Here is a 71717-nt window from a genome sequence, read left to right on the forward strand (position 1 = left end):
TGCCAGGGAGCATATAGGAAAGAGGGTGGAGGACAAGGGGAACAGATTTGAAGCTGCTAAGGATGCATTTCAGTGATCTGTGGACAAAGATGGGGGTCACTGATCCCAAGGGTGCTATGACAAGGTCAGCTTCATCTTTTCTCTGTTCTTGGCAACAGCCAGTCTAGCCAGAAAGAGCAATCTGTCAAATCTAATTAGAGTAAAAGAAAGTGAACAATGGGCGCCCAGCTCTAAAATGACAACCCAGTTTAATGGGGTGGAGGAGCTCGGGAGAGATGTGTGCTTTGTGTGCTTGGAATTAGTTTCTTCAAATGGATCCTTTCCGAACTCAAACCGTAAAACATCTCCAGCTGGATTCTTATTTACTTCACCAGAACTCTCCAGTTCCCTGTGCTTTTAAATAAATGCACATCCAGCAAAAGCAGAGGAGAACTTGGCTCTGTTTCAAAGGTAAGTCTGTAATCGAAAATGGTTACATCATACATGGCTTGGACATGGTTCTGTGTGCATGCAACTGATGTTAATGGATTTGTTCATATTTCTTTTTTGTGTTTAATTATATTGGTGACATTAGTGTTTCTCTTATTTTTGCAATCCTTTTTTTATAAGGCTTATAACTAGATTCTTGAAATTTCAGAACAGCCTGAAATTTTATTAGGACCACAAATAAACACATTTTAAGATGCAAAAAAATTAATTATATTTTTGGCTTATACTTTAAATGACTTCTCTGAGGAAGCTATTTTAGTTCTTAAATCAAAAGTGGGTTTCACAGGGAAGAGGTATATTTTATAAATTGAATCAAATATGTATATTCCTTAAAATAAATGCATGAATACAGGTTATTGAAGCTTAAAAATCAGGCATCTGCATTATCTAAAGTCCCAAATAACAGAGGCCTGTCTGTTACCAACAGATACTATACTGAAGACTAATGGCTTATAAGTTTTACTCTGCCTCAATGTGGGACATTTAGACATCTTAGAAGTATGAGAAAAAAAATACTTCTGTGAGGTAAGAGGGAGAGAATGGGAAGAGAATAAGTTTTACACAATTTGTAGTTTACATGTCTTAGTCTGCCTGGTTTAGATGTTCTTTCCTCTGTGCTGTCTCATCTAATCCTCACGGCACCATGTAAAGTATGTCACTATTCTCTCCACTCTGCAGATAAGGGAACTAAGACCCTGAGAAATTATCCCAAGGTTACAGAAAAATGTAGTCAGGCCTTGAACCCAGGTCATCTGGTTCCAAGTCTAATGAACTAAGGACTGTATTTCTGGTAGAGACAGGAGACATTAAATTTAAGAAATCAGTAAATTATTAATAATGTTAGCATGAGGATTCTTCTATCGGTCTTTTATGGACACGAAGGAGGCAGTAGATTTTAGCTTGGTGTACTCATATCACCTTTCTTACTTTACCTCATGTTGCTAAGCTTTTATTTTCTAACAGCATCACTTGTTTCTTTTCTGTTCTTTATTCCGTTTTTTCCTTTACATATCCATTATATGAATAAATGATCTTGAAAAAAGACAAAGGAAAAGTCTGCCAATACTACCCACCTCACCACGAACCTAGTCATCTCCCCAGAAAAATGCTATTAACAATCTGGGGTATAACTGTTTTCTACCTGTGTTTGCATAGGGGTGTGTGTGTGTGTGTGTGTGTGTGTGTATCATATTGTTTTGTGTGGCTTTTTATTAATAAAACACAAATGATGCCATGCTGTACTTTTTGTTCCCAACTTGCTTCTTTTTTTCTTTTTTTAACTTTCTATGCCTTGTGGAGATCGTTTTATGGCAGTATGTTTAAATCTAATTCAGTCTTTTTAACTGTTACACACAATTCCATGCACCATCACTTTTGCTGTTTTCTCTGTACCTTCCTTGTCTGTGCCTTTGAAATGGCTTAATGGCATAGCAAGTCAACATTTAACCATATTTGTATTTATCGGGCAAGTAGAGACAGGCACAAGCTTTATGGCTGATTAGCGTGTCACTAACAACACATAAGAAAGGAAGGAAGGGTAGGAAGTGCCCACACCAGCACTGTGAGCCCAGATGAGAGGCCTAGCACAGGCACAGTGCTAGATTTGTTACCTCTCTGCCTCTGAATATTTTAGCATTTACTTTTTTTGAACCCACATATTCTCCAGACTTTTATTCCTTATATATGAGATAACAGTAACATACTTCACAGGGTGTTATGAGGATTAAACAAGATAATGTGTAGGAACAAACATCAAACCCAGGCATATTGAAACATGTTAAGTTATGAATTGTGCTGTGTGGACCCTGTTCCCCACCCCCCACTTCAGATATTATGTTGTAAGGCTCGAAGAAGGGTGGTTAATAAATGGAGCTGTGAATGTACTCATTAGATATTCTGGTCCAAGGTTGTGCCTAAAAACATTGGAGACTGACTGATAGCTGGATTCAAATCCTGATGTGGCTATTTATTAGTTGTGTGATTCTTACAATGTTTTGTCATATGTAAAACAAGGGTAATAATAATAATTACTTAGTCTGTGGGGTGTGGTGAGGTTTAAATGAGATGCTGTGTATAAAGTACTTAGTATGGTTTCTGGTATGTAGGACTATCAGCTGCTATCATCATCACTCAGAGAAGTTGCAACATCCCCACTTCCGTTTTCTCTCTATAAAGTATCACTACCCAGTTTCCTCAGAAGTGACAATACAGACAGGCCTTATATCTCAGAATTAAAGCACAGCCATTCATTGTTCATTTAGTCAATAATTTTTTTCTAAGCAAGTATTCCCTGAGTGCCCACTGCATGTTTAATACACTGCTGTGTACTGTGTGAAATATAAAGGAAGTGTCAAATAGGGTTTTTGCCCTCAACGTGCTTACAATTTTTAAATCAAAGTTCCTTAATATATGAGCTAACACTGGAGAGAATTTTGAACCTGTCAGATGAAAGGCTTTCTGCAATACATTCTCTGGATAACAGATAATAACAAACACAGCGTAGTATTGTGAATATACATGCCATGGCTATTTCATAAAAATTTTCTGAGCTGGGCACCATGGCTCACGCCTGTAATCCTAGCACTCTGGGAGGCCGAGGTGGGTGGATTGTTTGAGCTCAGGAGTTCGAGACCAGCCTGAGCAAGAGCGAGACCCCCCCATCTCTACTATAAAAATAGAAAGAAATTAGCTGGACAACTAAAAATATATAGAAAAAATTAGCCGGGCATGGTGGCACATGCCTGTAGTCCCAGCTACTCGGAAGGCTGAGGCAGTAGGATTGCTTGAGCACAGGAGTTTGAGGTTGCTGTGAGCGAGGCTGACACCATGGCACTCTAGCCTGGGCAACAGAGTGAGACTCTTTCTCAAAAAAAAAAAAAAAAAAAAAAATTCTGTTAATTTCAAAGGTATATATAATGTAATCCTTGAACACCTGCTTAGGTGTTCTGTATCTAGCTTCAGAATTATTTTAGAAGCTTGCCTGGACTTCACCTATAGAACTTGATCATGTCTCCCTTAAATGCTAGTGCATGCAGGGCTGGTTTCCTGACTGGGGTGGCTTTCACTTCCTCCTTAGAGAGCCAGAAAGGAGGAGGCCAGGCAGAAGGGATAGCTGCTTGAGAGGAACTGCACTCCACGCTGCCTAAGGCTTGCTTTCACAGTAACAGGCAGACATTACTTGTTCTGGACACAATATGAGTAGGTATTTAGGGGCAGATGGAATCCAAAGAATAGGAACTGTCTTAAAGGGCCTGAGGACACCGTGGGAAGGGACTGAAACTACATTATTTTGGGGGCAAATTCCCAGGAAATAAGCCTACAGTATTTCCAAAATGTCCACCTAGTCCTTCTCAGCCCAGTAAGCTTTCTTTGACCCACAGAACCCATTTTCTGTTTGTGTGTAAAGTCATTCCAGCTGGCCCAACATGAAATTCCAACTGGACATAAAAGGCCATTGCAGCTGTCAAGCCACGTGTGGATTTTGCTTTAAGAATCATTCCAGGCAGCAGATGCTCTGAGTGCCTGGGGAGTGGCATGCCTATTCCTCTTGCAGAAGCCAAGCACCCTGTGTCTTGATTCCACACTTAAATCAGGGATAAGAATTCTGAATGTCTTTTTAAAGGGGCTGTGTGAAATCATTCTTATGAGAAAAATATCACTTGTAAAAAGATGAGGTTTCTCAGAGAGCCCTCTCTTTTACTGCTGAAGGGATTTCTTTGTAGACAAAGAAATCTGCTCATACCGCTGTAAAGAAGAGATTCTAAGTGTAAGGTGTATGACATGTAATTATTGAGTTTAGTATAATCCAAAACACTCTCTCCACAACCTCTTTATGGAGGTGACTGTTTTATTTTATTTTGATAAAGTGGAGTACATTTCTGAGATTTTTGCCTGGAAACTCAGAATAAAAACTTACAGCACGTTAGAATTCTAAAAATAGTTTGACCCTGCATTTCATAGTCAGAGGTCAGGGCTCCAAAAACATGGTGTCCAAATCATTATTGCTGATTAATTTATTTTGCCCTCCCACAAGAGGCGAAGGCAGCTGGTGTATGAGACTTGAGAGAGGGCTCATTTTCCAAGGAAGAACAAAGAGAAAGTTGCCACCCCTCCCCCCTTGGAGCAGCAGCTTTGCTTTGTTTGAGCAGACTCCCTCTGGGCACTGCAGCAGCAGAGGCTCAAAGCTGCGTCCCTGAGATTAGTTTGGAACGCTTGGTTCAGCAGCCGGGCGATGTGGGGAGATGTGTGCCTGCACAGTATCAATGTTATTAGCTGCCCTGCTCGTATCCTTTCCCTGAAGGACATGAAAACTAAAATAAAATCTTAAACCCCCTCAGGTGACTGAATGGACCCCCTCTTGGCCAAGGGGACCCCAGAAATACCCTAAAGCTGAATCTCTGGCCACGGGAAAGGAGGTCAGACAGGCCTCATCACGCCCCCCTCCCTTCTTGGAGATATCCTTTGTAACTCATTAACAGCCTTAAGGCTACGCAAGACAAAGCTTAAACCACACCTGCAGGTCATCAGTTTACTTAACAGATCACTTGAATCTGGGTATGTGTCTGGTTCATTGGCCTGTCTCTGATTAACGGACTTCCTTAACTTAAAACATTCCAAACCTTTAGATAAAGTTTCATTTCTTTAACCAATCACAAATCAAACAATCTTTAAGCTCACCTATAACCTGTAATCCCCCTGCTTCAAGATGTCCTGCCTTTTCCGCCAAACCACTGTATACCTTCCATGTATTGATTTATGACTTTACATGTAATTCCTATCTCCCTGAAATGTGTAAAAACCAAACTGTAACCCAACCACGGGGAGACTTAGACTTCTTGGGCGTGGCTCTCTGGGCCAGGGTTGCACGTATTCAGCTCAGAATAAACCTGTTTAAAGTATTTTACAGATTTTGGGTTCTTTTCCATTGACACTTTTATAACACAGTAACACTTAGGGAGACATAGCCCTCCTTTACTTCTGTTTCTCTGCAGACAAACAAATGTCAGGCATCTTCCTGGATCCGGTCCCTGACTCACTGCGTCACTACATAGCCATTGCTCTTTTCTGTCTTCCAAACACTGACCTCTCTCAGTGCTCATCTGGTTGGATTCAGATTGTGAGAGTTACAGCCCAAGTGGTCACTTACAGGACTTGGTGGGGGGTATCCAACCTTCTACTTTCAGGGCCTCAAAAACCCTTCTGTTCCAGTTGGGTTCCTAATTATGGAGTTGACGGTGCTACTGTACAAAAGAGAGGGTTCTATTTTGAACCAGAGCCCATAATTTATGCCTATAGCTGTGCCCTGATGGGAGATGGGAATCTTCGTATCCAACAACAGGGACCTGGTAAACAGCATGACTTCTAGACTAAGGGAAATGGTCCATCTATAGGCGTTCACTCCCTTAGGAGAAGAAAAATGGAGATGTACAATTCTTACACCTAAAGCAATGAATCTCTTCAAGTGGAAGGGACCAGAAGGTTATTACTGAATCATGTGGACAACGTGAAGGACAGGGCTCTGTAGGAGAAAGCATCTGCTTAATGAAGGGCAACATAAAGCTCTGTGCAATGTAAAAGGAGGGAAGCTGCATTTTGGCATCATCTTGCGGGTGAGAGTTCTTGTCAACAGGGCTGGCTCAAGAGGTGAAGCGCAACCCATCATCTTCTGTGGGCTTCAGCCATAGGGGGAGAAAGGTGGTACCACGGTTCTCTCCCAGTGGAGGACGGTGACGTATTCTAAGCAGATGATTGCAGAGGCTCCTGTCAAATGAGTGAAGAGAAAAAGGGAGTGGGGAGAGGAGGAGGGACTCTAGAAATGGCAGTGCAATAATCCTGTAATAAAAATGAGGGGCCATAGTCAGGAATGATAAGTACATCCACCTTGAAATTCAACCCCTTGCCCATTTTTCTAATTTGCTTCCGATAACGTCTCTTAATATTTTGCAAACCCCATTAATAGGCTAGAATAAATGAAAGCGGGCCTCTATCAGGTTCTATTTTTCATTCTCCTCTAGGATTGTTTTAAATAACAACAATGCCCTAAAAAGCAAATCCACCGATTTTTAGCTTTGGGAAGCATTAAAAACCGTTAAGCCCTTTGAAAGATCGCCTCCCAAAACCATAACAGCCCTCCAAGGTTTCTCTTCCCGACAGAAAGGCGGCTCTGGTGGCGCCCACCACTTTCCGTTTCGTTTAGGGCGCATACTGCAGACTGAGTGCGAGGGCCATTTGGAACGCGCCGGTCTAACGTCTCAAGCGAGGGGTGCCGCAGCCTCCGAGCTCCGGGGTCCTTGTCCCTTCTGACCGGCAGGCGGCGCTGTCTCGGGGCGCCGCAGCCACCGCCCGGCCGCCACCAAGGCCATTTCCGCCGCGGCCCCACGAGTGTGTCCCGGCCACGCCTTGCTGTCTGGAAGCCGCCGTGCTTCACCCAGCGCTGCGTGCTGAAGTTTCTGAACCCTGTGCGCTGAAATATTACTGCTATTTCAAAACTTACTTCTTGGGTCTTTTGAGAGAGTGGAAAACCTAAAAAAACAAACAAAAAAACCCCCACACGTATTTGGGGATTGCATAATCGATGATTTTTTAAACATCTCAAATGTATTTCAACTTATTCGAATAAAATGGGCCAGGGGCTTCTGACACAACAAATAAGGCAATATGTGTTGAAAATTAAAATGCTTAAAAAAAACAAATTCTCCTTCCTGTTTATTCCAGATTCTTCTACAGGCGTAGGACAGCTCGCGAAAATTCAGCTGGGGCGCCATCTGCTGGACACTCCGCGCCGCTGCAAGGCCCGGGAAGGTGTCGGCGTTGCAGGCGAAGGCCCTGCTTTGTGCCCTGGAAAGGCTCTGGCACCAAGGTAGCATCCACATGCGGTCTGCTTATCTAAAAAGAGACTAAACTAACCCTCTAGGAGGAAATGGTCAATGTTGAGACGCCCTCGGACCTAAATGAGCCGGCATTTACTATATTAGTGGTTGGTCTTTTAGGAAAACCCGGGGTTTCAGTAGAGAGGCATAACATATCATTTACACGGGCCCATCTTTCAGGCACAGGGCTGAAAACTAAAATTGTTTTCTATCACTGCACACAGGGGAGTATCAGGGATGGAAGTCACAGTATATTTGTTCTCCTGAATGGAACTGATTTTGGTGAGTGGAAGGAATTTCAAAGGTGAAGAGGGTGACAGAAACAAAATTAATCTGGGAGTAGGGAGACATTAAAATGTGGCCTTGGGCATGGTTTGATGTAAGATTACTAAGCCCTGCTACCATTTTCCAAGCTGGTAAGTCAGTTCTGATTCACTTGAAGGTTTTTCTATTTAGGAGACTTCAGGCCCTTTCCACACAAGGATCTAAACCCATTTGCAAACACATTTATATACATACTTCCACATAAGCCTGTGTTCACCATTGTTGCAAACTTTGTTAAAGCCCATAATCAGAAAACGCTGTGGAACTGGCAGAAAGCAGAATTTTAGAGCAGATTACGGTTGGCCCACCCATCTGGAAAAATATGGTGTCACTGATAGGAGGCCTTTGTAATGGAAACATGTTATCAAACATAGTTCTAACCCTTCAGAGCTTATAGCTACTTTCTAACAAAACTGCAATTTTGTATTCTGAGGTAAGCTTATAATGGTTTTCCTGAAAGAGATAAAGTAACTTTATCAACAATATAGGCTACACAAGCCTTGCTGATTATGTAGCCCTTGGGGCCTATGTCATATAACTTCCATATACAGTCATGTAAGGGCGATTTTGTCGTGTAAACATCACAGAGTGCACTTACACAAACCTAAACAGCATAGCCTACTATACTCCTATGCCGTGTGGTATAGCCTGTTACTCCTAGGCTATAAACCTGTACAGCATGTTACTGTACTGAATACTATGGGCAACTGTAACACATAGTAAGTATTGGTGTATCTAAACATAGCTTAACATAGAAAAGGTACAGTAAAAATATAGCATTATAATCTTTTGGAACCACGGTAGTAAATGAGGTCCTCACTGACTGAAACGTCATTATGTGGTACATGACTGACTGTACAGTCGATGTTTTATAAGGACATCCTTTGGTACTTTATTAACTAAGCCCTAGGGATCAGACCTGTCTGATTCTACCAACATAGTGATCATACAGAAAATGTTAACCCTCTGTGTGGGTGCTTGAAGAAGATACTTAGGCAACTGTATCAGAGAACTAGAAGACTGAGTATATTTTCTATTTTGAAAGAACAAAGAGTTATTGGGTACCAAATTATAACCAGTATGGGAAATATTTTATGACTGATATGACATCTATCATATCTTAGACTTCTGCTAATGTGAGAATATATAAGAAAAAACAGGCAGGGCCCAGTGGCTCACTCCTGTAATCCTAGTACTTTGGGAGGCCGATATGGGAGGACTGGTTAAGGTCAGGAGTTTGAGACCAGCCTGAGCAAGAGTAAGACCCCAATCTCTACAAAAAAATGGAAAAATTAGCCGGACATGCCATGATGAGTCCGCTGCACTGTAGCCCAGGCAACAAAGCAAAACCTTGTCTCAAAACAGAAACAAAAATAAATAAATAAAATCAGTTGTTCGTATACTCTCACTCAACAATCAACACAGAACACTTTTACTTCCATGACCGCTGGTCACCAAAATGTAGGTGAGGACTTCTCTCCACCAGCAATCAGTCAGTTCTTTTCCACAATGGACACCAGCTGAGTGTCCTCTAATTCAATTTTATTCTAACGCTGTCTACCTGAAGATAGCATCAGATGCGATGGATTGAGGACTCAGTACCACAAGACTGAGCCCCCACTTCTGATGCCAATCTCAAGCCCAGGTTGTTTTTACCTGTGCTCTGACTGATCTGCTATATATGAGGGTTCTTACAACCCCTTCTTTGGGTTTGATTAATTTGCTAGAGCGGCTCTCAGAACTCAGGGAAAGACTTACGTTTATCAGTTTATTACAAAGTATACTTTAAAGGATACAAATAAACAGCCAGATAAAGAGACTCATAGGGTGAAGTATGGGGGGGGAGTTCCTGTGCCCTCCCCGAGTGCACCACTCTCCACAAACCTCCACGCATTCAGCCATCCAGAAGCTCTTTGAACCCAATTCTTCTGCGTTTCTATGGAAGCTTCATTACATAGGTATGGTTAATTAAACCATTGGCGGTAGTGATCAGCCAGCCCCTGTGCCCTCCCCAGAGGTTGGGGGATGGGGATGGTGCTGAAAGTTCCAACCGTCTGAGATGTGGCTGGTTCCTCTGGCAGCCAGCGCTCCATCCTGTAGCCATCCTGACTTTCCCAAAATCACCTCATTAGCATAAGCTCAGGTGTAGTTGAAAACAGTTTGTTATAAGTAACAGGAGACTTTCACTTATTACTCTGAAAGTGTAATTACTCTGAAGCTGTTTGGGAGCTGCTTCAGAACCCAGGACAAAAGCCCAGATGATTTAACAAAAGATATCCTATTGCTCTAGTCACTTAGGAAATAAGGCTCTTAGGAGCTGAGAGCCAGGAATCATAGATGAAAACCAAAAAATATATGTCATAATATCACATAATGTATTTGTAGAGGAGAGTCTTCCAAAGAAATAAGTAGCTTGAAGCCGGGCACGAGCATGGTGGTGCCCACAGCCACTCGGAGGCTGAGTGAGAGGATGGCTTGAGCCCAGGAGTTCGAGCCAGACAACATAGCGAGGGGCCATCTCTGAAATAAATCAATAAATCGCTTGATAACAAATCAGCACTGAATGTTGCCATTAAATATAGAATTGAGCCTCTCTCAGTGAAGGTGCTCTCAGGGCCTGTCTTGGGACAGTGCTGGGAACAGAGGTGGAGCAGTGGGAGCTGGATACCTTGAGCCCACACAGGCTCTTCGTCTTCTGTAGCAGAAAGCAGTCCCTTGAAACTGTTTTCTCCTGTTCTTATTTGCTTAGAGAACAGGAGCCCTTGGAACAGAGCCACATACACAAACTACCTGTCCCTTTCCTCACAGACATCCCAAGAGCATTCACTGAGCACTATTATTGGTGAAGCCAATGTAAAAAGGCTACTACCCATTCCCCCAGCAATTGAGCTCAGGGTTCAAATATTTGTGTTTGGCAAAAAAGCAAGGGGAAAATTTTTAAAGAGATGACCTTTCCCTTGACTTTCTGCTTGTTCTAAATTGGGCTTTTGAGAGTATGTGACCATTCTGTGAAGAAAACACAAAACAGATTGAATTTGATAGTTTCTATCTGGACCCTAGAGTTAAGTAAATGTGTCTCTCATGGTTGAAATCCTGACTCCACAGAGGAATTACCTTAAAAATTCAAATGCAATGCATTTTAAAATCAGTTCAATGCATTTTTGTTTTCTCAGCATAGATCAGTATTCTTCTCTCCTCTCTCTGCAAAACGTCAGCTCATTAGAGGTTTTTGGCTTTCTGGCCACTTCTGGGAAGACTTCCTTAACCCCCAGGGGCAGGGAGGGTGCCTCTGCAGTGCGTTGGCACCGCCTCATGGCTCCACATCATAGCTCTTATAATACCCTATATAATAACTGCTTATCTGTCTGTCTCCCATACTAGACTTACATTCTGTGAGAATGGGGCCAAGGCTATTATGTTCATTTTGCATCCCCAATGTGTGATTAGTGCCTCAGACTAGGCAGATGTTAGGTAGGTATTTCCAATGAAGGAACTGGCACGATGACCACATAGAAAGGTATAGACCCGATAGAGTACCAAGGAGCGTGAGCGTGGCTTGGCTGGAGCCTGAGGGGACTGACGGGAGATAAGGTGGAGTGGTTATGATGTCTTGAATGGGGTCATCAGAACTTGAAATAGTTGCAAACGATAAAATTTCTCATGTATTATATATTGGAGAAGTGCTTTACATATATTTTCATCAAAAGCTTGGAGCCACAGATCTAGCTCATTCCATTTGTAGAATATCACTTTATCGGCAAAACCAGTCACCCTGGCCAAAGCACTCAGTCAAATAGACTTCTTTTCTTTCTTTTTATCTTTTTTTAATTAGCTGAGGCTTTCAAGAGACTGCAAAATAGACTTATTTTCTATCAGAAGAAGTTTAGCTTCACTTTTTCAACTAAAAAAACTCTGTATTACAACAGAGCCTTTCACTATCTCGCTTATGACTTCTAATTCTGACATAGCTGTCTGTTCAAGGCACAGAGGCTTTCCACAGATTTGTCAAGTGGATGAAATAAGGCACTATCCTGTCAGTAGTTCTTACTTGGCTCTCAAGAGATTCTCCCTCAGGCATGAGGCACTGTCAAATTAATCCTTTGGGGACATAGTACATAGTACAGTTCGGGATGGCTGAGGGATACCTTTCTGTTATGAAGGCTGAGAGCGATTGGGAAGGGGAGGCTGGAAAAGAGGAATCCGCTCATTGCAAGCCATTTTCAGGCAGATCCCTTTCAGGAGAGGGGACATTTGGTAGTTCAGAGTCTGGAAATTGGGCCCCTTAATACTATCTTGTTAAAGAAAAACTTTAGACTAATTAAATTTAACAGTTTAATTGAGCAAAGAACGATTCAGAATAGGTTCAGAGCAACTCTGGTGCTGCTGCGTGGTTGGATAGCATTTATAGGCAGAAAAGGAAAGTGATGTAGAGAAAACGGAAGTGAGGTACAGAAGCAGCTGGATTGGTGACAGCTCAGTGTTTGCCTTATTTGAACACATCTAGAATAGTTGGCTGCCTGTGACTGGCTGAGATTGGGCTACTTGCTGCAGTCTGTTTACATATCCAGTTAGGCTACAGTTCATTACGTTTGCAGAAACCTTTAAACCAAACTTAAAATATGTGAGAAGGAAGCTTTAGGCTAAACTTAATTTAACATACTGTGTACCCTCAAGGGATGTAGACCCCAGTTTGAAGACTGTGGTTGTAAAAAACCTGAATTTCATCTCATAGACCAGTGGTCTCCAGCATGGGGTGTGCAAGCAGTGCAGACAAAAGATATTACACGGTTTGCAAAAGCTGGCTAGCTAAAAATTTAAATTTAAAAAAATTATAGATTTGATTTATACTTTTAAAATACACTCTTTAAACTTAATATTTTAATAGATGTTTATAATTAATATAAAACAGAAGTACAATAGTATCTAAACAAATTTAAATTATACATATGTACATATATACATATATGTGTGTGTGTATATATTTCACATATTGCCTAGGGGTTCCTAGGCAACCCCTAGGAAACTAGATGTAAAAATAACAACAAAAGAAAAGAAACAGACAGAGAGAGGATGTGCAAACATTAGTATACTGGTAGTCACATGCAAAAAATCTGGAATCACTTGCTTTTAGGCGCAGTGTAGGATCATTAAAGATTTATGAGTAAGGGAGTAAAAACATGATTGTTGACTGGCATAGCAAGAACCAGTGCCAAGCATTGAGAAGAATACACAGAGGTACCAGGACTGCCTTCAAAGAGCTGGCAGACTGACTGACACATGGAAAAACAAATAACAATAGTGAATGATAAAAAGTACATGGCCAATTAGAAGAAGGACAATGAGGAAGCAGTTTAGGAGAACACAAAAAGAGCAATTTTTTAAATTCGCATGTTGCCTGCAGAAAGAGCTGAATTTCAGCAAGGCCCTAAATGGGGCCCTAAGTGGCCTCACCACACTATTTTCATTTCAAATTCCACACATTCTGTTTGGTCATATTTTTTCTTCTCTATCTTTAATCACCAAATTGATGTTTAGCTTCTGATTTGGGGGACTGTGTCCTTCAGCTCTTAGAAGAAACATCTAAAAATGAGAAAGTTTCTGATTAACAAGGATTTACATCTGTAGTCCTGGTCTTCCAGAATATATCGACATTATAATGGTTAAAATGTCCAGGGAAAAAAGAAGTTGGCACAGTAATTTGAGTAGCTTCCCTATTTTTAGAAATTCTAGTATGACCAAAATTTCCCAGAGAGAGGGATTTTTAAAAGTTCCCAAAGAACACCATAATAAGTTACAATAATACTTTATAGTTGTATATAATGGATACAGTCTCAAAGGGTTTTCATGATCTTATCCCTGCATTCCCACCAGTTACGTCTCTACTGTGTGTAAGGTGATAAAAGAGGTCGAGAGCCATCCCAGCTCACAGTGTGAACAGAAGCTCAGGCCTCCTGACAAATACTATGTTGGAAAAAATCTCTGAAGCATCCACCCAGTTGTTTTCTTAGACCACACCTGACTTACAATAAAACCATAGGTATTATTTTAGCCATTTAACAGAAGAAAAAAACAAGACTTGGAGAAGATAAGTGCACCTTCCAGGTGCACAATTACTAAATGACAGAGCTGTAATTCAACCCAGGTCTGTCTTACTCAGAGCCTGTTTTAGTGCCTGCAAAGTAACTGATAATTTTTGATAAGACAGTTTCAGTACAGTAGGGACAGGAGACAGATTACAAGGGGCTTATTCACTTATTCATCAAAAATTTATTGAGGAGGGTCAAACTTCCAGCTATGGCAGAGTAAGGAGGTAAACAAATCATCTGCCTGAAAAAACAGCTACAGAGCTGGAAAAAGTTGACAAAACAACCATTTTTAGCACTCTGGAAATTGACCAAAGGCATATAATATTATAATCTGAGAAGCATTTACACTTGAATAACTGTAGAACTTCAGTAATAACAGTGACATCCTTGCCTGGGCCTGCTTCCATTCCCAGCCCTCCCCTCAGCTCAGTCAGCCTAGAGATTTTGCCTATGTTTTTTTTGTTTGTTTGTGGTTTTTTTTTTTTTTTTTTTTTTTGAGACAGAGTCTTGCTTTGTTGCCCGGGCTAGAGTGAGTGCCATGGCATCAGCCTAGCTCACAGCAACCTCAAACTCCTGGGCTTAAGTGATCCTACTACCTCAGCCTCCCGAGTAGCTGGGACTACAGGTATGTGCCACCATCCCCGGCTAATTTTTTCTCTATATATTTTAGTTGGCCAGATAATTTCTTTCTAATTTTAGTAGAGACGGGGGTCTCACTCTTGCTCAGGCTGGTCTCGAACTCCTGACCTCGAGCCATCCTCCCGCCTCGGCCTCCCAGAGTGCTAGGATTACAGGTGTGAGCCACCGCGCCCGCCCTGAGATTTTGCCTATGTTGGGAAAGCTGTGAGGACCAGCTTTGCGGCCACAGTCAAGGGGGGCTTACTTGATTTGGAGCAGGGGCAGGCCAAAGGTTCCACTAACCTGAGGTTACAGCTGTGTCTGGGGCAAGCGCATTCCTCACTGAGGCTGTGCACAGCAGACGGGCCCTAAGATACTCACATATTCCTGGCTAACTCTGGGGCTGCCTGCACAGAGATGTGATGAAAGGGCCCAGCAGAGAGTAAAAATAAAAGCCCAAACAGAATTGAAAATGGCCTGAACTTTGAATTGTGTGCTCACTCACCTACACAGAAATTCATTATCAGAGGATAGAAGAAGCCCTTTTGGCTTGAAGTGTTTCGGCACAATTTCTGTTCCATCATTGATTGACCATTAGGCCACTCAGTCAAATGGGGCAACTCCTAGGAAGCCAAACTTAAAAATAAAAACAAGAGAAAAGAAACTGAGCAGAGATTTCAGCAGCTGCACACCTCAGAGGAGACAGAGCTTATAGATTTAACCCAGGCAAATCATTACACAAAAAAACCCACAAATAAACCAGAAAACAAGCTTGAGGGAGAAAAATCAGAATCCAGAGTTGCTACAATATATTATTTAAATATCCAGTTTTCAATAAAATATGCAAAGAGATAGGAAAGTATGACCCATTCTGAGGAAAAGCAACAGTTTAGTAGAAGCTGTGAGTGTCCCTAGAAGTTGGAATTGGCAAGCAAAGATGTCAAAGCAGCAATCACAACTATGTTCAAAGAACTAAAAGGAATCATGTTTAAAGAATCAAAGGAAAATAGGACAATAATGAATCAACAAATAAAGACTCTCAATAAGGAAATAAATTATTTTAAAAAAAGGTAAATGTAATTTCTGGAGGTGAAAATACACAATAACAGGAATGAAACATTTGCTACAGGGGATCAAAATCAGACTCAAGGGCAGAAAAGAATTAGTGAACTTGAAAAAAGATCAACAGAAATGATCCACTGAAGAATAGAAAGAATAAACATTGAAGAAAAACAGAGTCCCAGAGGCTTGTGGGACATCATCAAACATGCCAACATATGTGTAATAGAAAAGGAGAGAAAGAGGCAGAAAAAAATATTTGAAGAAATAATGGTCAAAAACTTGCCAGATTTGATTATAAACATTAATCTAGGCCAGGCACAGTGGGTCACATCTGTAATACCGGTACTTTGGGAGGCCAAGGCAGGAGGATCACTTGAGCTCAGGATTTCAAAATCAGCCTGGGAAACGTAGCAAGACCCTGTCTCTGGGGGGCGCGGGGGAAGCCAGGCATGGAGGTACACACCTGTAGTCCCAGCAACTCAGGAGGATGAAGCCGGAGGATTGCTTGAGCCCAGGAGTTCAAGGCTACAGTGAGCTATGATTGCTCTGCACCACTGTACTCCAGCCTGGGCAACAAGCGAGACCCCATCTCTGAAAAAATAAAAAATAAAAAAGATACAAAATTATATAAAGCAATAATTATAACATAATATGTTCATCTATTCATGGGTTTATAACATATACATGTGATATAGGTGATGAATAATAATATATTTGTAAAAAATATAGTGAATTATGAGGTTTCCTGGTGATCTGCATAAATGAGTGCTACAGGATAGGCATCAATAGGGAATCTGGGCTGTGTATCCATAGTTCTCTGGCAGGGACTGGTGTTGACTCCACCCTCAGGTTATCAGTTGCTTCTCAGTGAACACAGTTCATTTTCTGTGTGAATGCATCTGGTGCTTGCCTTTAGGGGGTTCCTCCGAGCCCAACATCTTCTGATCCAGATGTGCTCTTTTGATCAGATCCAGTGATAATAACCCAATAATGACATTAATTGTGAATGATCTAAACACCTCAATCAAAAGACAGAAATTGCCACATTGGATTTAAAAAACAAGATCCAACTATAAAGTGTCTACAAGAGATATTTTAATTTCAATACCACAAATAGATTAACAGTAAAAAAATGGAAAAAGACATATCATGGAAATAGTAACCATCAGAGAGCTATAGTGGCTACATTAGTATCAAACAAAATAGAGTTAAGACTTTGCTGTCCCTAAAAAATGTTACCAGAGACAAAGAGGGACATTTAATAATGAAAAAGGGATAAATTCTTCGGGAAGATATAACAATATAAACATGTAGGCACCTAACAACAGAACTCCAAAATACATGAAACAAAAACTGACAGAATTGAAGGGAGAAATAGACAACTCAACAGTACGAGTTGGGACTTCAATACCCCATTTTCAGTAATGGATAGAACTACTAAATAGAAAACCAGCAAGGATATAGAAGACATCAACCAACTTGACCTAATTGACATATATAGAACACTGACCAATGACTGCAGAATTCATTCTTTACAAGTGCACATGGAATATTTTTCAGGATAGACTATTACAGCCTTACCAGGTTCACTGCCCACTGCTCAAGAGGAAGCCAGTACACAAGACAGCAGGAGTTATGGCAGAGAAAGAGTTTAATATTGCAGGTGCCATGCAAGGCAATGGGAAGAAGTTTTCAAATCTGGGTCCCCAAGAATATGGAAGAAAAGGTTTTTACAGATAGTTTGGCAGTCAAAGGGCTAGGCAATTAATTGGGTCTGCTGATTGGCTGGGGATGAACTCATAGTATCAGGAAGCAGAAATTGCCTTCTTCTGCTGAGTCACTTCCTGAATGGGGGTCGCAAGACCAGTTGAATCAGTTCCTTGGTAGGGCCACTGGTCTGGATGGGTCAGCCATTCCACTGGAAGGCAGGGCCTGGAAGGTATCTCAATAACTAGGTTTAGTTTTCACAAGGGCGATGTTATCTATGGGAGCAGTGAAGAAAGCTAAGAATCTTTACAACCATCAGCTGGGGAACAATGGCTGGTTTTATATATATATTTCCCCTACCACAGTTCCCACCTTGTGGCCTTTTATTAACGGTATAAAAGGTGGTTTCAAGACCATATGTTAAGACATAAAACAAGTGTTCAGTAAATTCAAAAGAATTAAAATCAACAAACTATGTTCTCTGACCACATGGAATGAAGTCAGAAATCAACAACAGAAAGAAATCTGGGAAATCCCTAAATATTTGGTAATTAATCAGACTTCTAAAAAATACACAGGTCAAAGGATATATCACAAGGGAAATTTTAAAACATTTTAAACTCAATGAAAATGAAAACACAACATATCAAAATTTATGGGAAACAGCTAGAAGTACTTACAGGGAAACACTTATGTCAGAAAAAAAGAAAGGTCTCAAATCAATAACTTAAGCTTATACTTTAAGAAAATAAAAAGAATGACTCAATGTTGATGAAGAAAAAAATAAATAGTAAAAGAATGTCATAAAAAAGTAAATTAGATACAAAAAAATTTAAAAAGAAAGAAAATCAAACTAAATCTAAGGCAAGCAGAAAAGAAGAAATAAATATTAGAGTAGAAATCAATAAAATAGAAAACAGAAAAACAATATAGAAAATCAATGAACCAAAAGTTGTTTCTTTGAAAAGATCAACAAACTTTAACAGACTTTTAGCTATATTAACAAAAGAAAAAAGAGAAGACAATTACCAGTATCTGGATGAAAGAGGGGACATCAATATCCACCTTACAAAAATGAAAATGATTATAAGGGTATATTATGAACAAGTTTATACCAATAAATTAGACAACTTAAGTGAAATGGAAAAATCTCTAGAAAGACACAAATTACTAAGACCAACTCAAGAAGAAATAGAAAATCTGAATATACACATATGAAGTGGGAAAATAAAAAAAGAACTAGCAATCAAAAATCTTCTCCCAAGGAAGAACCTAGTTCCAGATGGTTTCACTGGTGCATTATATTAAGTATTTAAAGAAGCAATAATACTAATACTTGACAAATTCTTTCAAAAAATAGAGGAGGAGGGAACACTCCCAATTCATTCCATAAGCTCAGTATTACCCTGATAATAAAACCAGGCAAAGATAGCACAAGAAAAGAAAATTACAAATCAATATCCCTTATAAATATTGATGCAAAAATCCTCCACAAAATACTGGTGTCAACAGAAAAGAAGCCAAACTCCGTAAAATAATTTTAAAGAGATTTATTCTGAGCCAAATTTGAGGACCATGACCCGGAGCCATGCCCAAGAAGCCTTGAGCAAGTGGACTCAGTGTGGCTGGGTTCCAGTTTGGTTTTATACATTTCAGGGAGACAGGGATTATAGGGAAAGTCATAAATCAATATGTGGGAGGCATACATTGGTTTGGCTGGAAAAGGTGGGCCATCTCAAAGGGGGGGTGGGGGGAGGGCAGGGCTTACAGGTTATAGGTGGGTTTGAAGATTCTTTGGCTTGTAATTGGTTGAAGACATGAAGCTTTGTCTAAAGACTTGGAATGTTTCAACATAAGGAGCTGTTTATCAGAGATAAGCCACTGGACACATATTTGTTGTGTAAATTGAGGACCTCATGTTTGTCTTGCATACCCTTAGGCCTGTTAGTGGGTTAAAAGGATGTCTCTAAGAAGGGAGGGGAGCATGATAAGGCATGTCTGACCTCCTTCCTCATGGCAGGCAATTTAGTTTTAGGATATTCCTTTGGCCATGAGGGGGTCCATTCAGCCAGCTGGTGGCGGGGGTGAGCCTTAAAATTTTATTTTAGTTCACACTGGCAAACTGAATCCAGGAACATATAAAAAGGATTATAAATTGGATTTATCCCAGAAATGTTGGTTTAACATCCTAAAATCAATTAATGTAATACATTATATTAGTAGAATAAAGAACAAAACCCACATGATCATCTCAATAGCTGCAGAGAAAGCATGAGACAAAATCAACCCCTTCATGATAAAAACTCAATAAATTAGGAATAGAAGGGAATTTCTTCAACCAGATGAAGGGCATCTAAGAAAAACCCACATTGTGTGTCCATCAACCGGTGAATGGATAAACAAAATATGATATTATCCATACAATAAAATACTATTTAGCAACAAGAAGGAATAAAATACTGATACATGCAACCACATGGATTAACCTCAGAAACATTATGCTCAGTGAAAGTAACCAGATTCACAGGTTATGATTTTTTGCATTGTAAGGCATTAACCAGTTTTGTAGCTAGCTAGAAATTTTATTCTAATATTTTTAAGTGCCTTTCCTGATGACATATGTAAACTCCTATTCTTTGGATATTCTTTGCACCAGCTTTACCATTTTACTGTTTCCCTTAGTTAGTTAATAAATCTTGGACATGTGTTTATTCTATATTTATGAGTTATAATTTTAACTTTTTGAAAATTATATTTTTAACAAAGAAGACAGTAGTGGGGGCTTGTGGACATTCTTTTCCGCTTCTGTTTTCTCAGTGAGTAAGGACACAAAGTCATGAACTGAGTGAAAATAGGGAGAAGGTTTTGGGGGAGTTGAGAGTAGTGAAGAAGATATTAAAAAAGACTTTTAAGACAGTTGGAAATTGAAGAGATTAAAGGAAATACATACAGTATGAGTGCTGAGCAATGTAAGGCCCACTGGAGGTCAGTGGTCATGAAATTTTTTTTGAGACAGAATCTTGCTCTGTTGCCCAGGCTAGAGTGCAGTGGTGTCATGATAGCTCACTGCAACCTCAAACTCCTGGGCTCAAGGGATCCTCCTGCCTCAGCCTCCCAGTAGCTGGGACTACAGGCTAATTTTTTCTGTTTTTTTAGAAGAAGGGGGACTGAGGTGGGGGCACTTACTAGAGCTAAGAAGGGAATGGAAGGATGGAAAGAAACCACAAGTGTAAATAAAAGGAAAGATATATATAATAGGATACAAATATCAAAAGATAAAATTACAATAAATTTAAAGCTCTTAATTAGCTTTATTTGCAATTCTAGATCTAGAATGAGCAGTTCCAATGAGCTGAACAGAAGAGTTGGGTTTATATGCAGAGAAGAGCTGAAGAAAGCAGAAACAAACAGCAAAGAACAGATTGGTCATTTCAAAGCTACTTTCCTTGTAAGGCAATGGCAGGGAAAGAAAACAATAGAAAAATAACTGATTGGTTGAAACATAAGGTTACTGCAGGTTAAGGGTTAAAAACAGGGAACTTCATTATCATGCTGATTGAAGAATAAAACTGGCTTGTTTGGGAAATTGGCTGTTCTCTCTCTCCTGGTTCCTTGGTAGGTAGTTGTGGTTTGGTGATGTGAAACCTTAGCATGGGTGACTCCATTTTGATTTTTAGTCTAGTCTGTTGGGGCCTAGTGCAGGAGTTTGGTCCAAAACAATGGTCTCCTATAATTTTTAGTTTAACAGTAAGTAATACTGACACTAGAGTTTAGTCCTAATTTGTATAAACAAAGAGTGAAGGGTCAAGAAAAGGGGTTAATTTATGGAGCAAGATCCCAGAGGCTGTGAGCAGTAATAAAAACTATGGCACAGGTGGGTGGGATTAGTATTAACAAAATGGGAGGGGGGACCCTAAAGAGACCCTAGGAGACACTTATTTTATTTTATGGAATGAAGTGTTGCCCCATTCTAGAATTGCAAATAAAGCCAATTAAGAGCTTTAAACTAAATTTGTTGTAATTCTGTCTTGATATTTCTATCCATAGATATATATCTTTCCTTTTATTTACACTTATGGTTTCTTTCCATCCTTCCATTGACTTCCTAGCTCTGATAAGTATCCCCACCTCAGTCCCCCCTCCTTCTAAAGAGATAAAGGGGAAAAATAAAATCAGGCATTGGAGACAGGACAGGATCAAAGCTATTAGAGTGCAGGGCTAGATCCCTTAATCCTATCACTAAATTAGGAATCTAGGTTATTTGCTAGATAGGTATAGGTAGAACAGATAGGTGTGGATTAGAAGCTTGAAGGTTGTAGAAAAAACTGGAAGCAGCTGCTACACCTTGGGTAGTAAGGAGTAGAAGAGATGGGAGAGGAATGTGAGAAGTTGAAGTCTTTGAGGAAGGAGAGAGATTATCTTAACTGCCTGTATCTCTAAATATGGGAAATACAATGAGCTCCTTATATGGGTTAATTTATGTAATTTACATAAATTACAAGATTGAGCACATAGAAATTTTACTAGTTTTCCATAATAACAAGCACTACAACAAGGGGGGCTTTCAGTTCCTCTTGAGCTCCTGATCCCCTACTTTCTAGACTTCTCTACTTGTGAGTTCTGAAGGCATCAAAACTCTACTGTAAGACGAAAGCAATCTCACTTCAGCCTCAAATCAAAATAAATAAATAAACAGAAGTAAACGCCCCCCTTCCTCGGTATTTCCTAACATGATTACCAGCTCAGGCTCCCAAGATAGAAAATTCAGAACCTTTTCATGTCCCTCACTCTCCTTATCCAATTAGGTGCCAATTTCTACTGATTTCTACACTTGTGAATACCTCTCAAAGTTTGTCCCTCCTCTCTTTTGGGATTGCCCACAAACTGTCCAAAATCTTAGAGATTCCAAATTGGGGCAAGGGCATGAGGCAGGTTGGTCATGTTCCAATGCCAAGCGTAGAGAGAATAAAGGAAAACTGGTTTTCTACTCACAGCAGTTATGACACCAAATGTGTGGGCCTCCCCTACCCCTGAGCCAGCCAATTCTCCAATTCTCTGCGAATGCCAACTGGGTGTCCTATAATTTAATTCAATTCTGATGCTAACTACATGGAGTTAGCACAGACCCCACAGTTTAAAGGCTCAGTCCCACAAGACTGCCCCCCACTCCAGATGCCAATCATAAGTATTGAGCACCCAAGGTTCCTACACTTCTGTCTGACTTGGCTACAAATCAAGGGGTTCCTACGACCCAACCTCAGGTTCAATAATTAGCTATGTAGCCAGGTGCAGTGGCTCACATCTATCGTCCTAGCACTCTGGGAGGCTCAGGTGAGAAGATTGCTTGAGGCCAGGAGTTGGAGATCAGCCTGGGCAACATAGTGAGACCTTGTCTCTATAAAAAATAGAAAAATTAGCCAGGCATGGTGGTGCACGCCTGTAGTCCCAGCTACCTGGGATGCTGAGCCAGGAGGATTGCTTGAGCCCAGGAGTTTGAGGTTGTAATGAGCTATGATCTTGCCACTGCACTCAAGCCCAGGCAACAGAGTGAGAACCTATCTCAAAAAAGAAAATAATAATAATAATAATTTGCTTATATAATGGCTCACAGAACTCAGAAAAAAACTTAATTTACATTCACTGGTTTATTATAAAGGATATTTAAAGGATACAAATGAAGAGCCAAATGAAGAGGTAGACAGGGTGAGATCCAGAAAGCTCCTGAGTGCAGGAACTTCTCTCCCTGTAGAGCTGGGGTGTGCCACCCTCCCCATATGTGGTTGTGTTCTTGTTCACAAACCTGGAACTCTTGGAACTCTAGTTGAGGAATTTTTATGGAGGCTTCATCACATAGGCATGATCAATTATTAACTCAATCTCCAGCCCCTCTCCTCACCCCAGAGGATGGGGATGGGGCTAAAAATATCCAAGCTTCTAATCAAGACTTGGTATTTCTGGTGACCAACCCCTATCCTGAAGCCATCTAGGAGCCCACCTAGAGATGCCTCACTAGAACAAAAGATGCTCCTATCACGCAGGAAATTCCGAGGGATTCGGAGCTCCGTGTCAGGAACTTGGGGCAGAGACCAAATATTTATTTCTTATTATGTCACAGAACTAGCTCTCCAAGGTCAAATTGGCACACATACTTGGATGAGTAGGCTCTGATGGGGGGCTTCCAATACCCAGTTTCAGGATTTGTAAAAATATAATCTGTTTTTCCACACCAATACTTGGGCACTTGTCTTAAACTGCATTGCCGACCTAGACTTCTCCTTTTTTTTTGAGACAGAGTCTCACTCTGTCACCCCTGGTAGAGGGTAGAGTGCAGTGGCGTCATCATAGCTCAAACTACTGGGCTCAAGCGATCCTCCTGCCTCAGCCTCCCAAGAAGCTGGGAGTACAGGCTCATGCCACAACACCTGGTTACTTTTTCTATTTTTAGTAGAAACAGGGTCTTGCTCTTGCTCAGGCTAATCTCAAACTCCTGAGCTCAATTGATCCTTCCCTGCTTGGCCTCTCAGAGTGCTAGGACTACAGGTGTGAGCCACTGCACCTGGCCCAACTTTTCCTTTTCTTGAGGTGATTTTATTTTGGATCTCGTGTCCTTTTCTGCCACTGGGCTATTGTCAAGCACTCCTGGTCTACCCTGGCTGGATTCCCTAATACAGAAATTTAAGGATCTGGGTTGGGAGTTCTGGTCCCTTTCCACCTGGGATCCTCATGCATATTAATTAACTTCCTACTTCACATCTCTACTTGAAAATCTAAGAGGCATCTCAGTCTTAACACATCCAGAGCAAACCCTGATCTTTCTGCTCCTCACCACCCTTGAACCTGCTCTTCCCCAAGTGTTCCTCATCTCCGTAAATATCAGCTCCATTTTTTCAGTTGCTCAGGCCCAAACCATTCTTGACTATTCTTTTTCTCATAACCCACATCATATCCAATCCATAAGAAACTCCTGTCCAGAGTCTGTTCACTTGTCACCATCACCACTGCTACCACTCTGGGCTTCTGCCCAGATTATTGCAGTTGCCACTTAACTGGTGGCCTCCTTCCATTCTTGCCTCTCTACAGTTTATTCTAATCACAGAGGCCAGAGTGACCCTGTTAAAACAAAAGTCCAATGTCGTCTTGAGTTTTCTTACAACACTCCAATCCAGTGGCTTCCAGTCTCAGTCAGAGAAAATGCCAAATCCCTCACGGTGGCCTATGAGGACCTACACAGTCTGGGCCCCATTCTCTCTCTGACCTTATCCTCTATTAGTTCTTCCCTCCGCCTGGAATGCTCTTCCCCCCAACATTGCATGGCTCGGTTCTTCTTTCAAATCAGAGAGGCTGCCTGTGCCACGTTTGGTGAAATAGCACTCTCCATTGCTCTCTGTCCCTCTCACTAGGCTTTATTTTTCTTCATACATAGTGTCTCTTCCCCAAATGCAATACGAACTCCTTGATGACTTTGTCTTTTCCTCAGCTCCTACTACAGTGCCTGTTATACCCTAGTGGTCAAACAAATATTTATTGACAAGGAAAAAATAATATAACTTTTGCATTTTTAGAAAATCTTTACGTTTTTCAGGGTACTGTATGGAATGACTGAATTATATAAGGAAACTTAGAGTTTATATTTTATTTTAGAAACAATGAAACTAAGATTCATTCAGTCAGTTGTGCTATAGCTAGAATCCAGATTCCTTGAATCCGAATCCAGTGATCCAGGCTGTTTTAGAGTTAAGTATTACCCTGACACTGCGTGCAGATGGGGAAACACATCCGAAATACCAGCTAGGGACCTTGTGACAAAGAGTGACAAAGGTCACTCTGTTTAATCATACTAGAAGCCAGAATTCTTAGTAGTCATAATGGCTCTGAGAGTTTACACTCTTGTCACTAGGGAGTCAATAAAGTCCTTACTTCAATATTTTGTTATTTTAATCTTTACTTTCCTGCCCCACAATGTTTTTCCCTGTGTTTATCCTGTCCTTGTCTTTAGGGGTCAGAATGATTCTGTTGCTTGCTAAAAAGTAACTACTGCTTCCCCAACAGCTGGACTTATCTTTTTAGGCTTCCATAAAAATGTACTTGGGGTCAGGTCACCTAGGCCTTGACCAGAAGCCATGAGACCCCTAATGCAACTGAGCAAACCAGCATGAAGGAAACAGGTTTCACAGCTTGTTAGGTCACCTGTATTCCAGAGTAAGTTTTTTTTTTTTCTCTGAAACAACTTAGGTTTACTACCAGTCATTTCAGGCAGAGTAGAGAGAAAGAACGGCCTGAATTTAAAATTTGTTTCTTTGTTTTGAACACAAATTATTCCTTCCTTCTTTTTCTTTTCTACAGTGTGTGAGCCGGGCTCTGTCCCTTGGGTTCCATATAAACAGCTGCTGAGGAAACAGGGTAAGCAAGTTGATTTTTGTAGTTACAGGCTGTTCCACTTTGCCCACTTACAAGGTCAGTGGGGACCACAGCTTAACAAAACACAGAACTATGTAATTTAAAAAGAGGAAATCTTGATCTACCAGAAACTGCAAAGACATTTCAGGATTTCTAAATGGCTTGTATTCCTGACTGTATCCAACAAAACATGCTAGAGGTTAAGGAAAAAAGTACACGGCTAGAGGATCAAAATAGCAAAGCGCTATAAAAACAGAGGCCTGTGAGTACAGGCCCACACCTGTCAGCTCGGTACCAGCCTCCTCTCTTCACCGCATCTCTTGAGGGGCTGGGGGACCATTTCAGTTTGGATAATTTGGGGAAATAAACATGTAATTAAAGTTATAGATATAAAAGTGGTCCTGTGTTAATGTTTTTGGAGAGAAGACAGTGGTTTAGAGATGAGGGCCTTGAAACCAACCTCCTGAGGGAAGGGGTGGGGATTTCAGAGAGGAGGCTGGATTGAAGGCAGCATGGCCCATGTGTGAACTTAGATCAGTTGCTAAATCCTGTGAGCCTCGATTTCCTCCTCTGGGAAATGGAGGTAACAATAGTTTCTACCTCATAGGGTTACCATGGAGAATAAATAAGTCACAGCACGTAAGCTCCTCAGTCCAGGGAGGAACACCCAGCATGGTGATACTGGTACTGGCGGTGGAAGTGCTGGGGTGGGGGCAGTGGAGGAGCTGGAGTTAGAACCCAGGGGATAAAATGGCTGGAAAAGAACATGAATGAGTTGACTGGCATTGGAGAGTCTGGAAGAGAACCCTTTCACAGCCCTGAAAAGCCGAACTAGGAGGAGCCAGACTGGGTTTGGGGCTTTAGGTTAGTTGGCTGTGACGAGGGGGTTCAGCCTGAAGCCAGCGAATGACCCAAGCTCTGAGATTTGGAAAAAAAAAAAAAAAAAAAAGGCCAGGTGGGTTGGCTCATGCCTGTAATCCTAGCACTCTGGGAGGCCAAGGCGGGAGGATCGCTTGATGTCAGGAGTTTGAAACCAGCCTGAGCAAGAGTGAGACCCCGTCTCTATTATTTGAGAAACAGCAACAATGAAAAACCTTTCTCATGCAAGGACCAAAAGAACTAAGAGAAATGGCCTGATTTGGACTAGTGTGAAGTAGGGACTGTGTGCTGGGAGTGGGGGTGGGAACCTGGTTTGTAGCATTTACCAATTTCCATCATGTAAAAACATCCACCATGACTGATTTAAAGCCACCAATGTGATGTCCAGCTGGCTTACAAAATTTCTGAAAATCTAACAGCTGGCTCTAGCAGGCTCTAGCACACCAAGTGAGTAGAAGGGCAGGGGTATTAGCACAGAAGAATCCTAAGGGGTTCAGATTAGGGAGAAGCCCACTGACTTGAAGTGGGTAGAAATAGGGACTGAAGAGGCTGAATGCTTTCAGCCAAATTAAACTAACTATAGTCATGCACCACATAATGAGTTTTCAGTCGACTATTTTTTTTTTAGCAGCAGTGAACAACAGTGGTCCCACAAGATTATAACGGAGCTGAAAAATACCTATCACTTAGTGACTTCATAGCTATGGTAATGTACAACGCATTACTCACATGTTTGTGGTGATGGTGGTGTGAACAAACCTACTGCTCTGCCTGTAGTATGAAAGTATAGCACATACAGTTATGTACAGTACATAATCCTTGGTAATGAGAATAAACAACTTTGTTACTACTTCATGTATTTACTATACTTTTGTTACTTTATTTTATTTTATTTTGAGACAGAGTCTCACTTTGTTGCCCAGGCTAGAGTGAGTGCCGTGGTATAAGCCTAGCTCACAGCAACCTCAAACTCCTGGCTTAAGCGATCCTACTGCCTCAGCCTCCCGAGTAGCTGGGACTACAGGCATGCGCCACTATGCCCGGCTAATTTTTTCTATATATATATATATGCATATATATATATATATTTTAGTTGGCCAGATAATTTCTTTCTAATTTTAGTAGAGACGGGGTCTCGCTCTTGCTCAGTTGGTCTCGAACTCCTGACCTCCAGCGATCCACCTGCCTCGGCCTCCCAGAGTGCTAGGATTACAGGCATGAGCCACTGTGCCCAGCCCTTTTGTTACTTCAGAGTGTACTCCTTCTACTAAAAAAAAAAAAAAAAACTTAATTGTAAAACAGCCTCAGGCAGGTCCTTCAGTCAGTTGTGCTGTAGCTAGAATCCAGATTCCTTGAATCCCAATCCAGTGATCCAGGGTGCTTTAGAGTAAGTATTACCTTCTGGAGGTATTCCAGAAGAAGGCATTGTTATAGATGACAGCTCCATGTGTATTATTGCCCTTGAAGACTTTCCAGTGGAACAAGATGTGGTGGTGGAAGACAATGATATTGGTGATCCTGTGTAGGCCTAGGCTGATGTATATGTTTGTGTCTTAATTTGTAACAAAAATGTTTACAAAGTAAATATTTAAAAAAATATATTTTTTTTTTTTTTGAGACAGAGTCTTGCTCTGTTGCCTAGGGTAGGGTTCAGTGGTGTCAGCCTAGCTCACAGCAACCTCAAACTCCTGGGCTCAAGCGATCCTCCTGCCTCAGCCTCCCGAGTAGCTGGGAATACAAGTGCAAACCATGACACCGGGCTAATTTTTTCTATTTTTAGTAGAGACAAGGTCTGGCTGTTGCTCAGGCTGGTCTTGAACTCCTGAGCTCAAGCGATCCTCCTGCCTTGGCCTACCAGAGTGCTAGGATTACAGGTGTGAGCCACCACGCCCAGCCTAAAAAATTTTAAAGTAGAAAAAATTCTTATAGAATAAGCATATAAAGAAAGAAAATATTTTTGTACAGCTGTACAATGTGTTTGTATTTTATACTAAGTGCTCTTACAGAAGAGTCAAAAAGTTTTTTAAAAATTAAAAGTTTAGAAAGTAAAAAATTATGGTAAGCTAAGGTTAAATTATTACTGAAGAAAGAAAAATATTTTAAAGATAAATTTCGGGGAGCTTAAGTGTACAGTGTTTAGAAAGACTACAGTAGTGTGAAGTAATGTCCTAGGCCTTCACATTCACTCACTACTCACTCACTGACTCACCCAGGGCAACTTCCAGTCCTGCAAGCTTACCTGCACTTACCATTCATGGTAAGTGCCCAATATAGGTATACCATTTTTTATTTTTTATACCATATTTTTACTGTACTTTTTCTATGTTTAGATATACATATACTTACCATTATATTACAGTTGCGTACAGTATTCAGTACAGTGACATGCTGTACAGGTTTGTATCCTAAGAGCAATAGGCTATATCAAATAGCTTAGGTGTGCAGTAGGTTATACCATTTAGGTTTGTATAAGTGCACCCTATGGTATTGACATGACAACAAAATAGCCTAAGGACACATCTCTCAGAACTTATCCCCATCGTTAAGGGACACATAACTGTACCTAAGTAAAAGGAAACTGCTTCACCTGTTTCCTAGCTATATAATTTATGCACTGATATTCCCTTGTATTGAGGTTCTATTGTCCTAATTATGTAGGAAAAACCAAAATTTAGTGTACTTGATAATGGCTGGCTCGGTGTCCTGGGAGCAGAAAAAGGAGGGGGCAGGTAGAGAGATACCCAGAAAAGTAAAAGGAAAAAGATTGTCCTGAGATTCACATCCCTAAGAAAATTTCCCATTGTTTTTGGCTGGTGGCAAGAAGTTGTAGTTACAAGGAAAGAGAACCTTTAAGGGCTTTCCACTCTGGGCTGCCTAAGTGCTTTTTATGTACATGAATAAATTTATTAAGTAAACATTACTATAAATAGAAAAGATATGGTCTACTTACTAGAATAATAATGTAGATAATTCAAGAATGTGAGTAGTTCCTTTTAATTTTCTACAAGAGAATTTTACTTTTAGATCCTAAAGGGATGGGGGAGGGGAGGCCAGGGGAATGGTGGTTAATTACAGGGAAGATTAGAAAGAATTTGTGTAAGAAGGCTTGGCTGTAGGGATACAGCGTGGAAATACAGGGCAAAGGCAACCTACTCAGCTGTTTCAGCTGGTCACTGTGAGGAAATGATTCCAAACCTTTGTATCTGCAGGGGACAGAACGCAGATCAGAACAAGCCAGACGACATCTCAGTGGAAAGGAAATGTAAACTTGCAGAGATGAAAGCCAGTCTTCTGTGGTACTCTCCCAGAATGGAGCTAGCATTTCAGTCCTGATGAAAGGGAAGTAGTCCAAAACATTGCTCTGATCAGGGAGGAAGAGAACTTTGAAAGAACTTGTAAGAAAGTTATAATGGCTGCAAACATTTGTGGGATAAAAGAGCAGTAAGTGAAAGTTAAAGGATCTTTTTTCCCATAAAAGAAAATAACATATTACGTTAGAAGATAATGCCCTGCTATTCTGTATTTACAAGGGGTAATAAGATGAAAAAACAAACTGCCCCCAAATGCATACATTTTTTAAATGATTATTGTAAAGAAGGTTGTTGAACCGCAAACAGTCCTAGGTGTCTTTGGAGATCTTAAAAGTAGTGTAAATTCTCTCTTTTTTTTAATTGTTATATTAGCAGTAGGCTTGCCATAACATAACAAATTCAATTAAAGACTTTTCTAGGACTTCCTTTCCCTGTAAACTAGGGCCAGTGACAGGCTGAGGAAGAAGATAGAAATAAAAGAGGCAACTGTCATTTTAGGTATTTTTCTGAGTTCTTCCTCTTGTGGTTTAAGGTAAAGTATTTCAAGTCTCAGGACCTTATTTCCCATAGTTCTGTAATAAATACCTTTGTTAAAAAGATGGCTTATGCCTGTAGTCCCAGCTCCTCAGGAGGCTGAGGCAGGAGGATCACTTGAGGCCAGGAGTTCAAGACCAGCCTGGGGAACATAGTGAGACCTCATTTCAAAAAAAAAAAAAAAATTGCCAGGTGTCGTGGCACATGCCTATAGTTCCAGCTATGCAGAGGATCACTTGAGCCCAGGAGTTTGAGGCTGTAGAGAGCTATGATCCTGCCACTGCACATTTGCCAGAGGAGAGAGTGAGATCCAGTCTCTAAAAAGAGAAAAAGAAAAGAAAAAAACCCAAAACCTCATTTTTGAAAACTTCACCAAGGCACTATTGGAGTAGGAAACATTTTATTATAAATTACTATATGAGCATAAAATATTCTCATACCATTATTAACATGCAATTTATAACTGAACACAAATAAATTATTCAGTAAGTATCCCAGCATAGAAAATAGGAGTTATACTGAAAAAAATATATGGTTCAGTTTTATCTGAATTTTTTTCTCTTTACTATTGATTTGTGGACATGATATAAGACAGCAATTTAAAGTCCAAGTTACCCTACGCTAGAGTAGATATGCAATACTTATTCCCCTAAAGTGTTGTAAGACTTCAGCAAAAGCCCCATCTATAATTATTTATGTAATGTACTGGTGATTCTTCAGTCAAGAAGACCTTGACTGCACAGTGGCTCATACCTGTAATCCTAGCACCCTGGGAAGCTGAGGCAGGAGGATTGCTTGAGGTCAGGAGTTCAAAACCAGCCTGAGCAAGAGTGAGACCCCGTCTCTACTAAAAATAGAAAGAAATCAGCTGGACAACTAAAAATATATAGGAAAAATTAGCCGGGCATGGTGGCGCATTCCTGTAGTCCCAGCTACCTGGGAGGCTGAGGCAGTAGGATTGCTTGAGCCCAGGAGTTTGAGGTTGCTGTGAGCTAGGTTGACACAATGGTACTCTAGCCTGGACAACAGAACGAGACTGTGTCTCAAAAGAAAAAAAAAAAGAAGGAGAAGACCTTAACTGAATGAAGCATGTTTTCACTTTTGCGCATATTTGTCCAGCTCACATGGACTGCAGAAACCTTGAGTCATACCACAGAGAATTAGGGCTGGAAGAGGCCTTAGAGAGAATCCCGTCCAACTCTCTCATATTGCACATTTGGAACCTGGAGTCTGAGGAGGAGAAATGTTCATCCAAAGTTAATATACCACATCTTCTGTTTCCTTATATTAATGACTTAACATTCCCATGTCCAGGAAAGGAAACAATAAAAAAAAAAAAAAGAAAACTACAGACCAATATCCTTTATAAATAAAAATGCAAAAATTCTCAATAAAATCCTAGCTAACCAAATTCAGCGGCATATCAAAAAAATAGTCCACCACAACCAAGTGGGCTTCATCCCAGAGATGCAAGAGTGATTCAACATATGCAAATCTATAAATGTGATTCACCATAAATAGAAGCAAAAACAAAGACCATATGATCCTCTCACTAGTTGAAGAAAAAGCATTTGACAAAATTCAGCACCCTTTTATGATAAAAACTCTTAACAAAATAGGCATAGATGAAACATACCTCAAAATTATAAAAGCCATATATGACAAACTCATACAACATCATACTGAATAGGGAAAAATTGAGAACATTCCTCTTAGGACTGGAACCAGACAAGGTTGCCCACTGTCACCATTTCCCAACATAGTGCTGGAAGTCCTAGCTAGAGCAATTAGGCAAGAAAAAGAAATCAAGAGTATCCAAATGGGGAAAGAAGAGGTCAAACTATCACTCTTTGTTGATGATATGATCTTATATCTAGAAAACCCCAAAGATTCTGCCAAGAGACTCTTGGAATTGATAAATATTATAAATTCAGCACAGTCTCGGGTTACAAAATCAGTGTACACAAATCAGCAGCCTTTCTATACACCAACAACAGTCAAGCTGAGAATCAAAGACTCAATACCTTTCAAAATAGCAACAAAGAAAATAAAATATCTAGGAATATATTTACCCAAGGAGGTGAAGAACCTCTACAGGGAGAACTATGAAACACTGAGAAAGGAAAACGCAGAGGATGTAAAGAAATGGAAAAACATATCATGCTTATGGATCAGCAGAATCAACATTGTTAAAATGTCCATACTACCCAAAGTGATTTACAGATTCAATGCATTCCCCATTAAAATACCAATGTCATTTTTCACAGATCTAGGAAAAATAATTCTATGCTTTGTATGGAAACAGAAGAAACCCTGAAGAGCCAAGGCAGCCTTAAGCAAAGAGAACAAATCAGGAGGCATCACTTTACCAGACTTCAGTCTATACTACAAAGTTATAGTAACAAAGACAGCATGGCACCAGCACAAGAACAGAGACATAGACCAGTGGATCAGAATAGAGAACCCAGGTATAAAGCCATCCTCATATTGCCATCTGATCTTTGACAAAGCATACAAAAACATACACTGGGGAAAAGAATCTCTATTCAATAGGTGGTGCTGGGAAAATTGGCTAGCCACATGTAGAAGACTGAAACAGGATTCACACCTCTCACCACTCACAAAAATTAATTCACAATGGATGACAGACTTAAACCTAAGCATGAAACTATAAGAATTCTAGAAGAAAACGTTGGAAAAGCTCTTATAGACATTGACCTAGGCACAGAATTTATGAAGAAGACCCCAAAAGCAATCACAGCAACAACAAAAATAAATAAATGGGACCTGATCAAATTAAAAAGCTTCTGCACAGCCAAAGAAAATATCAATAGAGTAAATAAACAATCTACAGAATGGGAGAAAATATTTGCATACTATACATCTGATAAAGGGCTGATAACCAGAATCTAAAAATAACTCAAGCAAATCAGCAAGAAAAAAATCAAACCACCCCATTAAAAAAGTGGGCAAAAGATATGAATAGAACCTTTTCAAAAGATAGACTAATGGCCAACAAACATAAGAAAAAATGTTCAACATCTCTAATCATCAAGGAAATGAAAATTAAAACCACAATGAGATATCACCTAACTCCAGTGAGAATGGCTTTTATCAAAAAATCTCAAAACAACAAATCTTGGCATGGATGCGTAGTGGCACTGCAAACTGTTAATAGTACAACTTTTTTGGAAAGTAGTATGGAGATACTTCAAAGAACTAAAAGTGGACCTACCATTTGATCCAGCAATCCCACTGCTGGTATTTACCCAAAGGGAAAGAGGACATTTTATAAAAAAGACACCTGTACCCAAATGTTTATAGCAGCACAGTTGACAATTGCAAAGATGTGGAAACAACTGAAGTGCCCATCAATACATGAGTGGATTAATAAAGTGTGGTATGTGTACACCAGGGAGTCCTACTCAGCCATAAAAAAAAAAAAAAATGGTGAACTAATACCTCTTGTATTAATCTGGGTGGAACTGGAGACCATTATTCTAAGGAATGGAAAAACAAATACCACATGTCCTCACCATTATATTGGAACTAACCGAACACCACTTATGTGCACATATAGAAATAAAACTCATTGGAAATCAAGCAAGTTTTGGGGAGAAGACGGGATGAGTAAATTGACACCTAACGGGTCCAGTGCACACTATCTGGGTGATGGGCACACGTATAACTTTGACTCAAACTGTACAAAAGCAATTTATGTAACCAAAACGTTTGTACCCCCGTAATACTCTCTGAAATAAAATTTAAAAATTAAAAAATAAAAATAAAAAAGAAGAGAGAAATGACAGCCAGTTTTCCTAACCGGCTAGTTTAAATCTTCAATGGGCATGATAATGAAGTTCCCTCTTCTTTAATCCTTACCTAAGAAAGGATTAAAGAAAGCCTAAAGTAACCTGATGTTTACTAATCAGTAATTTTTCTATTACTCTGTCTAAAAGTAACTAAAAACATGCTTTGTTCTTTGCTTCTGCTTTCTTCAACTTTTCTCTGTCTATAAAGCCAATCCCTTTGGCTCAGCTCATTGGAATACCTATTCTAGTTTATGGAATGAGGTGTTGCCCAATTCTAGAATTGTGAATAAAACCTACTGAGATCTTTAAATTAAAAAAAAAAAAAGGGGGCTGGGGGGGGGGGGAGAAGGAAAAAAATAATTAATTAATTTAAAAAACAACATATTTTTAGGGAATTCTGGAAATGTTTCAATTACAAATTTAGATCAGTTTCTGCCTCTCTTCACTAATTTTTAGATTCATAAAGATCTATTTACATAAAGGTTAAATTTATATATTTTGTTTTCTTTCCTTCTTTCTTTCTTTCTTTATTTAGAGACAGGGTCTTGCTCTGTGGCCTGGGCTAGAGCACAGTAGCATCATCATAGTTCATTGTAACCTCAGATTCAGGGGCTCAAGTGATCCTCCTCCCTCAGCCTTCCAAGTAGCTGGGACTACAAGCATGCACCACCATCCCTGGCTAATTTTTTTTATTTCTTATAGAGACAGGTCTTGCTATGTTGCTCAGGCTGCTCTTGAACTCTTGGCCTCAAGCAATCCTCCTGCCTCAGCCTCTCAAAGTGCTAGGATTACAAGCATGAGTCACCTCGCTCAGCCTATAAAAGTTAAATTTTTAACTGTCCACCCAAGAAAGATTTTTCTCCAAAAAAATTCCAGCAGAGGGCAGCAAACTTAAATATATATATCCCAATGCTTAAAATGATTTTAAAATTCAAGAGAATGCATCCTTCATCTCTAATTTTGTCCACCATTACCTCCAACAGTTAATAGCTACAGCTACAGGCATTGTGTATGTGCTGTGTATTATTTACCTCATTTAATCCTTACAACAATGTATCACCTAAGAGTTATATATTAATATTATCCCATTTCATAAGGGAGCAGATTTAGAGAGCTTAAGAAATTTGCCCAAGGATGCAGTCAGGAAACAAAAATGCCAGAATCTCAACCAAGGTCATCACAACTACATAGCCATTAAACTAACATCTTGCCTGCTTGAATATGAGGTGGTAGCAGGTGAGAGGAAGAAAAAGAAAGACATTTTGTCATTGAACTAAATGAAAACAGAATCTAAAAATAAAATGTGTATCATTATTAATATGTATATTTTTGACCATCCTAAATTGTTTATTAGGCATGAATTTTACAAACATTATTATATTAGCAGTAATGGTGGAGCTGGAGAGTATTGCGCCTTCTCCAAGCTGCACGATGAGAACCACCAATAGTGTGGTGGAACTTATGGCCCTTTCCAAGGCCACAGTTCTTGCTCACACATCTTATCAGCCCACGCATCTCCCTGTGCTTGTGAACAGGTTTGGTGATCCACTGGGTGTCAGGATTTCTTCTGATAGCTTTATGGAATGGATCAATGATAACCTCAAAAAATTTGTATGTGGAATCTTCACCAATCCAGGAAGAATTCAGGACTCCTAGAGCCCCACAGTGTTGTCCTCTTCCAGCTCACTCCTCGGCAACAGACTGAAGATTTCAAGCAAACTTTAGTTGGTTAACACCATGATGGACAGGCTTGCCATAGGTTGCACTCTTAGGAACTGGGCAGTTGTGGCCATCATGGTGCACATGAATCCTATATATGACATAACCTTGCTTGGCCTTATATCCCAGTCTGTGTGTTTTATCCGGCTTGGTGGGGCAGGGAGCCCTGTGGAGCACAGGGAGCTGGTGGTATTGCCAGCAGTGGACTCTCAGAAGAAAGCACATTACATCGGACTGCTTCTTCCTCCATAGCTTCTGGATGTACTTGTATGAACTCATCTTGGCTTACCTGATGGCTTCCGCCAGACAGAAAGGCAATATATATATATATTTTTTTTTTTTTTTAATTTTATTTTTTTTTTTTTGACAGTCTCACTCTGTTGCTCGGGCTAGAGTGCCATGGCACGTCAGCCTAGCTCACAGCAACCTCAAACTTTTGGGCTTAAGCAATCCTACTGCCTCAGCCTCCCAGGTAGCTGAGACTACAGGCATGCGCCACCATGCCTGGCTAATTTTTTCTGTATATTTTTAGTTGTCTGGTTAATTTCTTTCTGTTTTTTAGTAGAGACAGGGTCTTGCTCTTGCTCAGGCCGGTCTCGAACTCCTGACCTTAAGTGGTTCTCCTGCCTCGGCCTCCCAGAGTGCTAGGATTACAGGCATGAGCCACTGTGCCCGGCCAATATATGTATTTTTAACGGAGGCAGGGTCTTATTCTGTTGCCCAGGCTAGAGTGCAGTGGCATCATCATAGCTCACTGCAGCCTGGAACTCCTAGGCTCAAGCAATCCTCTTGGCTCAGCTAGTTTTTTTATTTTTTGTAGAGACAGGGTCTTGGTATGTTGCTCTGGCTGGTCTCAAACTCCTGGCCTCCTCTTCTCTTCTATATCTACAGTCAATCCTTTGATGATCTCAGCCAATATCATGGCTTTAGGATGTATATCTGTAGCCCAGATCTCTCTCCCTTGAAATCTTGACTGATTTCCAGCTGTGCACTGTTCATCCCCACCTCCATGTGGAAGTCAACATGTCCACTTAACATAACTGAAAACAAACCCTGATATCCTCCCCCTCTGCTCCTGCCCCATTTGCAGTCTTTTGCATTAGTTGATGGCAAATCCATCTCTCATTCACTCAGGCAAAAACTCTAGAGTAATTCGTGACATCTTTCCCACCCCTGTGGCCTTTAGGAAATTATTTTGGTCCTATCTTCAAGAACATAGCCAACTCCAGCCGCTTTTTATCACCTCCTCTGCTACCACTCTGGTCTGAGTCTTCATCATCTTCCAAATGCATTACTACAATGAATATCACCTTAAGATGTCTCCCTGATTCTACCTGCGCCCTCCTATAATCTATTCTCAATACATCAACCAAAGTGATCTTTCAAAAAGTTAATCAGGTCATGCTACTTCTCTTTCTCTACATACATTGGCTCCCCATGTCAGAGTGAAAGCCACAGCACTTGCAGTAGCTTACAAGGAGCTAGAAGATCTGCCTCCTTTCCTCTTCAATGTCATCTCTTACTATTCATCTTTTCCAGCCAGCTGGCCTCCCCACTCTTCCTTCTTGGAGCACAAAAGGCTCACTCTTGCTTGGGGGCCTTGGCTCCAGCTGTTGGGTGTTCTGAGACTACTCTTCAGAGTTAACCCCTTCAAGTCTTTGCTCAATCCCCCCCCTCTGGCACTCTCATTCGGCTTTACTTTTGTTCTGTATTTTTCTATAGCATTCTTCGATTTCTAACAAATGATATATAATTGTTTATTATGTTCATTGTTTGTGTTTCTTTCCTATCCTTCTCTAGAATATACTCCCCCTGAGGCAGAGATCAGTCAATTTTGGTCACATATATATTCCTCAGGCACCTAGACACTGTGTTAAATATATTTGTGGAATGAATGAAAAAGTTGACAAGCTCTAATAATTAAGACTAAAATTTAACAACAGATTAAAATGCTAGTTATTCCAAATTTAAGAATATCCTGCTATGCAATTTTTCAGTGCTCAATAATTTTTTTGTTTGTTTTTTGTTTTAGAGACAGAGTTTCGCTCTGTTGCCCAGGCTGGAGTTCAGTGGCATGACACTGCAGCTTCAAATGCCTGGGCTCAAGCAATCCTCTCGCTTCAGCCTCCCGGGTAGTTGGGACTACAGGTGTGGACCACCATGCCTGGCTAATTTTTTTCTTTCTTTCTTTCTTTTTTTTTTTTTGGAGACAGAGTCTTGCTACACTGCCCAGGCTGGTCTTGAACTCCTGGCTTCAAGCAATACTCCCACCTCAGCCTCCAGCTAATAAGCATTTCCTACTTCAGGAAAAAACCCTGTAACTTCTATAGAAAGTTCACTTTTGTGCCCTCAATATTTCCACAAATTCTATCTCCCAAAGGTGGTTAAAGAATATATGATCTAAGATAACATGATGAAATTGCAGAGAAACAAAAACAACACCAATAAAGTAATGGGTGCTTCTGAGAAATAAACCTTTGCAGAGATGGTCAGAGAGGTGTATTTAGTATGAGGCAGTACAAGTTGGTGCTGAAGGGCAGTCACACATAGCTGGGTTCTAGCTCCTCCTCTCCCACTGTGTGACCTTTTAACTGTTTAATTCCTCTGAGCCTTAGCTTCCTCATCTATAAAATGGGGATAAAAACTCACAGGGCTTGTCCTATAGATGAAATAATGTGAAAAGCCAACTATTCTGCATAGTAAGCAATCAAAAAAAATGGAAGCTTTTATTACAATGAACTGAAAATTGCTTTTGCACCTACTGGGAAAAGATTATTGTTAGGAACCAAAAGGTCCACTTAAACAGGAGTTAAGTAAAGGGGCCAAGAGTAGTGGCTCACGCCTGTTATCCTGGCACTCTGGGAGGCCGAGAAGGGAGGATCGTTTGAGGTCAGGAGTTCGAGATCAGCCTGAGCAAGAGACCCCCATCTCTACTAAAAGTAGAAAAAATTAGCCAGACGTGGTGGTGCGCGCCTGTAGTCCCAGCTACTTGGGAGGCTGAGGCAGGAGGATCTCTTGAGCCCAGGAGTTTGAGGTTGCTGTGAGCTAGGCTGACGCCACGGCACTCTAACCCGGGTGACAGAGCGAGACTCTGTCTCAAAAAAAAAAAAAAAAAAAAAAAGGAGGTAAGTAAACGAGTAAGAAAAGCAGCCAAACAGGTGAGAATAAGGGTTCAAGGCCCGTTTGTGGTAATTAAGGTCTAGGGGAACGAGGTTCTCCCTGGACATCCCTCAGCTGCGAGGGGAGCGGGCGCCCGCCAGCTGGGTGCCTGGCAGCTCCGGGATTCAGCGGGGCAGAACCGGCCGCCGGCGGACCCAGCGCTGGCACCTCCCCGGGCGCCCGGGGCGGGCGGGCGGCTGCAGGCCTGGCCTTGTAGGGAGCTGGGCGGCGGCGACTGGCCGGGCCTGGGGGCGGGAGGCAGAGGCGGGCCTCCCTCCCCGGGCGCGCCCGCCACCCGCTTTCCCCGGCGCTTGCCCTCCCTCGGGCTTTGCCCACCGGGACAGCGCAGATGCCTCGCCTTCCTTCTCCTCCCAATCGCCGTCTCCATCCCCTTCCCAACCCACCGAGTCCCCTGCCCCTGGATGATTCCTCCCCTTCCCACTTCTGGTTCCTTCCGGAGAGTTTGGTTTGAACTTTTGAATCCGCCAATCGGCACCGCGCGCCCCTCCCCTCCCCGCCGGCCGGGCGCTGCCGGGCGTCGGGCCAGCGGCCCCGGGGTTTGCAGGCGGGGCCGCGGCGGCCGGGGCGGGGTCCAGGCCCGGCCTCCCGACACGTGGCCGGGGACGGGGTATATAGGGCTCCTCCGGGCCCGCCACTCTCTCACTACTTCTCCCCCGGACTCCTTGGTAGTCTCTTAGTGGGAGGTCCTTGTTGCCGTCCCTTCACCTCCTTCAGCGCTGTACAGCCCTACAAGTCCCCGTCATGGTGAGTGGGGGACCGGCTGGGGGGAGGGCGGAGTGTGCGTCCGAAGGGGCGGCTGGGCGTGCGGGGCTGACGACTGCCCCTGCGGCCGTGCCCGCGACGGCTCCCGACGGCTCCGGGCTCCTCCGGTCAGACTGGCTTCTGGTGGCGGGGCAGAGAAAGCCGAGTTCACCGGGCGGACACCAATGAGGGCTCGAAAATGGGGCGCGGGTTCTGCCCTCGGTGGAAATGGAAAGTCCTCTTAATCCTAGCGAGAGCGCATCCCCGCCAGGGCCCGCCACCGCCCTACGAAGGTCGAAGAGCCTTCTCCTTGACCCCCAAGAACTTGAAACTAAAAGTCTCCGCCCCCATTTCCCAAGTGACCTCACCTGCCCACTGCCTCACACACTGGAGCTTGGAGGACCTCGTGCGCTCCCGCACGGACGGTGCAAACACTTCCTGGCGCCCCCTCTCCAGCGCCCTGTGACTCGCTGCTGAGTCACCTGTGGCTCTGGGGAGACCTTCCAGTTGCACCAATCCACCTGAAGGACGGAGGCAGGCCCCTCCTCTGAAGGGAATAATTAACTGCCACTTTGTCTAATCCTGCATTTCTAGTGGGACGTTTATAGCCGAAGCTTTCTACTGAAGCCGAGTTTTAAAAACAAGTCCATAAAAGGATGTTTTCTTTAAAAACCAGAGAGTAAACTAGTGGCGACAACGAATTCTTAGGTTCAGTTTTCAAGAACCGTGAAATTTTCCACAACTTGAGTATTTTTCTATATAGCTCCCAGAGGTATTGAAAACAACTTGGAGAACATCTATGGGAGGCCTACCTAAAAGAAACCATGTTTTAAAACAAGTATTCATGTATCAAATGTTTCAAAATAGTATCTTAAGAAAGAATACAGTGAATAGTTAGTTGACCAGAGACTCTTCTGAGACTACCACAGTTTTCAAAAATATGTCTGATTATAACAACTTCCTTGTGCTTTTTACCAAGCAAGACCAAAAAGATACTGGTAAAAGTGTGATTCAGAAAGCAGTGGGACCGTTGAAAGGGCAGAGGGCAGCAGCAGCAGATGGGTGTAGGTAGACGCTGGTCACATTTGTGCTTTTCTGGACCAGAGGGGCAATCACTAGACTGAGTGACTCCATCACCGCAGCCTCACTACATCTCCCAGGTGGCCAGGGGAAAGTGGAGGGCAAGCAGTGGCCACCGGCTTTGCCAGCTAAGCTTCAAGAAAGCAGTTTAGGCTGATGAGCAATGGAAGAAAAATTGGGGGCTCAAAAGGTTTCAGTAGAAGAATCACTTTGTTAGAATGAGTGGCTCTTCTCAGATACTTCATCTCCTTGGGCCCTCATGGACAGATACCTGGTTCTCTACAGCCTTTTGGGGTTGTGGAATTTCCAAAGTCCAGTTAAAAGGTAAACATGATGCAATGGTAGATAGTCATGGGCTCATTAGAACAAATAGCTCCGGTTCTCCCACAGCCCTAGAGCTGGGCGAGTAGACACAGGTAATGCTCAGCTTGCTGATGTGGTCAGAAGACCTTGATTGTTTTATGGGAAGTGTAGGCGGAAGGGAGGTGATCATAAGTCAAAGGTTGTGAGTAACTGGGGTTTTCATTATCCTGGGTTATGAAACTAGGCCCTTTGAAAACTTAGCTAGTGTTTTCTTTGACTTGTTTCCTATTGGCAGCTTTTAAAAACTTAAAACCCTACTATTCGGGGAAAATGTAATGGGAGAATTTGGTGTTGATATTTTGAAAGTTCTCCGCCAGTCTCCAAAGTAGCTAATCTGACTTATGATGAAATACAATGAACACTTTTTGTTTTCCTCTTAAGTCTGTGGGTACAGATTCTATGTTCATTGCCTTATTTTACTAAGCAGGAACGGGTTTGGGGAACTTCTAAGTGATCATGTTCAGCAAGGACAGGAAAACAAATATTTCCTCATGATTGTTAAATTTTTGAAACCATAGACTTCTTTCCACACTGCCAGATATATATCTACATTTTACTGAGAAATAGCTAATTTCTTAAACTATCAGTGAAGTCTAGCTAATACTTCTAGCCTTTGTTAACGTGTCCCCCCTCTCCCCAAAACTTGTTGGTGGTGAAGGAGAAATGTTCTTCCTAAAGATTAAATTCTTCCACAGGGTTAAAAAGCTGCTTCTGACCACAGTTTTTAAAATACAGCTAACTGCTGCTTATCTAGCATTTTCTCCATGAGTCATATGCCTGTAGTTTGCTGGTTTAAGCTGGTTTTAAAGGGGAGAGGGAGACGCTTTTGTCTTATAAAGAATAGGATTAAAGAGGGACCAGAATGAGCTCAGTAGTTACACAATCACATTGGGAATGAATCAGAGCTGGAAGGGGGAATTTTGCATCAGTTTAAGGAATCAGCAGGCACATTTCCCAGGAGCTGGGGAAATATATTGCTATAGAGCAGCTTATGTCATTCTAAAATGGTAGAAACCCAGCCTTGAATTTCTACTGTGGCTACAAAGCAAGGGTCTGGTCTTGCCTAATAGTTCATTAACATATCTTTGATTTTCCAAGGCATTTTTTCTGAATTAGGTCTTTAACAAGGATTTTTGCTTGTGAAATAGTCCCTGGGCAGGAGTGGCCTGCAAAAAGGTGATTGTCTATCTTGAAGGTTAATTAGTCATTTAGGTGTGAATCATTTCTAAATGTCTGTCTGATGTGTCATATTCTGACATTTTCCTTTCTTCCTTCCACAGCGTGAGTGCATCTCCATCCACGTTGGCCAGGCTGGTGTCCAGATTGGCAATGCCTGCTGGGAGCTCTACTGCCTGGAACACGGCATCCAGCCTGATGGCCAGATGCCAAGTGACAAGACCATTGGGGGAGGAGATGACTCCTTCAACACCTTCTTCAGTGAGACGGGCGCTGGCAAGCATGTGCCCAGGGCAGTGTTTGTAGACCTGGAACCCACAGTCATTGGTGAGTTGACCTCAGTAACCCAAGTGAGATCCTAGTGAGCTGGGACAGGAAGTCTGTCCTGGGGGCTCCATTGATTACACACACACAGTGTCTCCCCCATCCGCTGCCAGGGCTGAGCAGGCCAGTGCAGGTAACTCAGTGATGGGTGGCTGGTTTGTTTTCCTTTTCCAGATGAAGTTCGCACTGGTACCTACCGCCAGCTCTTCCACCCTGAGCAGCTCATCACAGGCAAGGAAGATGCTGCCAATAACTATGCCCGTGGGCACTACACCATTGGCAAGGAGATCATTGACCTCGTCTTGGACCGAATCCGCAAGCTGGTAAACACAGTACTTTATTTAAAGTGGAATGAGAGTTCTCTCTTGTAGTTTTAAGGTAGACCAAACTATAAGGTCCATTCTTTGCAACTAGAATGAGATTTAGGCTGCTCACTAAATTAACTAGACTTCTAAACCAGATGGTCCTGGGTTATGGGATAACTATGGGGCACGGGTTACTGTAGTGCTCTTTTCTCTATTTTGCTTCAAGCGGAAACACCCCATTTTAGGTCATCTTAGTCTCAGTGAGTAAGTGGCTGACTCCTACAGGTAACTAATTGATCAAACTCATTAAAAAAAATCTGGGCTGGTGCCTTATGTTAATACAGAAAGTTCAGAGGACAGGAAGCCAGTGTAACACTGACTAGAAATAGCCACCCTGGGAACTTCCAACAAAGCTGAAAGTGGAGTCAGGGGAACTTCCTGATGAAGTGTGCTGTTTGGCTCATTTTAATTAAGAGCCAGGTGATCAGAGGACTCCTTGCTCCTTAGGCATGTGGGCAGCTGGTAAGTAATTAACTAAAAATCAAGCATGAAAGCCTGGGTAGAGTAACTTGTCAGGAAAATCACATTATACTAAGCCCAGCCACAACTAGTCTATTCTAAAAAGAATGGTCTTGCATCATTCATGGCTTCATACCTTTCTCAGATGTTTATCATAGTCTTCCCAGCAAAATTGGATTCATGGTTCCTATGCCTGGAAATTAAGCTTCAGCTACAAGCACTGACTTGGAAATCTGGACCTGCCTTTAGGGACAAATAAACCTAGTAGAAGCCATTTAGGGTTCTGGAGTGAAGTTCATTGACTACAAAAACAATTATATTTGTCCTTGGTATTATTACTGTGTCCACAGGTGGCTTAATGGATGTAATTGGTATGTTAGGGTCTGCCTCGGACATTGATCTCATGTAGTTACTCAGAGTAGGGACCCACAAGATAAGTGAACTGAGGGGGTCCATGGAGATTGTCCACAAATCTCTGAGTACCTTGGAGAAGTAAGGGTTGTCAACAGAATGCTTGGTCTGAAAGGTCAAAATCATCCTTTCATAGAATAGCAGTTTGCTAGCCAAAATAGCCCAGCAAGGTAGAAAGCCCCAGTGATCGCAGGTCTTGACCTGAATTGTGGTAGAAAGTCAATTCACCCAGAATGAATAGGCTTCCTGATACCTAATGTCATGTCCTGGGTGCTTGCTGTGCCAAGTCCTATTCCAAGTACTTATTTAATTCTCAAGGATCTGCGGTTGATTACTATTCTCATTTAATAAATGAGAGAACCGAGATAGAGAAACGAATTTGGTCACAGTCACACAGCGAGGAACTGGTAGAGCCGGATCCAGACCCAGCGTGACTCCAGTACCAGGGTATTGGAACTTGGCTGTACTGTTGTATTCCAATTCTGAAAGCAGCTGCCAAATCTTTGTAAGACACCCATTGTCCCGGGCTGGTGGTCCTGGGCCTGCCCCTTGGTAACTCTCCAGCTGATAAGAAACTGCCCTCTACAGCCACAGCAAGGGCAAAACTCGGGCCTTGTATCTGTTCCAGACTTTGTGATTCCTCTGCCTGAGAAAATGAAAATACTTCATTTTTAGATAGTCTTTTTAGCAGATTTTTTCCCCCAAAGAGTTGATTATAAAAAGTTTTTCTGAATCACTTAGCACTGAACAGTTCTCATTTATGACTGTTTTCTTAGTAAATATTGTTCAGAAGAGTTTTAAAATCTCTATCAGTGTAACCATGGATTCACAGAAATCCATTGCAGCTTTCACCAAATGTCTGTCAACACTAAAAACTCTTCTTTTGCAGGCCGACCAGTGCACAGGTCTTCAGGGCTTCTTGGTTTTCCACAGCTTTGGTGGGGGAACTGGTTCTGGGTTCACCTCTCTGCTGATGGAGCGCCTCTCTGTCGATTATGGCAAGAAGTCCAAGCTGGAATTCTCCATTTACCCAGCCCCCCAGGTTTCCACAGCTGTAGTTGAGCCCTACAACTCCATCCTCACCACCCACACCACCCTGGAGCACTCTGATTGTGCCTTCATGGTAGACAATGAGGCCATCTATGACATCTGTCGTAGAAACCTCGATATTGAGCGCCCAACCTACACTAACCTGAACCGCCTTATTAGCCAGATTGTGTCCTCCATCACCGCTTCCCTCAGATTTGATGGAGCCCTGAATGTGGATCTGACAGAATTCCAGACCAACCTGGTGCCCTATCCCCGCATCCACTTCCCTCTGGCCACATACGCCCCTGTGATCTCTGCTGAGAAAGCCTACCATGAACAGCTTACTGTAGCAGAGATCACCAATGCTTGCTTTGAGCCAGCCAACCAGATGGTGAAATGTGACCCTCGCCACGGTAAATACATGGCTTGCTGCCTGTTGTACCGTGGTGATGTGGTTCCCAAAGATGTCAATGCTGCCATTGCCACCATCAAGACCAAGCGTACCATCCAGTTTGTGGATTGGTGTCCCACTGGCTTCAAGGTTGGCATCAATTACCAGCCTCCCACTGTGGTGCCTGGTGGTGACCTGGCCAAGGTACAGAGAGCTGTGTGCATGCTGAGCAACACCACAGCCGTCGCTGAGGCCTGGGCTCGCCTGGACCACAAGTTTGACCTGATGTATGCCAAGCGTGCCTTTGTTCACTGGTACGTGGGTGAGGGGATGGAGGAAGGAGAGTTTTCTGAGGCCCGTGAGGACATGGCTGCCCTTGAGAAGGATTATGAGGAGGTTGGAGCAGATAGTGCTGAGGGAGAAGATGAGGGTGAAGAGTATTAACTTTTCTGCTACAATTTTACACTCCATTTTCTTGGGACTGTCTTATTTCTGTTCTGTGAAAACTCCGTTGTGGCCCTAAACTGTTAATAAAAGTGATGTTTCCATTTTAAATGTCAAGCCGGCTTCTCTGTCACAATAAATACTTGACCCACTTGATCAAGACCAGTTAGGGATGTATTGGGCTGGCAGATGAGCCACCTGATCACTATTTGATCAGCATTCAAGCGACTACTGTGTGCCATGTACCGTGCTGACTGATTTATCTATGTTTCATTTAGACCTGAATTGATGAGTGTGATAAAATCATTTCTTAAGTGAAGCAACAGGCCCAGATAGGTTGGGCCAGTGCTTGAACTAAAATGGATGTGAGTCACCTCCAAATACTAAAATGCAGGTTCTAATTCTGTAAGTCTGAGATGGGGCTTCAGGTACATTATAAAATAAGCTCCCAAATCATGCTCTTGGTCTGCTGTGACCGCGTGTACATACTCTACTGAGGGCTAGGTGACAGCTAGTAAACGGTTAGGCGACAGCTAGTAAACGCTGGAGCCAAAATTCAAGTACCCAGCCACCCTGCCAGAACTATTGCTGTCAGTCTTTCATATTAGAGTCACATGGGAACGGCTTAGAATCCTGCTGATGTATGCCATACGTAGCCAAAACCTACAATGGCAAGTAAGATGGTTTCTGCTAAAGGCCTTACTGCTTGGAAAAAGTGGGGACACAAAACTAGAATAGGCACTGGCTGTTAATAGTATTGGTTGCATGGACCCATTGCATGTCATGGAGAATATGTGAAGTCGGAATAATAAGGAAAATGAGTGATATATGCATAGGAGAGAGGGGAGAATTCCCTTATTTGGACCCTCTTCCAAGCACCCATTGGAAGCAGTGTGGTTCTTGGGAGCAAAAGGGAGCTCAGGAGAGGGTGAAGGCAGGGGGTGGGGGGCTTGGTGCTTGGTGTTCAGGTACCAGTGGTGTGGCCTGTAAGGTTAAACTGAACAATGGGAAAGGACAATAGCCAAAAGGCCAGGCCTCCTGCAGAGGGAGAAACCAGTTTTTGTGCTTGAGTGCTTGCTGGAGTGGGAACACCTAGCAAGTGGCTGGAGATGGGGCCAGGGGCTGAGCTGCACACTGTTCACCTTTGCTGTGTGACTTACCTTATTTCGATGGTACCCCGTTACCATCTCTCCCTCCCACTGGTGTTTTGTACCCCTTGCTCTTTGGAGAGAGCAGCTAAATGTGCATGTTATATCTGCAAGCACAGCATGACATGCTTTTACAACCTGAGATGCTTCAACTATGTGCTCAGGCTGGTTTTATAGCATTTGTCATGACAGCAACCATGGTTTTATGTCTTTTGGGGCAAAGCAAGACCCCAACCCAGCCCTGTCTTTTTTTTTTTTTTTTTTTTAATAGAAACAGGGTCTCTCTCTCTCTGTTTCCCAGGCTGGAACTCCTGGGCTCAAGTGATCTCCCGCCTCACCCTCCCTAGCAGCTGGGATTACCAGGCTCGAGCCAACATGCCCAGCTAATTTTTGTTGCTTTTTGTAGAGATGGGGGTCTCGCTATGTTGCCCGGGCTGTTCTTGAACTACTGAGCTTAAGTGATCATCCCACCCTGGTCTCCCGAAGTGCTGGGATTACAGGCGTGAAGCATTGTGCCTAGCCTGGTCCCATCTTCAGCTATTGCTACTTATCAGATGGGCCAGGTTCTTCCTGCAGCCTGAGCTGGGGGTGGAGGTTTGGGATGAAAATGAACCTTGCAGAGAGCAGCCAGCCTGCCAGAGGGGCACTCAGAGACCTTCTCAACCCAGGAGATCTGATTGCCACAGTGCAAGCACTGGAGGAAAGGGGACACCCATGTATGCGAAGGAGCAGATAAATCATGCAGCTTCAGCCGAGTGTGACACCCCACACTACCTGAGAGATCCATGCTCTGAGCCAGCGTTTTCCAAGCAGGGTGCCTTGAGAAGGGGATTCAGGGGTGCGTGCCCACGTGGGATTCCTTGGCCTTTAAAACAACATAGTGGGATCTGGAACACTTGACTCCCCCACCCCCTGCCTGGGGGCCAGTCCCTCTGGCTAGGAACAGCCCCCCCAATTACCTCAGTAAGCCTTACAGATGAATCACTTTCTACCAGTGCCAAGATGTGAAAAAAGTTGAAAAGCTTTGAGCAACCACAAAGGTAAGGGGTGAAGGAAGGTGAGAGAAGAGTTTAGCTGAGAAGAAATATTCCGGTAGAATAGAGCCTGGGGAATTGGAAGAGCAAAGTGCCTGCCGTTGGGGAGGGATCTGTCCTTGTAATGATGATTTCCCCCCTCCCATGTTGGAGGGACAGTGAAGAGAAGTTAGCCTGCAGCAAGAACAAATATACCCCAAGGTCTAGGTCACTGCTTTGTGGCTGACAATCATCCTATCTGCCCTTGAGCGCAAATGAAAAGTCTGGACTCAGAACTGCAGCCCATGCTGAGGCCGCTGCAGCTTGATGGCGATCAATGCACACAGCCTAAGAGGGTGCGGGCTCCCGAGGGTGGCCGTGGCCCCAGACTCTGGCTGTGTGGACCGAGGGCTTAGACTGCCCTCACCTGCCCTGGCCTGAGGAGCGACCTGCTTCCACCACATGGAGGCCACTGGCCACTGAGAGATGAGTGGGTCTAGGCAGAGGTGCTCTGGGCTGGGGTGAGGGAGAGAATGGCTGCGAGGGGCTGAGGTCCTGCCTGGCCACCTGCTGCCCTCAGTGTTCCGGAAGCAGCTGACAAATGCCTCTGCTCCAGCAGGAATCTGTCAGGCCAAAGGACAGCCAGGTGGGTTAGGAAATCACAAACCCACCTTGCAGAGAGCCCTGTCTTCAGGCCCCTGACTGCTGGAAGGCTGTGTGCCAGCCCCGGGTGAAAGAGCAGGGAGGCCCTGTCGGGCAGGAGGAAGGGGCGCATGTGTGTTTCATCATCTTCACGACACCCGGGGTGGTGATGTTATTATACCCATTTCCACAGCTCGGGGAGAGTAAACATCTAGTAAACAGACGCAGAACAAGTGGCAGAAGTGAAATTTGACCCCAGAACTCTCACTCCACTCTGCTGTGCAGCCCCAGGGGTGGCGCCATATCCTGGGCAGTGCTGGGCTGAGGCCCACAGAGGCCAGCCCCCCGACGGAGCCCTGAATGCAACCACAGCCACAGAAAGAGCTTGTTCTGCCGGTCATTGTCAGGAAACCTCCCAGGAGCCCCATGCCTGGGCCCAGGGAGCAGCATGCTGACCCAGAATGGCAAAGCCAGCTGGTCCCCACTGTCCAGGCTGTAGCTTTCCTAGTGAGGGGGCGTTTTTGTCCAGGCCTCCCTCCAAACTCAGTGAATCAATTCTCAGATCATGGGGACATATGGTGTCCTTGCAGGATAGCTGCTGCCACCTCTCTGGACTCCTGCTGAGAGGACAGCAGCCGATGTGCAGACAGGACAGCTCACACCTGGAGCATCGCTCCCCTCGGCCCTGGGGCCAGGATAGTCAGTGCCTGTCAGCCGAGGCCACAGAGTGAAGCTGGCCGAGATGACCCTGGCAGATGGCTCCTGGGGCCCAATACCAGGGTGGCCATCTAGGGGACGCAGGGAGGCAGAAGCTGAAGGGAAAGCAGACCCCTGTGTGTCAGGGTGTGGGGCGGGAACCAGCCTTCAGCCCGAGGAGAAGGCCCCCTTTGCCGACACGCCATTGGCCTATCACTGCCCCATTCATTCCAAGAACCTGGCGTCCCTGTTTGTCAGCCCTGAGCAGGTTTTAGGAAAACAGTTCTTTCCTCCTCGAACACTGCGAATCTGCGGGAGAAAAATATTCAGAATCAGTGAACCTCACAGAGCTAGAGACATGTCTGCGTGAGTATAGCACAGACAATGCTTTGGAACACTTACTTCACCACCAGAAGATCTTTCTCTCTTTTAAAAATTAGAACAGACTATAAAGGTTTTACAGAATGTAAGGGCTTCCTAAGGGCACAAAAGTTTTGTCTACATTCACACACTGGTGTAGCTCATGGAGGGGGTGGGTGTAAACTCAACCTCACTGCTGCCCCCTTCACCTCTCCCCACATTCCTCTGGGGTTTTTTTGGTTTTGTTTTTGTTTTTTTGAGACAGAGTCTCACTCTGTTGCCTGAACTAAAGTGCTATGGCTCAAACTCCCGGGCTCAAGCGATCCTTCTGCCTCAGCCTCCCAGGTAGCTGGGACTACAGGCATGCGCCACCGTGCCCGGCTAATTTTTTCTATACATTTTAGTTGTCCAGCTAATTTATTTCTATTTTTAGTAGAGACGGGGGGGTCTCGCTCTTGCTCAGGCTGGTCTCGAACTCCTGAGCTCAAATGTTCCACCCACCTCGGCCTCCCAGAGTGCTAGGATTACAGGTGTGAGCCACCATGCCTGGCCCAACACACTCCTCTGTTTTGATCAAATATCTCATTTGGCTCACAGGACGTCTAGCTCAACAGTAAACTAATATTGAAATGCCCTTGGCAAAGGTAACCCAATTATATGCTATTATAGCAATCGTTTCCAGGTGGGATTTTTGTTTTGTAGAGATGAGGTCTCGCTATATCACCCAGGCTGGCCTCAAACTCCTATCCTCAAGCCATCCTCCTGCCTCAGCCTCCCAAGTCACTGGGATTACAGGTGCCATACCACCATGCCTGGCTTCATTTCCATATTTGAAGTTTCATTCATTTAATATTCTTGGAACACCTATTTGGTGCAAGTCACTGTGCTGGGTACTATAGGAACTAGATTTAGTTTTTCCCCCCTCACAGTGTGGAGACAGACCACACATGCATAACCCTAATTTGAGGCAGTATATGCCACATGTCACAGGAGAGACTGTCACAGGTGGCAGCCACTGGTGCATATCTACCCCAAAGCCATTCCCAGCTTGTTTTACCTGCCAGCATGGCCCAGTGCTGCCCAGGTGCTGGGCACCCATGTGGGTCAGAGTGGCTGGGCCTCTCTACCACCAGGGCGAATCAAATCTTCGTCTATGCTGCTCAAGGGAATTCTAATTCTCTTGCCAGTGATCTGTTAAGGACCCAGCATGTGATGTAACTATGGAAATGAGAGGTGAGGTAATGTCTGCTGGTTGGGGGTTGAAGGGAAGGTGTTCTTGGAAAAATTTCCTTGCTCTTAAAAAGGAACGCAGGGAAAGGATTTTCTCTCTTGCAACCATGGGACAGTACTGTGTGAGTGCCTGAGTGATCCCAGAGTTTCCCACCTGTTCTAACCGTCTGGGGTTCCAGGCTGAGAAGCTCAAAGAGGTTGTGTGGAGGAGGGAGGGAGATTGCCAGGTGGGCTAGAATGAGGTCTGCACCTCCTTTTGGACAATCCGAGTAAACAGAGTTAGCAGAGGGTGGGGAGGATCACCGCCCTCTTTGGACGCCCCAACTGTGCTTAACGCTAAAAACCAGCCTTTCACCCAGGGATGAGAGCACACTCCAGCTCCGGCACAATCCCGAGACAGGTTGGCCCTTCCCCAAATACTCCAGCAGGCGTCGCCTAAGAACTACACAGCCTATCCAACCACATTTGCATCTTCACCCCTAAAACAGGAAAAATAATTCCATAGCAACCAATTCCCCCAATCATCCCTTTGTAAGAGGGAGAAGAGAAGACGTGGACAAAGGAGGAGAAGGCAACGTGAAGGCAGAGACAGGAGCGACGTGGCCCCGAGCCAGGGGATGCCTGGAGTCATCGGACGCTGGAAGAGGCAACGAAGGATTCTTCTCTCCTAGAGCCTTCGGGAGCAGAGCTCTGCCAGCAGCTTGATTTTGGACCTCTCTAGATCTATGAGAGAGTAAATTTTTCTTGTTTTAAGCCACTAAATTTGTAGCAGTTTGTTATGAAAGCCCCAGGAAACTAATACATCCACTTAAAAAAAAAAGGACATTAACTTTTTAGAGTCTAGGACTACTTGTTTTATAGAATGTCCCAATTCTGAAATTGTCTTCAGATTGACCTTTTAAAATCATAAATCAGGCCGGGCGAGGTGGCCCACGCCTGTAATCCTAGCACTCCGGGAGGCCAAGGCGGGAGGATCGCTCAAGGTCAGGAGTTTGAGACCAGCCTGAGCAAGAGTGAGACCCCGTCTCTACTAAAAATAGAAAGAAATTATCTGAACAACTAGAAATATATAGAAAAAGTTAGCCGGGCAAGGTGGTGCATGCCTGTAATCCCAGCTACTCGGGAGGCTGAGGCAGAAGGATTGCTTAAACCTAGGAGTTTGAGGTTGCTGTGAGCTAGGCTGACGCCATGGCACTCTAGCCCGGGCAACAGAGTGAGACTCTGTCTCAAAATAAATAAATAAGGCTGGGTGCGGTGGCTCACGCCTGTAATCCTAGCACTCTGGAAGGGCAAGGCGGGCGGATTCTTTGAGCTCAGGAGTTCAAGACCAGCCTGAGCAAGAGTGAGACCTTGTCTCTACTAAAAATAGAAAGAAATTATCTGGACAACTAAAAATATATATAGAAAAAATTAGCAGGGCATGGTGGTGCATGACTTGTAGTCCCAGCTACTCGGAAGGCTGAGGCAGAAGGATCCCTTGAGCCCAGGAGTTTGAGGTTGCTGTGAGCTAGGCTAATGCCATGGCACTCTAGTCTGGGCAACAGAGTGAGACTCTGTCTCAAAAAAATAAATAAATAGGCCGGGCGCGGTGGCTCACGCCTGTAATCCTAGCACTCTGGGAAGCCGAGGCGGGTGGATTGCTCAAGGTCAGGAGTTCGAGACCAGCCTGAGCAAGAGTGAGACCCCCGTCTCTACTAAAAATAGAAAGAAATTATATGGACAACTAAAATATATATAGAAAAAATTAGCCGGGCATGGTGGTGTGTGCCTGTAGTCCCAGCTACTCGGGAGGCTGAGGCAGGAGGATCGCTTGAGCCCAGGAGTTTGAGGTTGCTGTGAGCTACGCTGACGCCATGGCACTCACTCTAGCCTGGGCAACAGAGTGAGACTCTGTCTCAAAAAATAAATACATACATACATACATACATAAATACAGTAAATAAAAGTAAAGTGGGGTAGAACATGGACAGTTTAAATAAAAATATCTTAATTCAGGAATAGTAAAAATCACAATGGAGTTTGTCAAAACGCACATTCTAGACATTCAGAAGATCTGGGTGGAACACAGGACTTTGCTTTTCAACCGCCCCGGGTGATTCTTCCGCAGGGCCCAGGCCACACCTTGGCTCACACACTAAGGCTCACTTAGTGCTCTGCCACGGAGTGTGGCTTGCAGGGCACAGCCATTCCCTTCTGTTCTCCCGCTGAGGACTAGCTGGTTGAAAAAGTCAGGCAGGCAGAAGGAGATGTGATTTTACAGTGAGGGCGGGACTAGACATTGCGGGCACAGTGAATATGTATGTGGGGTGGGGGTGGAGCCGAGGACAGATTTTGCCCTCTTGCCCTGGCTTTGGCTTCTGAGCCTAACAGAGAAGGTTCCTAGAACCCAGGGGAAAAATGGAATCAGGGCTCTGAACTCCTAATATCAGTTCTTCTCTGACTCTATTTTATACCCACTTCAATAAGTCTCCTCGTCTGAAAAAAAGAGGTCACAATAAATAATTCTGAAGCATCCCCCAAATTCCAACGTTCCAGGAAGCCTTCGGTTTTGCACTCAAGCATTGATGAGTTCAGACGGCAACATGTCATTCTGGCTTATGACCAGAAGGTGGCAGCAACACATCTCTATTTTGAGACTAACAACCAACCGAGAGAGATTTTTCCGTTGCCTCGGAAACATTTAATTCACATAGGTCCCACCCTAGACACCATGGACACAAATATGAGTGAGATCAGATCGTTGCCCTCAAAGATTACATTTTCAGAGAGGGGGGAGTCAGACACATAAACGGATTACTGGTTTGCTCACTGTGTGACCTTGGGCAAGTTGCTGAACCTCTCTGTGCCTGTTTGTTCAACTGTAAAATGAGAATATTAAAAGTACCTATGTCACAGGGTTAGTGTGAGGATTAGAAGTGATAAAATGTGTTAAATGCTTATCACAGTGCTTGGCACATAGGAAGTGTTAACTATTACTGCATGATACAGTGACAGAAGAGATGAGATGGCAAAGATGCCCAGCTGCTCCCTAACTGGGCAGGGCACAGCCCCCAAATGGAGATAATGGGGAAAGGATTCCACCTTGCTGAAGCCACTCTGTCGGTGGGGACTCTGCAGCCAGACTGAGCAGGGAGAGTCCACTTGATGTCATGGAACTGGATCCCTCTGGCTGAGGATCACCTTGGGTCCTGCAGGCCCAGAGCCCAGAGCACCAGCAGGGCCACCCAGGGCCTGACCACCCAGGACGAGCCCTCCCAGAGGGTTGCACTTGTCTGTGCAACCTCAGACAAGTAATTTGGTCCCTCTGAGCTTCAGGTCCTACCTAAGTGATGGGGAGAGAGAACTATGGGGACCAGGGGACAGTGCTGAGTTACACCTGGGACATTTCAAGAGGAACTGTAAATTCAGCCAATTCAGGGGCAGCAGAGATGTGGAGGTAGGGACTTAAAGAGAAAGCACCTAGTAAAGCAAAGTAATGTTGGGGAGGATGTTTAAGCCAATCCCAGACCTTGAGGGCCAGGGAAACTCCAACCGACACTTAGTTACAAGTAATTGCAGATATGCCAGAGCAGGAGGGTAAGGCTGGGATGAACTTGGCATGTCTTTGCACTATGACTGCTCTTTGGCCTGGCCTAGGAGTCCAGCTGTGGCTCTCTTTACTGTCCTCATCTCCCACCCTCTCTTGCCTACGTGTTTCTCCTAATGCAGCTTTGAGTCCATGGCCTGTCATTCAGTAACACTCTTGCCAGGAACCTAAACTTCCTTGCTCACCTTCCTTGCAAACCTCTGAATGCATCCAACTGTTGTTTCTCTCCAAGCCTCCACCAGAGCCACAAGGGAGGCAGGAGGGGAGGGATGATAATAATACTGGCTAATACTCTACAGCATGTGCTATGTGCCGAGGACTAAGTGCCTCATGTATTGTAACTCATTTAATCCTCCCAACGCTATGAGGTAGGCCAGCGGTCCCCAATCTTTTTGGCACCAGGGACTAGTTTCATTGAAGACAATTTTTCTGCAGATGGGGGGGGATGGCTTTGGGATGATTTACGTGTATTACATTTACTGTGCACTTTATTTCTATTATTATTACATTATATTATATATAGTGAAACAACTATACAACCCACCATAATGCAGAATCTAATGCCACTGCTAATCTGTCAGGAGGTGGAGCTCAGGTGGTGATGCGAGCTATGGGGAGTGGCTGTCAATACAGATGAAGCTTCACTCCCCTGTGTGCTGCTCACCTCCGGTTCCTAACAGGCCACAGACCAGTACCAGTCCTTGGCCCTGGGGGTTGGGGACCGCAGAGGGAAGTAACAGTATTGTTGTTCCCACTGATGGATAAAGAAAATGGAGTGAACAGAGGTTAAGTCATTTACTAAAACCCAAAGCACACAGCTAACCAAGCGGAGCAGCTGATTGAACCCAAGCAGTCTGTCCAGAGTCCCACACACTGAGGAAGGAAGAGGCTGCCTTCCCCTCCACCTGGCAGCCAGAAGTACCTGGCTCCTCCCACCCTGCAGCCAGCACTGCTCTCAGCCGCTAGTGGGGACAATCCAAAAGAAACCCAGCTCCTTGGGGGCTGATAATATCACGCAGGAGGTTAATAATAATAATAGTAATACTAAAACTAGCTTACATTTTCAGCCTTTGTGATGTGTGTCCTAAGCATTTTCCATGTATTTATTCATTTTAGTCCTCGCAACAGCACTGTGAGGCAGAAGCTACAATTATCCCCATTTTACTGAGGGCCATGGCGGGCCATAGTGACAAGTCTACATTTGTACAATAGAGAGTGGTGGGTCAGATGGGAACCATGGCAGCTGCATGCCAGAGCCCCAGCTGTTAACTGAGACTCTTTTCTTACCTCCCCCCCCAAAGACTTGCCAGGCCTGCTCCTGCTGAGTAAGGAGGGGCTTCCTCTCCTGCAGCACCCAGACTCCCAGAGCCCCGCTGAGGAGGCCCCCTGGTCCCCTCTCCTCTGAGGCATCTGGGTGGTGAGCTGGGCACTTAAGAAGGGAGGGGAGGGGAACTGCATCCGGAACTCCCAGGCCCAGTCCCAAGCCCAGCGCCTCTACTCTCAAAGGCCCAGTTGCCACCTGCTCCCTATAAAGATAGGGCCCTGAGATGTCCTCCCAGAGCTCTGCCTGCCCCTCCCCTGCAGTGCTGGGTGCCAGTGTGCTCCTGGGTGGGGAGCAACTCTGGGGTGGCTGGGGCTCCAGGCCAGCGGCCTCTGGGGCTCAGTGCCCAGGGCTGCGGGGATAGCACCAAGGCTTCCCTAGCCCCTCCTCACACCTGCCAAGCCCCCCACGCCCATCCCAGGCAGGACCCTCCACCTCCCCACTCCCAGGAGTTAGTGGGGGACAGGCCTTGGTTTATCCATCCCATCCCCTCTCTCCCATCCTCCCTTTCTCCATTCCCCTGGCAACCAAACCAGACCCATCAAGGAGAAGGACCTGGCAGCTGTGCAGGGAGAGACTAATGGCCCGGAAGGAAGGAGGGGAAGGAAGGAGGGGCCTGGAGAGGAGAAGGCGGTAGGGATGCGAGCTGCGCGGAGGGCGTTGGCCCTGGCCCATCTCAGAGGACACACAAAGGGGGGAGGGATCCTCTGCCCTGCAATACGGAGGAGCTGGCCAGCCAGGGAGCCACCCTCCTCACCCCCAGCCAGACATCCAGCCTGGAGCCCCAAACCTGCTCCCCCAGATGCCCAGCTCTCATCCTCAGGTCCAGTCTGAGGCAGACCCGTCCCACAGGAGAGCCCTAGAGTCCACGGCGACAGCAGCAGCCCCAAAGCTCCTGGCAGATCCAACAGGCCTCAGCAACCTGACTCCTGCAGACCGTCCTCGCTGCCTGTCCGCTCCTGGGCAGCCCAGGCTTATGCTCTGGAAGCTATTTGACACACAGAGGCCAGACATCAGCCTTCTCGCTGACTCTGGGGTGGGGGAGGCTATGAAGGGATGCGTGGTTGTGTGAGTGTTTGCGTGTAGAATGTGAGTTCACATAGGTACATGGGGCTATGCATAGGCATCTGTGTGCACAGGTTTGTGGATATATTCTGGGGCCTTCTCGCTCTCCTTTCAGCCGTTGGGGATGGGCACCTTCTCCTTCCCCATCTCTTCCCCGTCCAGCCCCACCCATCCCTGGGTACCTGCACTGCTTAGTACTGGAAACCGGTTCCTGCCAGTCCACCCATCTCTCAGCCTTGGCAGCAGCTGTTGCCCCTCAGCCCCCTCCCCTCCCTACCTCAGGAATCAGTCTGGTTCCCGGAAGGCCCATGACTGAGCAGCAGTCGGTGGGGGGAGGGAGAACCCAGTAAATCCGGACAGCACACAAACCCCACTCAGCTTAGCCTCTGCATGGCACAGACCCTCTCCACTGGGGTCCTGAGCTGGACCCAGGCACCCTCAGCCCCTGTGATGTTCCCACCCTGTTGGGGCTTGGGGTAGTCCGGGTTTGGAGGCTGTGTCTTTAAGGCTGAAACATCAGCAGGCCACCTCTGCTGGGCCAAGCGTTCAGGAGAGGGGGAGGGGAGCTGGTCAGTCCATTAGCGGCAGAACTGGCGCCAGGCACCAGCCCTTCCCAGGGCTCTGGGGATTAGGTAGAGACCAGCCCTTCCCCAGCCCCTCTGCCTCTGCTCTCCTGTCTCCCATTTCTCCCTGGGTGTGGTGAAGGAGGGGGTAGTTGACAGCAAGTGAAAGTAGAGCCCAGCCTTTAGGGGACAGGCTGAGGCGCAAGCTCTGGGGCCTAAGCCAGGCCAACTCTCCCTCCACCTGGCCTCCTCCCTACTCAAGTGCCAGAAGCCTGCGCTTTAACCTCAGGTCCTCCTGTCCCCTAATTTTTACCGGCTCTTTCAGACAGGGACCCCAGCTCGAGTCAGGCCCTCCCACTCTAGGCTCCAGCTTCCTACGCTTTCTGGAAGGTGCTGACCCTCCCCCTGGCCTGCCTGTGGCTGCCACCCCTGTTTCCTTCCCCGCCAGCAACAGGGAGAATCAAGTAGGCAGAGCACCGGCAACCAGGGAGGGGAGGGCGCGGCGCCCCTGCTGTTCCGCAGGGGTGGGGCATCCCCCTCCCCACACAGCCCCACTCTCCCCGGCCGTCAGGCCAGTGGGAGGAGCTGCCCGTGCCCCCCCTGAGACCGCAGGGCTATAAAGCCGCCTCACAGCGGTCTGCGGCTCCTTCCCAGCCCCTGGCCTAGCTCTGCGAACGGTGACTGCCCACCCTCGGCCATGAGCCACCACCCGTCGGGCCTCCGGGCCGGCGTCAGCTCCACCTCATACCGCCGCACCTTTGGGCCACCGCCCTCACTATCCCCGGGGGCCTTCTCCTACTCGTCCAGCTCTCGCTTCTCCAGCAGTCGCCTGCTGGGCTCGGCGTCCCCGAGCTACTCCGTGCGCCTGGGCAGCTTCCGTGGCCCGCGAGCGGGCGCGGGCACCCTCCTGCGCCTGCCCTCGGAGCGCCTCGACTTTTCCATGGCCGAGGCCCTCAACCAGGAGTTCCTGGCCACGCGCAGCAACGAGAAGCAAGAGCTGCAGGAGCTCAACGACCGCTTCGCCAACTTCATTGAGAAGGTGCGCTTCCTGGAGCAGCAGAACGCGGCCCTGCGCGGGGAGCTGAGCCAGGCCCGGGGCCAGGAGCCGGCGCGCGCCGACCAGCTGTGCCAGCAGGAGCTGCGCGAGCTGCGGCGGGAGCTAGAGCTGCTGGGCCGCGAGCGCGACCGGGTGCAGGTGGAGCGCGACGGGCTGGCGGAGGACCTGGCAGCGCTCAAGCAGAGGTCAGGGGGCAGCACTGGGCGGCGGCCGTCGAGGGGGCTGCTCCTCCCTCTCCTCCCTTCCCCTCTGGTAGCCCAAGGGTGTGGCTCCCCTTGCCAACTCGGGGGTGTGCAGGCAGCATCCTCGCCCGCGGGCTCCAAGCCCCTCCCCCACTTTGCTTGAGAGTCTGGGAAGGTGTGGGAGGGGTATCTATGCCTCCCCTGTGTAATAAGGAGACCTTCTCAGCTCCCGGCCCGTTAGTGAGAAATGGGATCAATTCCATCAGGCAGCCTGAAGCCCTCCTATTAGAGTCCTGAGCAGCAGCAACAGCGTGTAACCTGACCCTGGCGGGTGCGGTCTGGGGTGAAAGCAGGGCCCTAATCCTGCAGCTTGGCCTCAGCGCACTCTACCCACAGGTTGGAGGAGGAGACGCGCAAGCGGGAGGATGCGGAGCACAACCTGGTGCTCTTCCGCAAGGTGAGCCGGAGCCCCACGTAGAGTTCCGCCTCCCCATCCCTACCCCGGCCTGTGCATCTAGGGGTGGCATCTGTGGGTACGCGGGGGTGGGGGCAACCAGACTCCTCCCGAAGCAGGCAAGGAAGGCCTGGCCCTTCCTCTGCCTAAGCAGCCCCTCCCTTCTCTTGAACCCCACTGCCACCCACGAAGGACGTGGACGATGCCACCCTGTCCCGCCTGGAACTAGAGCGCAAGATTGAGTCTTTGATGGATGAGATTGAGTTCCTCAAGAAGCTGCACGAGGAGGTGTGTGGACCCGGGTGTCAAGGGTGGCTTCGGAGGTTGTGGGGGTGGTCTCGCTGGAGATCCGTAGAGAAAGTTCTGGAGGAGGCTGGCGGGTGGAACGGAGGAATCGTCCTGGGGATGAGAAGTGAGATTGGCTGGGTAGACGCTGTCACTCGACCGCCTTCTACAGGTGGTTTGACTCCCACCCTTGCGCCACCTGGTGGCAGGCAGCGGGACTGTACCCTCGTGACCTGGCAGCTGGTTTAGCGCACGCCAGGGCGCAGGGCTCATATTCCTGGAGTCGCTGCACTCCCTGGTGCTCCCTTCTGTTCATTCAAATGTTTCTTCTCCTTTCTGGGCGCGAACTGCGTGGCCCGCGTGGGATTTGCGTCGTGGGCTTGTCCTCTGCCTGTCCTGGGCCGTAGGAGCTTCGAGACCTACAGGTGAGCGTGGAGAGCCAGCAGGTGCAGCAGGTGGAGGTGGAAGCAACCGTGAAGCCGGAGCTGACTGCGGCGCTGAGGGACATCCGAGCACAGTACGAGAGCATCGCAGCGAAGAACCTGCAGGAGGCGGAGGAGTGGTACAAGTCTAAGGTGCGAGGGCCGGGAGGGTCTGGGAGGAGGGAAATGCTGGGTGGGTGTAGCACGTCCCTGCCAGCTCAAGCCCAGGTCCTCGGCCCCCGCCTCCCACATCACTTGGCAGTACGCAGACCTGTCCGACGCCGCCAACCGGAACCACGAGGCTCTGCGCCAGGCCAAGCTGGAGATGAACGAGTCCCGACGCCAGATCCAGAGTCTGACGTGCGAGGTGGACGGACTGCGCGGCACGGTGAGGACGAAGCTGAGCGCCCAGGCCTGGGGAGCGGACGATGAAGGGTTCCCTGACTGCCTCTCCTGTCCCCCACCCCAGAACGAGGCGCTGCTCAGACAGCTGCGGGAGCTGGAGGAGCAGTTCGCCCTGGAGGCGGGCGGGTACCAGGCGGGCGCCGCGCGGCTCGAGGAGGAGCTGCGACAGCTAAAGGAGGAGATGGCGCGTCACCTGCGTGAGTACCAGGAGCTCCTCAACGTCAAGATGGCCCTGGACATCGAGATCGCCACCTACCGCAAGCTGCTGGAGGGCGAGGAGAGCCGGTGAGGGGCGGGGCGGGCAGGGCGTGGTCGGGATTGGGCGTGAGGGGCGGGGCCCGGGCCGGGGCGCTGACCGCGTGCTTCGCCCCCAGGATCTCTGTGCCGGTCCATTCCTTTGCCTCTTTAAGTATAAAGACCACTGGTGAGTCTTCCACGTCTGGCTTCCAGCCTGCACCTCCCCTTGTCCACTTCTGCCCTGATCGGTCTTTTGCTCTGGCTCCCTCTGGGGTCTGTTCCCTCCACAGAACCGTTGAGTCCTGGCCTATACTCGTCCCTAACCCGCCCCTCACGCCCCGCCCCGCTGCCCCTGGGGACGGGAGTGGGAGCGTGAAAGGAGCGGAGTCGCTAGCCTTCCGCCTTCCACCCCTCATCCTGTTCTCTCCAGTGCCTGAGGTGGAGCCTCCCCAGGACAGCCACAGCCGGAAGATGGTTCTGATCAAGACCATTGAGACCCGGGACGGCGAGGTGAGACAGGTCCTCTGATCCCAGGACCCCATCGCTTCCCATGTTATTTCTGAGCCGCAGCCTGGCTGCAGCTGATCTTAGGGTGTTGTGGTGGGTGGTTCTTGGGGAGAGACAAGGAAACAGAAGGTGGATGGATAAACCGGAGCCTCAGCTGGTTATGCCAGCACCGTGATCCAAAGGAGCTGGAAGGAGGGTGGTGTTGAATGGTCCATGCCCCTCATATGCTTTGGCCCCAGCAGGTGGTGACAGAGTCCCAGAAGGAGCAGCGCAGTGAACTGGACAAGTCTCCTACTCACAGCTACTGAACCCCTTGGTCTGGAGATTCCTGACCCCGCCCTAGGCCTGCTCTAAGCCCAAATCCTAACAGCAAACAGCAGTCCTCAATTAGTCTTCCCTCCCTCTGCATGTGTCTATGGGGTGGTACCAGTCCTTCCTTTCCTGGCCCACGGCCAAGCCCTACCTGACCAGCAGTCGCTGGGCATGTCCCTGCCCTGACACAGATGTAACCCAGGTGCTCTCCTTTTCCCGTCCTGGTAAAAGGCCGATGACCCCCAGGACAAGTCTACTGCAGCCATGATCCTATGACCAGTGGGTGGGCCAGGATCTGAGTTTCACTTCTGAATCAAGTAAAACTGCTGTCAAGAGAAACCTCTCCAGTGCATTTGTGTCTGTGGGAGTTGGGGGAGTGCCCGAGGGGAGGAGCCTCTGCTGTATCTTCCCTTTGTCTCTAGTCATTTCTTTTCTGACTCCCACTCCCTTGGCATCCATGACTCCTCCTTACCCTTCCAGGTTTTCTCCTATCTCTCCATCCACTCCTTCTCAATGTCCAGCTCCCTGCTGGGTGTCCCACAGGCCACTCAAACTCAGCGTGTCCCAACAGAGCTCTCACCTCCCTCTCCATCTGCAATCGTGTTCTTCCTCAGATTCCCCACCCCAGAAGAAGGCACCACTAGCACACCTATTGCCCAAATTAGAACTGACCTCAGCTTACACACCTTTCTTTTCTTCACCTACCCCCCAAGTCTATGAAGTCTACTTCCTAACTCTCTTGCAAGTCTGAGTGGTTCTCCCCATCCCCACTACCACCCTGTAGTCCAGACCACAATCAGCTCTCACCTGGGTTACATTAGCTGCCTTATCAGTGGTTTCCTTCCCCTGGTTTTGCCCTGCCATCCGCCCAAATCTATTCAGATTCTGCTACCAACCCTGCTGCCCCTGCTTGAAAGTGTCTATTTCCACACTGTCCACCACCTCCATTCCATGCTACCCTTGCTTTCACGTCAAAATCCACTTCTGGATCTAAGATTATCTTCTTCACTTAATTATGGTGCTAGGTGCAGGGACTAATGAGAGCCCCTGTTCTCAAAGAGCTCGCAGTCTGGGGCGGGGGAGGAAGGGAAATAAGCAGACAATTGCAACCACGTGCTGACTTCTCTGTCTGGGATAAGCAGATGGTGGTGTGGTAGGAGGAAGAGGAATGCCTAACCCAGTATTGTGGTGTAGGGATGGCTTCCCAGGGAGGTGACATCACACTGAGCACTGAAGGATGAGCAGGAGTTAGGTGAGGCAGGGAGAGAAGGAGGACTTTGTAGGTAGAGAAATCATCCAGGAGGTAAGCGAGAGCAAGTTTGGGAATGGAAAGAAGTCCTATAATGCTGGAGTGAAGAATGGAAGGAATGGTGCTGAGGCTGGAAAAATGAAATACGGGCCCAGTCATGGAGGGCTTGATAAGCCATATTAAGGCATCCATGTTTTATCCTAAGGAAAAGGGAAACAAACTTAATGGTTTTAATCAGGAGAGTGAAGTCTTCAGATCTGCATTTTAGGAAGATCACTGTGGCTGAAATGTGCAGAAGGAATTGGAAAGAGATGGGAGACCAGTTCAGAGCTTTTTTGGTGAAACATGCAAGAGATGATGGTGGGTGGAGTAGCAGGAGATGAATCTGAGGGTAGAATCTGCAGTTCCTAAGGATTGATAGGCAGTATAAAGGAAAGAGAAATAGTAAAGATGACCCAAGTTTTTGGCTTGAACAGCCAGGCAGATATGTGGTGGTATCTTTCACAGAAAGAAGGAAGATTGGAGCAAGGGAAGGTGGGAGCCTAAGACAGCAAAGTCAGGTTAAGATTTATTGAGTGTGAGTTGCTTTGGAACATGCAAGAAGAAGGGATGGGAGGCAGTTGGATCTACTGGTCTGGAGTTTAGGCGTGATTGGATATTTTGAGATACTGAATCTATTGGAATGCTTTTTATTACAAGTAACAGATAACCCCTTTATATTTTAAATTTCAAAATATTAAGGGGGCAGAAGTGTTTTTTTATTACATGGATATCTTGTATAATGCTTAAGTCAGGGCTCTTGGTGTGTGCATCACCAGAATGCTGTTCATTGTACCCAATAGGTAAGTTTTTGTCCCGCCCCCACCTCTTGGTTTCTCATTCCCTTTATATCGCTTTGTGACTGTGCGTACCCATCTATTATTCGTGAGACCATGTGGTGTGTGGTTTCCCATTCCTGAGATACTTCACTTAGGATAATAACGTCCAATTCCATCCACGTTGCTGCAAATGACATTATTTCATTCCTTTTTATGGCTGCATAGTACTCCACAATGTGTGTATGTATATATATATTTTTTTTCCTTTTTTTTTTTTTTTTTTTTTTTTTTTTTTGAGACAGAGTCTCACTTTGTTGCCCAGGCTAGAGTGAGTGCCGTGGCGTCAGCCTAGCTCACAGCAACCTCAAACTCCTGAGCTCAAGCAATCCTCCTGCCTCAGCCTCCCGAGTAGCTGGGACTACATTTTTTTCCTTTTTTAAGGCAAGCATGAAAATGAGGTTTATTGAGGACAGAAAGATGAAATTATAGGGCAAGAGCAAGATATAGGTTTACAGGGCATGATACATACACCACAGATGATGACCAGACCCATTGTCCCAGCAAAGGGAGAGCAAAAGGCCACATTTTCTTTATCCACTCATGAACTGAAGTGCACTTAGGCTGATTCCACATCTTTGAAATTGTGAATTGAACTGCAATAAACATTCAAGTACAGGTGTCTTTTTGATAAAATTACTTCATTTTGGCTGGGCGAGGTGCCTCACCCCTGTAATCCTAACAGTCTAGGGCAGGAGGATCGCTTGAGGTCAGGAATTCACGATCAGCCTAAGCAAGAGCTAGGCCCTGTCTGTATGAAAAATAGAAAAAATTATTGTGGCTTAGTGGCACATGCCTGTAGTCCCAGCTATTCGGGAGGCTAAAGAAGGAGGATCACTTGAGCCCAGGAGTTTGAGGTTGCAGTGAGCTATGATGACACCACTGCACTCTAGCCAGGGCTACAGAGCAAGACTCTGCCAATAAATAAATAAATAAAATTCTTCATTTCCTTTGGGTAGACACCCAGCCATGGGGTTGCTGGGTTGAATGGTAGTTCTACATTTATTTCTTGCGGACTCTCCATACTGTTTTCCATAGAAGTTGTACTAATCTGCAGTCCCACCAACACTATATGAGCATTCCTTTCTGCATCCATGCCTGCATCTATTGTTTTTTGACTTTTTAATATTGGCCATTCTGATAGGCATAAGGTGTTATCTCATTGTAGTTTTTTTTTTTTTTTTTTGAGACAGAGTCTCACTCTGTTGCCCAGGCTAGAGGGCTGTGGCATCAGCCTAGCTCACAGCAACCTCAAACTCCTGGGCTCAAGCAATCCTTCTGCCTCAGCCTCCCGAGTAGCTGGGGCTACAGGCACGAGCCACCATGGCCAGCTAATTTTTTCTATGTATTTTTAGTTGTCCAGTTAATTTCTTTCTATTTTTAGTAGAGACGGGGTCTCACTCTGGCTCAGGCTGGTCTTGAACTCCTGATCTCGAGTGATCCTCCCGCCTCAGCCTCCCAGAGTGCTAGGATTACAGGCGTGAGCCACCACCCCAGCCTCATTGTAGTTTTAATTTGCATTTCCCTGATGATTAGTAATGTTTAGCATTTTTTCATATGTTTTTTGGCCATCTGTCTGCCTTCTTTTGAAAAACTTTTGTTCATATCTTTTGCACACTTTTTGATAGGGTTGTTTGATATTTTTTCTTGCTGATTTGTTTTGAGTTCTTTGTAGATTCTGAATATCAGTCTTTTGTTGTATGTACGGTTTGGAAATATTTTCTTCCATTCTTTAGGTTGTCTATTCACTCTGTTGATTATTTCCTTTGCTGTGCAGAAGCTTTTAAATTTAATTAAGTCCCATTTATTTAATTTTGTTCTTGCTAAATTTCCCTATGGGGTCTTAGTCATAAATTCTTTGCCTAGGCCAATGTCTGAAAGAGTTTTTCCTACATTTTCTTCTAGAATTTTTATGTTAAGTCTTAAATCCATCTTGAATTAATTTTTGTATATGGTGAAAGATAGGGATCCTATTTCATCCTTCTCCATGTGGCTGTCCAATTTTCCCAGCACCATTTATTGAATAGGGCTTCCTTTCCCCAGTGTATGTTGTTGTCTGCTTTGTTGAAGATCAGTTGGTTGTAGGTAGATGGTTTTATTTCTGGGTTCTCTATTCTGTTCATTGGTCTACATCTCCGCTTTTATACCAATACCATGCTGTTTTGGTTACTACAGTACTTGTAGTATAATTTGAAGCCAGGTAATGTGATGCCTCCAAATTTGTTCTTTTTACATAAAATTGCTTTGTCTATTCAGGCTCTTTTTTGGTTCCAATGAAGCTTAGGATTATTTTTTCTAGATCTGTGAAATATAATTTTTTGAATTCTTTTTAGATAGGGTCTTGCTCTGCCACCTAAGCTAGAGTGTAGTGGCATTATCATAGCTTACTGCAACCTCCAACTCCTGGGCATGAGCGATCCTCTTGCCTCAGCCCCCCCAAGTAGCTGGGACTACAGGTGCACACACCACCATGCCTGGCTAATTTAAAAAATTGTTTTGTAGAGACAGGGTCTCACTTTGTTGCCCAGGCTGGTCTCAAACTTCTGAGCTTAAGCTATCCTCCCGCTTCAGCCTCCCAGAGTGCTGGGATTATAGGTGTGAGCCACCATACCTGGCCTAGAAAGGAAATTTTGAAGAAAGGAGAGACTGGACCAGAGTTTTTCAAATTGCAGGTCATGAAACATTATAATTTAAATTATTGGGTCAAGTCTGGGCAAGGTGGCTCACACCTGTAATCCTAGCACTCTGGGAGGCTGAGGTAGAAAGATTGCTTGAGGTCAGGAGTTTGAGAGCAGCCTGAGCAAGAACAAGGCCCGGTCTCTCTAAAAATAGAAAAATTAGCCAGGCATCATGGCACGAGCCCATAGTCCCAGCTACTCAGGAGGCTGTGGCAGAAGGATCGCTTGAGCCCAGGAGTTGGAGGTTGCAGTGACTACCTGGGGTGTCTCTAAATAAATAAATAAATAATTGAGTCAAGACTAACTTTAAAAAAAAAAGAAAAGAAAGAAAGAAATAATCGCCGGGTGTGGTGGCTCATGCCTATAATCCTAGCACTCTGGGAGGCCGAGGCAGGAGGATCACTTGAGGTCAGGGGTTTGAGACCAGCCTGAGCAAAGGCAAGACCCCATTTCTACTAAAAAAATATATATAAAAATTAGCCAGGCATGGTGTTGGGCACCTGTAATCCCAGCTACTCGGGAGGCTGAGGCAGGAGGATTGCTTGAGCCCAGGACTTCAAGGTTGCTGTGAGCTAGGCTGATGCCACGGCACTCTAGCCCAGATGACAAAGTGAGACTCTGTCTCAAGAAAACAACAAAAATTTAGGGTGTTGTGAAACATTTGTTTTCAATGGATTTTTATACATGTGTACCAGGGTGCCATATAAAATTCATTTTTTAAATCTTAGATTGTGGTTTAAAAAAACTGAAAAAACCACAATTAAACATGATTAGATGCTGGAGAGAATTAAAAAGAATCAAGTTGTCATGGGTGAGCTGAGCCATCTATTAAAATGATATACCTCAGATTTGGCTGTGATGGAAAAGTTTTAGGAAAACCCCAAACCCTTTTTCTGCGTCTAAATGCTGCCCACATCCCTTGGCTGTGGTCTTTTTCATCTTCAAAGCTAACAATCGTATCACTTCAAACTCTACTTCAGTTATCACATCATCTCTGACTCAGACCCTCCTGCATCTCTCTTCCGAGGATCCTTGTTGTTACACTGGGTGCACTACATAATCCGGGATAACATCCTCACCTCAAGATCCTTAACTTAATCACATCGTCACAGTCCCTGTTGCATGTAAGAACATATATTCACAGGTTCTGGGGACAAGGATGTAGACATCTTTTGAGGAGGACATTATTACGTCTATCATAGTCTGCCTGCTGGCCTCCAAAGACTCGTGTTCTTCTCACATGCAAAATATTTTCATCCCATTTCAAGGTCTCCAAAAGTCTGCAGCCATTACAGCATAAACTTGTATCCAAAATCTCATTTAGAGCTCGTCAGCTCAAAAGTCCCAAATCTTATTTAAATCATCTAAATTAGGTATAGATGAGGCTCTGGGTAAATCACTCCTAAGGAAAAATTCCTCTCCATCTGTGGACCTGTGGATCTAGAAAACAAGTAAGTTATCTGTTCCAAAAATACAATGGTGGGACAGATGTAGGATAAGAGTTATAGACCTTCCATTCAAAAAGGGATAAAATGGAAAGAAAAAAAGGAGTTACTGGTCTGAAACATTCTCAAAACCCAACTGGGAAAATATTAGGTTGTCAAGGCCTAGGAATAATCCTCTGTGGTTCCTCGCTCCCGCTCCTGGCCATGCTGTTCTATCCTTGGAGTTATCCTTCCTTTTCCATCTGTTTTCATCTGTTATTTCCTGGCCATAGAAGTTTGGGAGTCTGACAGCCTTCTTTCATTTTGCCCTCTCTGTCCCTTTCAGTATGAGCTGGCAGTGTTTCTGCTTGCATGACATTCTCAAAAACCTTGTGGATTTCCCCTGTATGTCTCAGGAACGCATTCCATTAGATAAGAGGCTCTGCCACCAATCTTTTTGAATAATCCCACTACCATGCTTGGCTTCTGCTTAGACGACTGAGGAGACCCCTGAGTCACATGCCTAATCTGTCCCAAGGGCCCTTTGTGTGACTAAATACTCTGACCTTTAATTCTTCCTGGGCACTAGCAAAAGATTGTCCAGGTACACCCTTGGATTTCTCTCCAGAGCACATTTTCCTGGCAGTGAACGGCCTAATTTAACATATTTGGCAATATGGGTAGGTTGAGGATTTCCCCGAGACCAAGTCCTGGTTCCTTTTTGCTCAACAGTTCTTCCCTCCATTTCTCTTTCCTCTTACATTTTACTATAAGCAGGAAGAAGACACCAGGTCCACCTTCAACACTTTGCAACACAGCTAAATATCTAAGTTCATCTTTACAAGTTCTGTTTTCTACATAACTAGACAGAATTCTGCTGAGCTTTCTGCCATCATATAAAAAATGTTCCCTTTCTTGGAGGCCAAGGCGGGAGAATCGCTTGAGGTCAACAGTTCAAGACCAGCCTGAGCAAGAGTGAGAGCCCCGGTCTCTACAAAAAAAAAAAGAAAAAAAGAAAAAAGAAAGAAAGAAAACTCAGCTGGGTGTGGTAGTGAGAGCCTGTTGTTTCAGCTACTTGGGACCAGGAGTTTGAGGTTGCTGTGAGGTAGGCTGATGCCAGGGCTCTCTAGCCCAGGTGACAGAGGAAGACCTTGTTCCCTGCCCTCCCCAAAAATCTATTCTGTTAGTGAATTTGAAGTATACAATATAGTATAGTCTGTACTATACTATAGTCACCATGCTTTACATTAGATCTCCAGAACTTATCCTGCCTAACTGAAATCTTGTACACTTTGACCAACATTTTCCCATTTCCCTCAACCCTGAGACCCTGGCAACCACCATTTACTCTGTGCTTTTTTATGAGTGCGACTTTTTCAGATTCCACATATAAGTGAGATTATGCAATATTTGTCTTTCTGTGCCTGGCTTACTTCACTTACCATAATGTCTTCCATGTTTATCCATGTTGTCTCAAATGACAGGATTTCCTTCTTTTTCTTCATCTTTAAGAGATGGAGTCTTGTCACCCAGGCAGGAATGCAGTGGCACCATCATTGCTCATTGCAACCTTGAATGTGTCTGGGCCCAGGTGATCGTCCTGCCTCAGTGTCCTGAGTAGCTGGGACTACAGGTGAGTGTCTCCATGCCAGGCTGATTTTTTTTTTTTTTAATATTTTGTATAGGCAAGGTTTCACTATGTTCTCAGGCTGGTCTTGAACTCCTGACCTCATTACATTCCCACCAATAGTGTACAAGGGTTCCCTTTTGCCAACACTCATCTTTTGTTTTTTTGATGATAGTCATTCTCAAAAGTGTGAGGTGATATCTCACTGTAGTTTTGATTTGCATTCTCTGATGATTAGTGACGTTGAATATTTTTTCATATATCTGTTGGCTGTTTTTATGTCTTCCTTTGAAAAATGTCTACTCAGGTCCTTTGCCCTTTTTTTTTTTTTTTTGAGACAGTGTCTCAGCTCAAGCAATCCTCTCACCTCAGACTCCGAGTAGCTGGGACTACAGGAACGTGCCACCTTGTCTGGCTAATTTAAAAAAAGTTTTTTAGAGATGGGGTCTCACTATGTTGCTCAGGCTTGTCTCAAACTCAGCCTTAAGCGTTCCTGCCTTGGCCTCCCAAGTGCTGGGATTATAGGAATGAGCCACTGTGCTGGCCAAGAGTTGGTTTTTTGAAAGGATAAACAAAACTGACAAACCTTTAGCTAGACTAAGAAAAAGAGAAATGACTCAAATAAATACAATTATAAATGAAAGAGAAGACATTACAATTGTTACCACAGAAATACAAAGGAGAGGGAAAGGAGGAAGTAAAATTGTCTCTGTTTTCAGATGACGTGATTTTATGTGCAGAAAACCCTAAAGACTCCATGAAAAAAACTGTTAGAACTAACACAAGTAAAGTTGCAGGATACAAAATCAACATACAAAAATTAGTGGTATTTCTATACACTAATAGTGACATATCTGAAAAAGAAATCAAGAAAACGATCTCATTTACAATAGCATCATACAACAAAATTCTCATATCTCTTTGCTCAGACTAGTATGCTTGCTACTCTTACAGGTTTCAATTAGAGAAGAGAAAATGCTCCCTTCTTAATATCTCAAATGAGAAAGAAAAAGTTGCAATTGTTATCATCGCTGTCAGCTATTTCTGCCTAATAAAAAGGGCAATGCTGACTCCTTCTAGAAAACAGCTACCAAAGTCCATTGAATTTGACCATAAATGAATGTCTATTTGCTATCCTTTTTTTTTTTTTTTTTTTTGAGACAGGGGTCTTGAGACAGGGTCCTGCTCTGTCACCTAGGCTAGAGTGCAGTGGTATGATCATAGCTTGCTCTGTTGCCCAGGCTAGAGTGCCATGGTGTACGCCTAGCTCATAGCAATCTCAAACTACTGGGCTTAAGCAATCCTTCTGCCCCAGCCTCCTGAGTAGCTGGGACTACAGGCATGTGCCACCATGCCCGGCTAATTTTTTTCTATATATTTTTAGTTGTCCAGCTAATATCTTTCTATTTTTAGCAGAGATGGGGTCTCGCTCTTGCTCAGGCTGGTCTTGAACTCCTGACCTCTAGAAATCCTCCTGCCTCGGCCTCCCAGAGTGCTAGGATTACAGGCGTGAGCCACCGCGCCCAGTCAGAAAAAATCCCTTTTTTAAACTGATCTCTCTCTGTCTTTTTTGTTTGTTTTTACTTTAGAGAAGGGGTCTCACTCTGTGTCACCCAAGCTGGAGTGCAGTGGAACAATCATAGCTCATTGTAACCTCAAACTCCTGGGCTCAAGCAATCCTTCTGAGTCACTGGGCCTGCAGGTGCATGCCACCATACCTGCCTAATTTTTTTATTTTTTGTAGAGACAGGGTCTTGCTATGTTGCCCAGGCTGGTCTTGAACTCCTGGCCTCAAGCAATCCTCCTGCTTTAGCCTCCCAAAGTGCTGGGATTACAGGCAGAGCCACTGTTCCCTGATCTGTTTCTTTATTGTGAAACTTTAAAATATTAATTCATTAATTGGGGGCTGGCAAAGAGAAGAGAGCCTACCCTTATCTTTGCAAGGTCCTAAAATATTTGGTAAGGTAAATATATTCTGAGGACAATAGTAAGCTTTTGAAGTATTTTAAAGCAGGAAATTGAGATTTTTTAAAGGTCAGTCTAGAACTCATGGTTTTCAATATATTTGCATACAGAAATAATATAGATGTAATGTGGGGTGTGTGTGTGTGTGTTTGTGTGTCTCAGCCCCTAGCACTATCCACTGAGAGGGACTGGGAGCAACAACACGCTAATAGCACTGAGCACAGCTAGTGTCCAGATTTTAGTTTCTTAATAACATTCTCCCCCAAAAGGAACCAGAGCTCCTTGGAGAAATGGCTGATTCCAGAGCTGATTCACAGAAAGTATACATTGGTCCTGAAACGTGTTGCTATGCCAGAAAGCAAAGAATGCTAAACAGTGATGAGGTCATGCTAAAAGTGTACAGAAGACAACTACAAAGGGCTGCCCACTGACCAAATCCGAGAAAATGTGTATCAAAGTAAACAATATTAGTAATTGCATAGTAATCCACTGACTAGGAATTTATTAGTTCATACTGATATGATTTTAAAAATAGCAAAAGTTTGATGAGAGATGAAATATTTACATAATCTCGAAGTATCCGCTGCTATACAAAATACTTCTTAATTACAAAGGTGAAGAGTAATTTACAGTGAAGAAACTTG

At 44.7% G+C, this 71717-nt stretch overlaps 3 protein-coding genes across 3 annotated transcripts; 2 read left to right on the forward strand and 1 right to left on the reverse strand.

Annotated features, from left to right (window-relative positions):
- The first annotated feature begins 235 nt into the window (after positions 1 to 235).
- Positions 236 to 45838, forward strand: LOC138396615 (tubulin alpha-1C chain-like). The gene is given in 5 exon segments (XM_069490170.1): positions 236 to 337; positions 340 to 450; positions 42452 to 42674; positions 42846 to 42994; positions 44796 to 45838. Coding segments are annotated over 5 exon segments (1560 nt in total). The 3' UTR covers positions 45771 to 45838.
- LOC138396715 (large ribosomal subunit protein eL15-like) lies at positions 35469 to 36100 on the reverse strand. The gene is given in 1 exon segment (XM_069490359.1): positions 35469 to 36100. A coding segment is annotated over 1 exon segment (618 nt). The 5' UTR covers positions 36087 to 36100.
- Positions 45839 to 58040: 12202 nt separating the features above from the next.
- PRPH (peripherin) lies at positions 58041 to 61594 on the forward strand. The gene is made up of 9 exons (XM_069490614.1): positions 58041 to 58636; positions 59030 to 59090; positions 59280 to 59375; positions 59780 to 59947; positions 60057 to 60182; positions 60264 to 60484; positions 60574 to 60623; positions 60867 to 60946; positions 61186 to 61594. Exons 1-9 carry the CDS (start codon positions 58092 to 58094, stop codon positions 61249 to 61251), a joined length of 1413 nt encoding a protein of 470 aa, XP_069346715.1. The 5' UTR covers positions 58041 to 58091; the 3' UTR covers positions 61252 to 61594.
- The last annotated feature ends 10123 nt before the right edge of the window (positions 61595 to 71717 follow it).

Source organism: Eulemur rufifrons, chromosome 16 (genome assembly GCF_041146395.1).
Source record: "Eulemur rufifrons isolate Redbay chromosome 16, OSU_ERuf_1, whole genome shotgun sequence".
NCBI lineage: Eukaryota > Metazoa > Chordata > Mammalia > Primates > Lemuridae > Eulemur > Eulemur rufifrons.

Bases quoted from the DNA above. Each gene is read 5' to 3' on its own strand.
- PRPH (XM_069490614.1), top strand. From the start codon at position 58,092: ATGAGCCACCACCCGTCGGGCCTCCGGGCCGGCGTCAGCTCCACCTCA. The intron at 58,637-59,029 runs GTCAGGGGGCAG...CTCTACCCACAG, and splicing joins CTGGCAGCGCTCAAGCAGAG to GTTGGAGGAGGAGACGCGCA. The intron at 60,947-61,185 runs GTGAGACAGGTC...TGGCCCCAGCAG, and splicing joins TTGAGACCCGGGACGGCGAG to GTGGTGACAGAGTCCCAGAA.